The sequence below is a fragment of the Vipera ursinii genome (assembly GCF_947247035.1).
Source record: "Vipera ursinii genome assembly, chromosome: 1".
In the NCBI taxonomy this organism is placed as follows: domain Eukaryota; kingdom Metazoa; phylum Chordata; class Lepidosauria; order Squamata; family Viperidae; genus Vipera; species Vipera ursinii.
In genome coordinates this window covers 210,591,848-210,663,936 of record NC_139512.1, presented here as the reverse complement: position 1 = coordinate 210,663,936, position 72,089 = coordinate 210,591,848, and the positions used below count along the sequence as shown (strand labels likewise).

Sequence of the window (72,089 nt, the reverse complement as noted above, 5' to 3'; positions counted from 1 at the left end):
TTATATTACTATCTATTGTTTTAGCTCGGGCTCCTATTTAATTCTTTTTTAATTTTTGTACTCTGTATTTTTATATGTGCCCTGTTCACCGCCCTGAGTCGGTATACAAATATAATAATAAATAATAATAATAATAATAATAATAATAATAATAATAATAATAATAATAATAATAACAACAACAACAATAATAATAATAATAATAATAATAACAATAACAATAACAATAATATTTACTTTATATGTGCATTTTTTCATATTTTCATTAATCCCTTTGAGATGCTTCAGTGCAGTGGGCAGTATATAAATAAAAAACAGACTGTCTGATGAACAGGGATGCTCTTTACCAGCATGTATCTTCATTCATAAATATCAGAATCACAGAATAAGATGAAATGATGGCTAATAGTATTTAAGGTTATTAAAGGTTATTAAGGTTATTAGTATTTAAGGTTAGAGAACTCCTGAGGGATTACTAAGGTTGGGTCTGTTTGCTTCAAGATCCTGTTAAACTCCTCTTACTCTGTTTCTTAATTCAAATCTATCTCCCAGTAATTTGACACTCTTAAATTTGGTTCCACCCCACCCTTGAAGAAAATATTTTTCTTCCTGTGACAACTCTGTTAGTTTTTGAAGATGTAAACATATATTATACCCTGCAAAAATGTGTTCTAATACAATATATCCTTCTTCACTATGATAAGTTCAGATGTGAACATTTGTTATCCAAGTGGCATTGATGCCGACTGGCTGGTTGAGGTCCCATAGGACCTTCACACTACCTCTGCTAGGCCTCTGCCTTTAAAACCCTGCTTTGTGAAGCTTCCCAGAGTTGGCATGTATTTTGTTGTGGAGTCATGCAGAACAGTACTGGGTAGCCTTTCAAACATTACTGAACAAGCCAGCATTACAAAAAATGAAGGATGCAAGCACTTGTAATACACTACATTAGAAAGGCTTCTGGTTTGCCATCTCTGATATTCCATGGTAAAAAAAAAAGTTGGGGAAACAAAAAGTATTTATCCTGGGAAAGATAATTGCATCTCAACTTCAGACATGCCCTAGCTCTATTTTGTACTAAGTTTGTGGCAAGAAGGTACTTGTTCCCCTGTACCTCCTAGAATGGAATGGGACAACTCGCTGGAGCCAACTCACCACGGCCATCTTGCCATGGGACAACTCATTTTTTGGACAATTCAACAATTCAACTTAATTATTTAAAATATTTTTAAAAAATATTTTAATTTTTGTCATTCACATTTCATTTTGTCCCTCCTTTGGCATCTTTTCTTTAATGATTCTAGTCCACTATTTCTTCAATATTAGTCTTAACTCCTCTCTGATGGTGAATTGGTCATGGAAAGTTGGCCGTGGTGAGTTGTCACGTAGGCCGTAAGTGTGGATTATCAGAATAAAATACTGTCCATCTGCCTGTAAACCGCCCAGAGTCGCCTCACAGGAGAGATGGGCAGCGTAAACATTTAATAAATAAGGCATTCCTAGTTGAGGAAGAGAAGTTATTCACTTATTAAATGTTTACGCTGCCCACCTCGCCTATAAGGTGACTCTGGGTGGCTCACAGGCAGATGGACAGTATTTATTTCTTCTGATACGCCACATTTTACAGAAGAAAACAAAGACGCTTGCTTTCCTAGGACGCCAGGGCCCAGGTTTTATAACATTCAATCCTCGTCACTGCTGTAGATCAGCGGAAGTGGGCCTGAACCAAAAAAAAAAAAAAAAAAAAGGACGCTCACGGCCAGACGGCCCAGCGGTGGTTGAGCAGGCCGGGCTTCTCGCCTGTCCCCAGTGCAAGGTCGCCGTTTCTCCTCGCCGCCGACCCAGCCCTGCCTCCCGGTGGCGGATGGCCAGGCGGACAGGCCACCTCGAGGCCCTCAAGAAAAACCTCGCGGCCGAATTAATGAAGCCTGAGGAGAGGCAAGGAAGTTCGGGTGTCCCGGCCTACTTGGCGGGATTCGGAGAATGGCAGGTCTAAACCCGTCGGTTTTACAGTCAGCTTCCAAAATGGTTGGAAGCTGGCTGCAAAAACCGCGGCGGGCGGGCCCTCTTCCGGGATGCAGAGCACCCAAGGGCTGATAACCTCCGCGTGGTTCAGCTCTCTGCTAATTTGCCCAGACCCAGAGGGTGTAACTGACAGGCCATCTTAAAGCCTCCCTTCTTAAGCAAAGTGCGGGGCGTTCTCCCGCACTTCCGATTTTTATTGGTGCTCGGTGGACAGCCGCTTCTAACTATGCCGGAGACAAGAGACTGTTCCGTGCCTCGCGCTAAGCCGCGGTTGCTTCGTCGTGATGAATTGTCTGAACCGCAGCGCGATGTATTCACATAGCGTGCTTAGCATGAACCTGGTTTATGATCCACGGCGGGGTAGGTAGGACTGGATTGATGCAATACGCTTAAGGTATAACCTACGTACTCGGGCTACGTACTCGGACTTTTGTCTAATTTGAAGACTCGCCAAACTGGATATTGAATCTTGGACAGCTGAAATATCAAGGGTTGAATTTCTTCTCTCTCTGACTGTGAACTCACCTAGCTCAGTCATCTGTAAGGAGAGTATTTTTTCCCCCATCTGATAATTTGTATGAATCAGGCTATTATAGATAAATTATGGTTTCTGTTGATTTGTATGGCTGAAGTCCAATGCTGCACTTCTTTGAGGTGAATGGGAAATAATTCATTTAAACTCAGTGGGTTGTTTTTTTGTTGTTGTTGTTGTTGTTTGGAGTAGATCCACATAGAACTGCACTGCAAAGCTTTTGTTGTATCCTTCTTTGGAAGTCAACATAATTAATTTTGAATTCATTAGAATTCCACACCAGATTGGAGAAGGGAAGCAGGCAGACCAGCACTAGTCAAAATACTTTTGATGGAGAATGTGGAAGTTCACAGTTATCTCTGTGACCCTTTCTCCACTACTGATTTAAAGCACTATTCACCTGTTCTTCTCTTGGCCAAAACAATCCCACCATAACCTTGGCTAAAATAAAATTGTATCTCTTGCCCCTCTCTTGGTTCTCCATTGATGGATTTGATGGGATTCCCCATTGATAGAAATGGCACCACCCTTGATAGATTTACAGGTTTGCCACTCAATACAGAATAGCAGAGAGTTTATTTTTTTTCCTTTCCCTTTGCGTTTCTCAGCATATAAACAGCCACATGGAAAATATCCACCACAAGGGCACTTCAGCATGAATGAGTTGTACCTGCCATTATTGCCCATTTTGGTAATTTTGAGATGCACAATATGGCTTCCTTGAGGCTACTTTGTTGATCCATTCCCTATGCCTCATTTGGGCATTCCCCAAGATTAGTCTGAGAAAAAAGTGAAATGAAATGCAGAGGTGGGTATTCTTAAGCAATTCTGAAAGTTGGGAGGAGCATGAGAAGACACCAAAAAAGTGAGCACAGACCTCCAACTACAGAAAAATCCACCTTTACCATAAAATAAATGGTGAAAGACCAGAATGGTAGTCACTTCAAACACCCACCCCTTCGGTAACTTCTCTACTGGTCTTTGGTCTGGAATACACCCTATTAAAAGGCTTAACTGGGCCTCCAGCCAATAAATATTCGCCAATCTAGAATGCTTGCGAGTGATTCGATTATTTCTGGAGAAAAGACAGGTGTCCTACCCGGTATTGCAAGAACTTAATTAACTAGACTTGAAGTGGATTTGTGATATGAATCGGGCTCCAGAGAAATGTCTGAATTTTGACCAAGAAAGTCCTCAAGAAAAGGGAAAGGGTTAATAAAGTACTGGTAAATAGAAGCCTTAGGGAAGAATGGGACGGAAAAGAGGCTGGGTTTGTTTCCTATAGTGCTTTCGAGCAAGCCGTACATGTACCGGTTTTCCTTGTTAAAGTCGCCATATATTTCCTTTTTAAAATATCATCTTGTGAAGAGAGCCATAAATCTTACACTTTTTTTTACAAAATTACCATTTCCCAAGTTTTGGTTATCGTAGAGTAACCTGCCTCTGCTACAAAGATTCCCTGAGATTTCGCAAATTGCAGTTATCGTAAGCGGAGCAAGGATCAATGACCAACACTCAAACGGAGGTCATAAATTAGGAGTAAGGACCAATGAATTCAACGAGGCTTATTTCCAAATAAACTCGACTAAAACGTACTGGAAACGGGAAGCCAGATGTAATTTTTTTCTGAATAATCTCGGAAAAGCTAGTGTAATATGGGGGGGGGGGGGGGTGGGGGTGGGAGAGGCAGGGGTTTCTGGAGCTTGGAGACGTTTCCGTCGAATGGGACTTACTTTCCTGGGAAAGGCCGAAAGCAAAGACATTATTCAGCAAAGTCCATCAAAATTAATGGATTTTACAGTTCTTCCATTAACCTCCAGGCCGTCGAAGGCTGGATACCTGGTAGACTCCTAATTGCGTAGCATTTGGCAGCGCCTTAAAATGGGAAGCCTGTGGTCTCGACGTTAGAGACAACCTCTTAACTGAGCCCGCTGATTAGCTTGTCTGCTTAGGGATTTGTTGGGAATCAATATACAAGTATAATATACATTCGCATATATTATCATGTAGTACATGTACACCGTGTGTCTTATACGTATTTACTAATGTTAACTACTGTCTCGCTCCGTGTGGTCAAGTGACAACAGATCAAAAAGTTTGGCCATAACTTTTAACACCGCAAACGGCCCTATTTCCAGTAGTGGGAGTAACAAAGCTGCCATTTTGAAAACGAGTTTGGAATGGTAGCCCGGTTCTCAGCTTGGTCACTCAAAATGAAATTCCACTTCGTCGTTAAATGGAGCTCGCTGAACTACTACTAGGCTATGCGGCGAAAGCTCGTCGAAACAGCGTAGCAATATGTTAATTGCAGCCAGCTACTCTGGCTTCGATCATCGACATCGCCACTGCTCCATCTGTTGCTGGGACTACCGTAGAAGTATACGGAATCGTCCAGGTGTTGCTGTTGTTGTTGTTTTTTTTTTTCCTCCTCGCTTCTTGAACTCTCGTTTTTGTCGAGGGAGCGACAGGATTTAAAGACGCCGCCTATCGGAAAGCAGGAAAGTTGAAAATTGGACATCGAAGAAAGCGCAACTTCTGTCCTGCGTTTCGGAGAGGTTGATCAAACGAGTGCCACTTCCTGACGGATGAACCCCATTGCTCTTTCCCTCCCCCCCCGCACCCCGCAGGTCTGCTTTGCAGTTCGAGGTGAAAATCCACGCGGCCAGCCAGTCTTTTGCTTCCCCCCCCTCCCTCCCCCAAATCTCCATCCCAAGCGGCTTTGCTGCAGCGTCCAGCCGAAAGGCGACGGGGTGCTGGCATCCAGCTCTCTGCCCTCTTGGCAAAGCGTCGAGCTGCTGGGAGCCCCGTCCAGGTCTCTCTCCGGCTGGTGTTATTTCCGACGGATTTGGGTTCAAAGAAAAAAAGAAAGAAAGAAAGAAAACATCGGGAGGGGAAGAAACAGGAAAAGGGGAAGAGAGAGAGGGAGGGAGGGAAAGAAGAAGAGTTTGTAAAAACAAATATGTCACTCAGCGAGGCTGTTTGTATTGGGAGCTGTATTTCCCCCCCCCACACACACACACACACACTCCCTCCACCCGCTTCTTTTTTTTTAATTCTTTCAGGACTCCACTTCGCCCGCCTCCCGTTTCCCCGCCTTCGCGAACAGCGCCTTTGCCAAGCGGCGGCGGCGGCAACCGGCCGGCAGGGGGCGCTGCGAAGGTCCAGCCAGCCGCTGCCACCGCTGCAGTTGTCCTGGTTGGTTCGGCGTCGAGTTAACACAATGTTAAAAAGCGGCCGGGGAGTCCGAGGAGCCCTCAAAGCCCCTGCGCCTGCCGCCCGGAGCCCGCCGAGCCAGGGCTGTCGCGAGCCGGAGGAGGAGGAGGAGGAGGACGGCGGCGAGAGCATGGAGCTGAGGGCGGCCGCGGCGCTTTGCCTCTGCTACCTCTGGAGCGCCTGCCGCCTCCGCTACGGGCAGCTGGACGCCGCGGTTGTTCGGCCCCTGGCAGCGGCCAGTGACGCGGCGGCCGCCCCCGGCGTCTGGAAGCCAAACCCCGGCGAGCGACTGAACGGGGATGGCGGCGTGTTCGGTAACGGCACGGTGGTGCCGCACGACTACATGATGGCGCTTTACCGCCGCCTAGCCGGGGGTCAGGATCCCCCCCGGCCAAAGGGAGAGATCAGCGATGCCCCGGGCAGTCACCCCAACACCGTCACGGGCTTCGCAGACCAGGCGTGGGCACAGCCACGAGGTGAGCGAACCAACCGCCCGGAAAGCCCTCCGCGGGCGCCCCCCCCCAAAAAAAAAACGGAAAAAAAAAACGCTGCTGGCCGCGCTCTTGCCGAACAGGCCGGTTTGCGCACGGAGCTGACCCAGGAATGCGCTGCATCCCGGCGTGTTGCGCAGGAGTCTCTCCCCTTCTCCTCCTCCACGAGGCTCCGGGAGAGCGAGTTGGATTGGCTCGGTCGGAAGGATACCTTGATGGAGAAGAGATATAACGCCCCCCCCCCATATTTACAAGTGCTCTTTCTGCCTAACCTGGGTGATTTGATGTGTGGGGGTGGGGTGGGGTGGGGTGGGTCGATAGGCTTGCAAGCCGTTTTCGTTTAACTCTGCTTCAGTGTGGGATTTTTTTTTATCACATTTATATACCGCCCTTTCCCGAAGGACTCAGGGCGGTTTACAGGGTGATTAAAAAACAAGAGATACAAAAGTTAAAAACAGATTAACAACACATTTTGTTGTAAATGTGGGCGATGAATTTTGGGGAGTGGGGGGGGAAGGAAAGCCCCGCCGTCCTGTTGGATACTAATTAGCCTTGTCCATTCCCTTTCGGTGTTTTCTCCCCAATTCTTTGCGAGGGGTGGAAGTGTTTGGTTTTTGCCTTTTTTAAAAAAAAAATAATGTTCTAATGACGAAGGAATCGTCCAAACGAATCTAACTACAAGGAATCCACCCCGCGATACTAAAGCCCAGACAGAAGTTATCTGAAAACTGACCTTCCGTACAACTCAAATTACTCCCCAATTAATCGGGTCTAATACAGAAGATGATCGATAGGATCCTTTCGAATCTAACCTCAACTAACCGTGCCATCCCTTTAGAGTCTTAAGATCTAACGATTTGGCAGGATGACTATTTTTGTGATCTAGACTTTGCCACCGAAAATTGATTTCACGGCTTTCAGTTTTCATATCATGAAATGATCTTGAAGTAAAGTTCATTTAATCATTAATAACACAAGGAGAAAATTACTGGAGACAGACTGGGCCTGAGCCCAAATTGCTGCATTTGTTGTAACTCGAAAAACAGGGAATATGAAATGCGATGGGGCTCGCAGAGGATGAATAAACCAATAGCACTGATGTTGTTACCTAGTTTGGTAATGAAACGTCTGCAAGAAAAGTAAGCTCCCGGAGAGCTCCAAGGACTCCACCATTAATAGTACTTGTTCTCAGCTTCTAATCACCAAACAACTGAAGCAAAGGGACCCCCTACAAGGAGTTTCTGTCCGGGCCCAGAGTCGAATCAAGCCTGCAGATCCCTTTGGAAGAATCTGAGGGTGTGGCTATCTGCGAGGTGTTCCGAATGTGGTAATAGCATCACCTCAGAAGCAAAGGTGGGCTCAGGTGACCGAACTCCTGGTTTCACCAATGGGAAATGGTTTGCTCTTTAGGAAAATTGTCCGGAGCAAGTTAGGAAGACCTGGGGGAAAGGATAAGCAAAACTGAGGGGGGTTAAAAGGACATGGGGATTTAGTGATTCAGGGGAAAAATGAGGCTTTCACTGTAACCTTTTGGGGGAAGTAAGAGTGTTCTGATCAGATACAAAGTGGGGCAGGCGGGGGCGATTCCCAGCCTCCGTTCCCTTCTTGCCCGGTAGGCGGGCGGTCGGCTGCAACGAGGCCACCTGATTCCTCGAGTGGCTGAAGCGATGAATGGGGCACGCCCCGGGTGGAGTGGATCTCAACCGGTGGAAGGCCACGGCGGGTGGGGAGAAGCGAAGGCTGGAGCGGCCAGATTTAGGAAACGCCTTTCAAATCCTACGGCCGCCACGTCTGTGGCTTATTCGATCGCCGCCCGAGCAGGACTTCCGAGGCTGTCCTCCTCTAGGGTTCAGCACGCTTTTCCCCGGGGTAATCCCTAATGAGAAGGAAGGACTCACTGGAGAAGAGCCTAATGCTGGGAAAGATTGAGGGCAATAGAAGAAGGGGACGACAGAGAATGAGGTGGCTGGATGGAGTCATTGAAACAGTAGGCGTGAGCTTAGATGGACTCCAGAAGATGGTAGAGGACAGGAAGGCCTGGAGGAACGTTGTCCATAGGGTCGCGATGGGTCGGACACGACTTCGCAACTAACAACAACAACAACAACAACAATCCCAGACAGCTTCTGCGCGGCTTTTCTTTCTTCCCGGACTGGCTTGGCCTGCCTAGACGGCAAAGGGGACAACTCTACCCCCCCACCCCCGCCGCCGAGTCAAGGCAACAGAGTCCTTTCCCTTGCTCCCGAGGCTCTCCTGGGGTCCCTGTCGGGAGAGGGAGCGGAGGGGGCGGACTTTTGCGAGGTGTTTGCGATTGAGCTCCTTTGGATCGCTTAAACTCCGTCGGAGCCCTTCGTGGGAAAGAGGGAGGCGGGGAGGAATGGTTAAGAAAGGGCGGACGCGGCTCTCTCGCCGCTTGATCTTGCTCCGCCACCACCGCCGCCAACCGGGGGTTTGTCACCTTGACTCGAAACGGCGAACCAATAGCAAGTGTGTCTCGGAGCGCTGATCCGCGATTGGCTGGTCTCTATAATTAGCCGGAACTGCAATCCAACCGGAGAAGAGCGCTTTGAAACCCAAATGAAGGCAGTTCAGGAGGGTGGTGGTGGTGGTGGGGGGCAGTTAAGATTGCCCGCTCGGAATTTCCCCTCCTGAAGGGCTACGCACCTTCCCCCCCCCCTTTTTTTTTTGCGTTTTAATTCCGGCTGCCTTAAGGACTTTGGTGATTTATTGCTACGACTTTGTGGCGAGGTTTTCTTCCAGAGTTGGACGCTGCGGGTGACTGAAAATCACTACATACCAAAAGGCAAGAGAAGAAAGGGGGGGGGGTAGGGTGGAAGAAGAGAAAGAGAAAGAGAATGAGGGAGTGAGAGATTAAAACTGCAGGAGTAAAGAGAACTTTCCGACTAGTTTGAATATTTTCCCCTAGCTTTGTCTTTCTTTTCCTTGGCCTGCGTGGTTGTCCTGAAAAGATAGCCAGGCCGTAAAAATGTTTCACTCGCCTGAACAAACTACTCGTTCCATCCTCCTTTTTCTGACAAACGTTTCTTGTAGTTTCAGCGTTCGGCGGGGAATGGCCTTCCCAACTGATCTGTGTTGGATGAAACACCGCGTGAAAAGAATAGAAAAGGATAAGGAGGGAAGGAAGGAAGGAAGGAAGGGAGAGACGGCCAGCCCATCAACCCTACCGATGACACTTAGTCGCCCGTTATTCTAACTGAACCAAAATCATCGGAGTAACTTCCAGAGAGCGCACTGTCTTGTAAAGATGTACTGCTGGGAGGGAGAAATGCACTTTTAAACCTACAAGCGATCCAAAGACAGGTTTAGACTAGAGTGACTGTCTCCTAGATTTTTTTTGGTTTGTGTTAGGGGAACAAGGGTTAGAGACGACCTCAAGAAAGGAGAGCGAAGTTGTGAGATCTCCTTAAGGACGCGGAACACGATGCGTGCTTGAAATGTCAGCCTTCCACGATGCCATCTGAGGCACGCGAGATCTGCGCCCACAAACGTCCAAATATTGTTTTGCTTGCCTTCCATCATGTCCGATTCTCAAAAACTGCCTGGACAAGTCCTTGCAGTTTTCTTGGCTAGGTTTATCAGGCGTGGTTTGGCATTGCCTCCTTCCTAGGGCTGAGGGAGAGGGGTAGCCAAAGGTCACCCAGCTGGCTTCGTACCTAAGACGGGACTAGAACGCAACAATCTTCCGGTTCTAGCCCAATGCCTTTTTAACCGCTGGATCAAACAGGCTGTTTCCTAATAAATAGGGTTGGGAAAAGACTCCTCGTACCCGAACGCGGGGCTGCAGTGCCCCGCAATTGGAGCAAGTCAGGCAATCTCAATGTATACATGGCTGTACTTTGACAATAAAGGTTCATTCATTCATTCATTCATCTGCATCTTCCAAATGCGGCTCGATTAAGTGTATTGTAACCGGTCATCCTCAGAGAAATATATCGTGCGTACCCGTGGATTGGAATCTCTGCCAAAAGAATTTTCAGCTTTGTTTCTATTTGAATCTTAGGGTTAAGGCGCACAGATATCTACTGATAAAGTTCACGTGCCAGTATGTCGGCGAGGCAAGAACGCTAGACTATGACTCGGATGTGCGAAGCAGCAGCCGAGGATATATTTATGCGTTTAAGGAGGTCGCGTGACTAGAGAATCCATGATAGGGATGTTGTGGAGTTTGAGCAGGTTGAATTACTCTTTCGACCGGCGATGATCTTTTGCTGGTTTCTTTCTTGTTAATTGCACAGAATTGTTAAGGAGTTTAGTGATCTCAAAAAAATAAATACATAAAAAGAAAGGAGACAAATTTGATAACGTTAAGGTTGATTCAATCAGAGGAGGCTCCCTTAATCAACGAAATTACACTGAATTGCTCCATGCTTATAACAGAAACAGCAGCAGTGCGAGGGGTATTACTTATTTTATGCTTTGTCCTATTTTTTAAAAAAAATTCTAACCACGTGGAATTTTGTCTGTTCGCTGATTTCGGAAGAAGCCTCATTTAACTCAATGAGTCGGACATTCATCATTGCCCCTTCTTCTCGAAGAAAACAATAGAAAGGGGAGGGAATCGCGTTATGCTTAGAGTTCGCAGGCTGCGGACCGTAGCAGACCCCTTCTGAAGAAAAAAAAAACAATCCAGAAACAAAAAGCAACGCTTTCTAATATATGTATATGTATGTGTGTGTGTGTATATATTAAGTATTTGTCAAGGCTTTTCAATGCACCTTGCTAATTAACTCTTTCTTTCCTGCTTTGGCCTGACCCAAGGCTATCCACAGGATATAGTCAGCTCATTTTCTATATATATATATAGAATCTATATATATATATATATATATATATATAGAATATATATAGATTCTATATATATATATATATAGAATATATATATATATATATATATATACATATATATATATATATGTTTCAAATGTTAACTATTTATATATATATATATATATATATATATATATATATATATATATATATATATATATATATATATAGAGAGAGAGAGAGAGAGAGAGAGAGAGAGAGAGAGAGAGAGAGAGAGAGAGAGATATGAAGATGAAGCTTCTCCTGTTGTTAGTTGTCTGTTTCAATATTATTAGGGCGCAGGAGGAGGATTCCAACTCCCATTGAGCTCCACCAGGATGGGCAATGGGATTTGTGCCCCTGCAATACCTGGCCACAGGTGGCAGATCTGAGCGCTAAACTTTCCCACCTTAGGCAGCAATCAGCAATTTATTTTCCGCTCTCCGAGCATAAAGGGCCGCAGACGATTGTGAGTTTGGACGAACGGTGAGCAACTCTGAAAGCAAGCCGGGATGACTTAAGAGGCACACCGAAGGAAGCTTCGCGGCGGATCGAACTGCAGGGGAAGAATATCAGGGCAGGTTTGATTTGAGCTTTGGTCCCGATGCTGCAGAAGTAGGAGTCGAGGTTTCAGGAATTCCTGGAGGCTTTGAGACGCCGCCGAGGCTTCCTAAGGCCGTGGTTCCTGAAGCTACGATAGCTCCGCATCTGAACTGCCGCGTGATGCCGCTTGAACAGGAATGAGGCAGACTTTACACCGCCCCAAGGGCGGCTGGGCGGTGATAGAGATCGCAAATGTGGCCGGCAGAAGTTACGATAGCCGTCTGCTGGCTTCTCCGGACCGCGCGCCTAGCTTGGCCCAGGTGCAGAGAAGGCAGGAGACGCTCTACTGGGAGCGCTGGGCGAGCGGAATAATGGTCTGTAATGACCTGAAGAGCACCGGTTCGTTCTTTGCTGCCCCTGCCTTCCCCCTTTTCTCCCCCCCCCAATGCTGCGGGGACACCAGGCTTCCGAAGAGCCAAGGAGGAAAGCTTTCTTTTCGCAATTTTTCGCGAAGCATCGAGTTCAATGGAGGATGAGAGGACCAGACACAGGACACACCGTTTCAAATCGGTTCAGAGCCGCTATCCCAAGTTGGCTGCTCCCTGAAGTATGGGGAGCACCGTTCCCAGAATTCCCATCCAGCAGGCCCACATCACCCATTCCCCAATGCACCGCTAGACCCATGGATTGGGGAAGGGGAAAAAAAAAATCAAGATTCTGATCCGCAGTCAGACATTCAAGGCTTTCTATGGTTCTAGGCTGGCTTTCCTGTTCCAGGTGGCATAAATTGATTTGATTGTACTTGTTGAGAAGAAAGAAAAAGAAACGATGAGGGACTTCCCAGAAGCACCCGTTGGCCACTGCAATTGGCTGGCATGGCCATCTTTTAATCAATTCTTTAACAAGTGCCACAATTAATGGGTGCTGCGGGGGCCCATCCTCCAGCTATGAAAGATCCAGTCTCTGAAATCTAGTGGCTTCATGGGCCTATGTAACTATGGCTATGTTACCTCCTCCCAGAATCCACCCCCACTCATTTCCTGATGGTCTCTCCTACAAATACTAACCAAATCTGACCCTACTTAGCTTTAGAGGTAAAGGTAAAGGTTCCCCCCCCCCCGCACATGCGTGCTAGTTGTTTCCGACTCTAGGGGCCGGTGCTCATCTTCGTTTCAAAGCCAAAGAGCCAGCGCTTGTCCGAGGACGTCTCCATGGTCATGTGGCCGGCATGACTAGACACCCAAGGCTCACAGAATGCTGTTACCTTCCCACCATAGTGGACCCTATTTTTCTACTTGCATTTTTATGTGCTTTCGAACTGCTAGGTTGGCAGAAGCTGGGACGAGTAACAGGCACTCACTCTGTTATGCGGCACTCGGGATTCGACTAACCCACTGAGCCACCGCGCCCCTTCCTTAGAGGTAAACTAAGGTCAAATAATACCTCCAGGTACTGCTGAACTACAATTCCCAACAGTTCTAATTAGGATATTTCAAGTGAGCCCTCTGAGAACTGTAGCTCAGCAACATTTGGAAGACCAGAAAGCCCCTTGCTTCACCTTACTTGGCCAGGGGTGATTCATTTTATCCAGCATTCGGGGAGGTGGCGAGGGAACCACTTCACTACAGTACTGCTGAGAAAGCCCATGAGAGAATCTTTTATTCATCCTTTTGTTTATTTTGCCTCTTCCTTCCCTTTATTTATTTTAATGTTATGGTGTATATTTATTGTCACATCTGGTTACTTTAATTCATCCCAGGAAAAGTTCATGTCTGGTTCCTAACATAAAACGAGCGGAGATGGGAAGGGGATTCAGATGGGTCACCCCCATAAGGGTTTAATTCACTCAACACTATTCTATTCCTCCACCTTCTTTCCTGGCGCATTTAAATGAAGAAAATGTGCAAGTAGGCACACATGTGAACAAATAAAATGATCCTTGTCAGACTGGGGAAATGTTTAACTTGGCTCATAGCAAGGAAGAGGGTGGGTAGTGTGGGAAGAAAAACATGGGCCCATTTCACTCCCCCCCCCCCCCAAGAGCCCATTCCCCTGCTTGGCCTGGGAAACAAATGCAGAGGCTTGTTGTAAAGTTCCTTCAGTGTCTCTTGACCTCTCATGGGTGGAAAGTTTTAGGTGGGTCATTTTTATGGACAGATCCTCTCCCACTGAACTTTTGAAAATTAGATAAGATTTCAACCCCCAAATTATCCTCCTCCCTGTACATATTTTTCAAAGCCATTTTTGAACTCCTTTCCCCATGTTGCTAGTTGAGACATTCTGCACACGCCGAAAAGCACAACTTCAATGCAGTGTCGGCAAGGCTTTTGGGGGAGAACAGTGGATTCAACTTATTTTACAACAGGCACTGAGTGCGTGGTCTCGAGTACCTTTGTAGATAAGCAACAAGTTCAACTTCTGGGGGCGAAGAGGGTCCTTATGGGGAAAACCCAGAATCTGAGGCCCTGAAAGCTTGTCCAAACAGCAACTGTGTCCAATCGGTCAGAACAAACTGGTGGGGGATAAAAGCAGGGAGCGTGAAAACGGATTCCCCAGCTGGCACTTAAAGCCTTGGTAGACAGGGCAGGCAGGAAGGGAATCCCTTCTGGTACAGAGCCAGAGGGGGGGAGGGAGCCGCCCTGCTCTTAGGGCACAACACCCATCCACTTCTCTTCTCTTCCAGACGACTCTTCTTGGGAGGCCGGGCAGCTATACCTCTTCGACATCTCTACCTTGGCGGAGGCGGACGAAATCGTAGGGGCTGAACTGAGGATCCTGCGGAAAGCCGCCGAAAACAGGAGCTTGGCTTCCTCCCAAGAAGGGACGCTCCATCGCCTGCTGGTCTCCGCTTGCCCCGACCAAGCAGGAAGCCGGGAGCCGGACCTTTTGGACTCCAGAGCGGGAGATCTGCTGGGCTCCGGCGACGCCGCCGCTACGCCCCAATGGGAAGTCTTCGACGTCTGGGCAGCCTTGAGGGCCTGGGCAGAAGAACCAGGCGGCCGTCCCCAACGCCCGCCCGTGCTCTGCTTTTGGCTAAGGGTCGTCTCGGCCCAGACCGGGAAGCTCCTGTCCCCGCGGCAGCTGGGCTTCGGCCGGGAGCACCCCTCGCAGCCCGACGAGAGGGCCCTGCTGGTGGTGTTTTCTCGCACCAAGCGGAAAGACAACCTGTTCAAGGAGATCCGCGAGAAGATCCGGACTCTGAGCGGCGGGGCCGAGTTCCCGCCGGGGTCCCACGAGTTAAAGCCAGGCGCTCTGGCTCAACAGAAACGGCGGAGGCGGCGGACGGCGCTGGCCGGCCGGGCGGCGGCGGCGGCGGCGGCCGGGCGAAGCCCGAGCAAAAAAACGCGGAGCCGCTGCAGCCGCAAAGCGCTGCACGTCAACTTCAAGGAGCTGGGCTGGGATGACTGGATCATCGCGCCCTTGGATTACGAGGCCTATCACTGCGACGGCGTCTGCGACTTCCCGCTGCGCTCCCACTTGGAGCCGACCAACCACGCCATCATTCAGACGCTCATGAACTCCATGGCCCCCGACGCCACCCCGCCCAGCTGCTGCGTGCCTGCCAAACTCAGCCCCATCAGCATCCTGTACATCGACGCCGGCAACAACGTGGTTTACAAACAGTACGAGGACATGGTGGTGGAGAGTTGCGGTTGCAGGTAACGGCGGCGGCGGCGGCGGCGGCGGCCACGTGGGAGCCTCGTCTTCTCTCTCGGCTCCGGCCTCGGCCCTTGCGGGGCGCGGTGCCCGCGGAGCAGGCGCGCCACGCCCTCGCGGCCTTGGGGAAAAAAAAAACACCCAGCAGCCTTCGCGGGCTAGGCTGGCTGGCAAGGCCCCGCGCCTTCCCCGCAGATTTCCTGCTGGGAGAGGCGGCCGACTGGGTTGCCTCAGTTCTGGCTGGAGGCGCTACTAACTACCTCCAGAGCTGAGGGACCGGGGCTTTGCTGCCTCTCGCACTCCCGACGGCTTTTCCGAGGTTTGGGTAAAAAAAAACGCCACACCGATCCGGCACTTTAAAGCAACGAGAGAATAAGAAAGGGGGAACGTTCTCTTGGACTCTCTTCTCCAGCCGCTTCTCCCCGGTAGGCTGGTCTTTTCGCCTGCCTGGAGCTTAGCTGAGGCGAGGCAGGTGACTTGCGGAAGGCGTCTTTTCTAGTCGTTTTCCCCGCTGCTGAGCTTTGGCGAAGCAGCAGCAGCCGCAACTGTTGTGATGCAGGCCCACAAACACGCGTTTCCACACGTACACGTGCACGCGCGTCCTACACTGTGCTTTTGAAGCGTATTCCGAAGGCTCCCCGTTCACAAAGAGGGCAGGCCGTTGAGATTTGGGTTCTCTGCGGACGTTGTCAGCTACTGGGGAGGCGCTCCAAAATTCACAAGCAGCTGCTTTTGGAATGGATGACTGGGAATTCTGGACCAGCTGGGATCCCACCAGGAATACAGTTTTGCAAATCACTTTCTGACCCTTTCATTTCCCGACATTTCCACTGTTCCCTTCTTTCCCCTTAATATTGACCTCTTTCTTTTAGATTAGATAGCTTTTTAGAACCCACACAGAGATGTCCTTTCCAAGAAGCTGCTCCAGAAGCATGAAAGGACAACCTACTTGCAACTCTTGAAAGCACTTCTGTCTTTTTCTGGAATGGAGTGTCTCCCAGTGTACTTGCAAAGCACCTTTTAGGAACTGAGCCAGAATTGCTCACATCCCTATAGTCTTCCTTTACTGCATGGGTCTCCAAATTCGGCAATTTTTTAGACGTGTGGACTTGTAATTCCCAGAATTCCCCAGCCAGCATTCTTTCATGACATGGCTGGCTGGGGAATTCTGGGAGTTGAAGTCTTAAAAGTTGCCAACTTTGGAGAGCCCTGCTTTAGTGTCGTGTTAAACAATACACTTCAATTACCGCACAGCAAATCCTCATCCATTTTTTTTGAATTAAGGAAAAGAAACTGGCCCTATTCTTATCATTCTCTGAAGTAGGTTGGAGTGAGAGTTTTTGTGGAAACCCACACAATGTGTTAATTAACTTAGTGAATACCTTCCCCTTTGCCAGGAATTAATGTTTATTTAAAGTTTTAAACTCTATGGATAGTAACCTATTTCAAATTGGAATTCATTTTTCCTGTTCAGATTAATTGGGGTGTGATATGTGTGTATACAAGCACACACATGTGCATACCACAACTTGATAAAAATGGTGAAGGATCCACAAGCTGCCATTCCTGCTTTTAATCTTGGCACACATGTCCATTTCCCCTGCAGATGAATAATGAATAAACATTGGCCAGGTGTTTAATAATAATCATTACCACTGTCGATTGAGGGTTAAAGGACATTTTTCCTACCCCTGCAAAATTTTGCTGACAAAATGATGTTGTGACTGATGAAATATTATACAGAAATGGGGGAAAAAAATTCCTTGTTGCGAAAACAACTTAGTGAGGTGTGGATTAAGGAACAGTGAAGGCGTCTGATGTTCTTCAGATATATTGAATATTTACTCCCATCAGTTCCAGACAACATGTCCAATGGCAAGGATTGTTGAAGCTTCAATCCAAAACTTCTGGAGCACATCAAATTGTCCCAATGTTCTGCCTGCAATTTTCCCTTTTTGCCCATGGTGTCCTTTCATTGTTGTTTTTATCTTCACAGGGTGTCTCCAGGGGTAGGGAGTAAATAGGTCACCATGAATTCATTTCAGAAAAAGTTAGTGAATGCATTCAGGGAAATATTGTGTTGAGTTGATTCTCAAAAGTCTGCTAGAAATCTCAAGTATTAATACAAGCTTGTCCTTACTTTGCCCAGCTTAAATCTAGTGCTTTGTTTCTTGGCTATGGAGGATGCAATGGAACGTGTTAGCCAATGGCTTTGAACTACAGATTTATTCAGAAATCCACAGTGCCGAAATGGCTAAAAGCAACATGAGATGGTGGCAAAACAGCATAGCTATAATATCGTACCCATGATTGATTATGGATTGTAAGTGCTGCTGAGTCAATCACCTATTCTGTACAAAGAGCTGAGGGGAGATGACCTTTGTGTTGGGGTGGTACAGACGGATCACCCGTGTGATCTAAAAGCCCAAGTGAGATGAACAAAGTAAAAAGAGTCAGGCCCCAGTTTGCAATAAGCATTTTCCTAATTCCTAACTGGGGCTCCTTTGTGCTATAGCCATAATGGAAAGTTTTTCAATAAAGGAATGCTTCAGATTGGAGTGAACAGATTTCAAGCTTGCATGGCTTACTATTTTAAATAGAACTCTGAAGACCCAGGTAGAAAAAGCAGCTCCATATATAAATAAGAAGAATTAGGAATTGAGAGAATGCCCTAAATTCAGTCTAAAAATTCAAGATATTAGATCTTGTTTAGGGGAAGGAGAAATTTTAATCATTGTAATTATTACTGGAAGTGAAAAAAACCCCTCTACACCGCAAATCATGAGCTACCAGTAAATGTATATATATTCCATTTTAATGGCAGAAACCTCAGTTGAAGAGCCTAAGTATAATTATGGGATGGCATTGGAATGGAGTTTCTTGTTTTTGGGGAGTATATGCTTGTACTGAGGTGGATTTTAGTCTGCTTTTTGCCATATTGGCAGAAGTTTGTGGGAGCTGACTTTATGAGGTTTAAATTGGAAAATATTGCTATATCTGTAGCAACTTTTTAAAAAGCTTTTTTTAAGTGAACAATAGGAGAACTCTTGCCTAAATATCTTATGGGAGCAAAACAAACAAATAAAGCAATTTGCTGATAGAAATTTGAAGAAAAGACAGAAAGTTGTCTTAGAGCTATGGCTTTTGATTCATTTAGCTGAATGTTTTCAAACTTGGCAACTTTAAAATATGTGGACTTCAGTTCCCAGAATTCCCCAGCCACCATACTACTTACATCTTAAAGCTGCCAAGTTTGAAAAAACATTGATTTAGTTATTTTTCATGAATTGCTGGGACTCTCCTAAGGATTTCCCCCAGCTCTTCCTCCTACCCATTTGCTTCATTGATGGATGAGTCTTGCTGGCTCAGATATTGGAAATGATCTATAGCTATCATGATGGCTACTGCTGGCTGAATTGTCCAGGAACCTGACCACTTTCCAAATTAGTGGCCATCATTAATCTTGTGCTAGCAACAGACTGTACAGTTTAAAAATGCAAGGTCTGAGGAAGTATGTAATTACAGTCCTGAATCACTCATTCTTCAGTTAGGACTACCAGTTATAACACTCCAAGAGATGGACATATCTACTTTTCCCACAGCATAGATAATTGTAGATATCTTTATGATATTCTCCTTATTGGATTTTAGTCAAACTAAGCATCCCTAAATGTAGATTTCCCTCTATAAACTAGATGTTCCAACTCCTTGATAGATTGGTTTAATTATTTTTTTAAAGTTACCGTATCTTTTGATGAAGTGGCTGTTGATATTTCGGGGTTCTAAGAATTCAGTACACTGCCACAACTTTTTTCCCCCCCAAAATCAAAATATGCTATAGCTCACTTGCAAAATACACTTCCAATGAATATAGAATATCCTCGATTCAATCCTTGGAATTTCCAGTAATCTAAGACACTATCTAAAATATTTAAAAAATAAATAAATCCCACTAGTCAATGTTGAACTAGGAGAGGGAGTGGAGCTTGCTTTACCTGGATTGTTGTGAATTACTACTTCCAGCATGTTTCAGCATTGGCCAGGGGCTATTGGGAGCTATAAATGCATCTGTTCCCCATTGCTGGCATAGGTAAAACTGAATTAGAAAGCTATGTGCCATATTGTATAGCTGTCATGCGCTTTCCCATCGCCGTTACTGGTTAACAAGCATCGCCTATAGCACAAAAAGTCACGGCATTGTTTTTTCTTTCACAATGCAGCATGATTGGTACGCTCAGCCACCAATCTTAAGTAAAACAGCTGTTATTATTCACCATTTATTAGAGGCAGAAAACAGTGAACTTGTCAGATGCCGCTTGTGTGCTGGGCATTTGCAGGCTTTCAGGGGGAATATACACTCAGACTGAAGAGGCCTAGAGGTGCCATCTCAATTGTAGCCTCTCTTTCCATTGGCAGGAGTCTTCTGAAGCACAGAGGGAGGTCAAACTGTTTGTTTGCTCAACTTCTGCTTCCGATTATGATCTTTTCCTGCCAATTCCCCGTCTTGATGATTGAAGGCTTGTTAATAACACTCCCAGGGAAGGTTACAAGAGGAGACAAATGTGTTGCAAGTCCTTCAGCTGGATGGTTAGTTTCTTTGGGGTTTCGGAGTGAGGCAGAGAAAAAAAATATTACAGAATGCCCATGTCCAAATTATATGTGAAGAACATAGTATTCCATAGATTCAGCGCGAACTTGAAATGTCTGTGCATCTTTTATACTTGTATTTAACTGTTCCTTTTCACTTTCTCTCTTTTGTTTAAAGAGATCACCTGAAACCACAGCTGGATCCCCTCTTGCTTCATATTTTTGGTAGAAAGTTAAGTGGTTTATCATGTTTGCGCTACAGCTGCATTAGCAGAGCATTGAAAAGACTCTTTTCTAGCTGGGGAGAATTTAATGTGGATTAAGTTGGCTTTCAACATGGAGGCGTTAAAATTCAACAGATGATACTTTCTCCATCTTTGCATCTCTCTTTTATCTGGAAAGTAATATCCCCTTATGCAGTGCTTTTTTTGTAAAATAAAAAGGTGCCAGAACTCACACATGTCATACAACCCACCTTACCTATCCTACAAGGTTCCATCCAAAAAAGGTGCCGGAACTCCGTTCTGAGCGTTCTATGAGAAAAAAAGCCCTGCCCTTATGGCTCAGATGCATTTTAGAGACATCGGACAGCACCTTCAAACTTACCTGGTCAGGACTAAACTGAGATGCAGATTAAAATGAAATTAGAGAGAAAGTATTAAACTAGATCTTGGCAGGTCCAGGTGATGCTTGCAGTTAGACATACTACAGTCCTTGGAGCTGCCTGCACGAACAGTTGGAGCTGGCTGGTGATGTGCTCTGTCTGAATTATAGCCAAGTAAAACTGAATCTGAACTGATATGTAGATATTCGTACACTTGTCTCATTCCAGTTCTGCATATCAGGATTGTGTTCTCTCTAAAAACTTTATGGTTAAAAATATTGCACCAAGCTTAATGCTGCTCATACGTTGCTTTTTAAAGGGTTTTAAATTCCTATTATTGATAGGAATGTATTAAGTGAGAAACCTAAAAAGAGAATGACTGGATGGTCTTTGGCCTTTTAACAGTGTTGTGTTAGTTTTTTTCATTAGATTTTAGAGTAAAATACAGAATACTCCTCTTTTACTTTCTGTTAAATTCTTTGGTCTGATTTAATCTTTCTCAGCCTCTAACTGAACTATAATTAGGGACACATTTCATTAATAAGTACACTTTCAGTTTGCACATGCTAGGAATTTGAGGTTGGACGCTGTATATAATTACTTTTCATCTCTCTCCATTGTTTACCACCATCTCTGCGTGACAGCATATAAAATGCATCAGTATTAAGCTCCTATTGTAGTAAAACAGGATATTATAAATTATATAAAATGATAAAATCATATAAATATATATGATACCAATCTGAAAATCAATCTCATCAGTCTTTATGGTTCAGTGTCTTTATGCTTGTGTGAAATAATTTTGATTAGATAGTGTGTTCTTTTTCAAAAAAGGTGCATTGTACCCCATCCCCACCTTTAAAACTTTTTATTTTCTAACTATAAATGGAGCCCTTAATTGGCACACTTATCAAATGAATACCATTGAAACAAATCTCCTCTTAGATATAAAGCTAGTTGTAGTGTACATACTGTATAAAAACACGGCAGCAGAGGCTCTGGAATCAATATTTAATTAGTGAGATGGTACAGGGGAGAATAAGGTATATTTAGATGAGATAAAATGTTTCATCAAGATCAGTTTGGAGAAGATGCAGTTTTGTTTTGTTTTTTAAATCATAATACAAAAACAAAACCTCTAGCATGATTTTCTGCTTTTGGAGAACCGCAGTGGAACAGCAACAATTCTGATCTTGCCATAAACAATAAAGCTTTTGCAGGTTGATTTTGATGAGTGGTGGAATCTTGCAATGACCTCTAAAAAAACAAAGAATTCGTTGAATTTGTATCAGTATACTTCATCCACAAAACTTTACTCCCTCTTCAGAAATTGTTTACACAAAGATGCTTGATACATGCATGTATAATATACTTGCATATTTATTATTTACCTTCACTTATGGAAAGCAAGATAAGTATTTTATGCTACAGTCTTTATGTGGTTTGTGTTTGAAAGCAAGCCCAACTATGCCTAACTTTTGCAAACTGCAAAAAGTTACATGCAGGAGACTGAAAGAGACAGTGCTTTGGGCTTCCTAAATGGTATCTGCAAGAACCCAAAAAGTGACAGGAATGTAGCCTGCCTCTGACATAATTTTGGCTCTGCTCTGTTAAATGCAACCACTTTAATGGCAGATTTTTTTAAAAAAAATTCTGCAGTAGAAACTCATGGATGCAAAAAGACAGATATTTGCACCTTCCCCCTCTCTCCTCTCTCCCAACATCTACATTGGTTGGAATCCATCATAATTTTATTGACCTTGGTGGAGATACGCCTGATTTACTGTGGGTTTGGACTCAGGTCCCATGAATGTAACTTATCTCAAAATATGGCCAGAGGGAAGAGAGTGAAAATGTCTAAATAAAAAAAATAGTGTTGCACATTTTGACATTTTTTACATTGTTGGGTTGCAAATAGTTGAATAAACTTTGGCCAGACCTCAAGAATGCCCCCACAGTTCATGGTTTTTGCTTGCTTTTCTCATCAATATTTTCTCTCATATCAGCTTAGATGTTGACGATTCCTTTCTGTAATTTGTGCAGCTTCACTTTCCTTGAATAACTTCAGAAAGAGCTAAATATACGTGGAAATGAAGCCATTGGTAATTAGTCTTTAAAAGACAATGTTAAGAAGGCCCAAGCTGTTAACAATCCAGATCCAAAAACTGTGGAGGCATTTAAGATGTTTATGTATTTCCTTTCTTCACTAAGAACCTAGATTTTTTTAATTATTATTTTTCTCCAGGAAACTAGCTGTATCTTCTTTATTCTATATTTTGAACGATTCAGAGAAAAATGTTGTTGGAGTATATTTAATTTCTCTGGCTAAGTAAATGCAATTGCTTTCTCTGTATACTAAAAAAAAAAATTGCAGTCTCACCCCAAAACCAAGGCAGCATGCCTCCGATTCTTCATCCTAAATTATACCTTTAGTTCTCTTGTGTCAAAAACTCCAGATCATTTTCTTTTTCTTGGTCTTTCTTATTTTTTCAACTTTGTAGAACTTTTATTTACAGTGTTCCATATATCAGTGTATATAAAAATAGATGCCTATTTTTGGGGTTGGGGTTAAAACGTTATGTGGGTCTGAATGTGTGAAATGTTCTATGGAAGATAGCTCTGTAAGCAAGGGTGTAAATGCACTGTACGTATTCTAAAATTTAAAGAGATTGTACATAATGGATTGTAAATCAGTTGTAAACAAGCAACATATATTTTCTTGAATATATTATATAGTGGTTTATATTTGTTAAATAAGCAATTATGTATACTCTTAACTAACCATTTAATATTTTGTACAGATAAGTTTATTAAATATTTTATTGATATGTGCTTCTCTGCATTTTTCTTTAGAATTTTTTTTCAGTATTGCAAGTTGGGATTTTCAACCAGAAATATTTCTATTGCTAGTTGGGGTGTTTGCAAAAAAAAAATTCCAGCTTTAAGCTATATCCATTTATTTGGTGCTTTTACCTACAAGTGCTTTATCGTCTTCACTGGATTTTTAATTCCTCCAAACCTTGTGCAGGATACTGCTTTTCTCACTTGGCATCTAGAGACAGGGAAAGTGTCACCCAGCTGAAATAGTGAAAAAGATGTTTTGTTTCACTCTTCCAGGATTGAAAGGCCAGGAGTTCAACCTCTAAATTGGCTAGTTATACAGGAAAGATAGATGTACAGTGGTTGTCAGGAAATGTATACATTCCACACATCCTTCTGCATACCTCTGGATTGAGCAGCTGAGGGGAACCGCCTTTCTGCCTGCACCACTGAGTAGGGCAGTGGTTTTCAACCTGGGGTCTGTGGACCTCTGGGGGCCCCTGATGTCATAAGGGGTCCACGAAGTCTTGGAAGAAATGTTATGATCTAAATCTTGACTTAAGTCCTGGGGAGTCCATGACCATGATCCAGGGCCACAAAAAGGTATTTAAAGAGGGTCCATGGTGAAGAAAAGGTTGAGAATCTTTTGTATGGTTTTTCTATCCTGGTTTTTCTATCTGTGTCAGAGTGAGCCAGTGCTTGAATAAACCATTTCTTAAGATGATGTCCATCCAATAAGTGGTATGTCAGCTCTGGGGCCCTCTGGTTAAATTGGATCCTGGCTTTCTGCCTCCAGGTTCTGCCTAGCTTCCAACATATAATCATCACCAGGTGGATGCCTGGGAAAGGGCGGCCACTGAGGCACTCAACTGTGTTGTACCCTTGCGACCTCTGACCCGGCGCAGATCCCGTTGGGCTCCATGGTTTTCTGTGGAGCTCTGGGAGATGAAACGTCGGAGACGGGGTCTAGAGAGTGGTTGGAGGTCCAGCCGTTCCGAATCTGACCGATTGCAGTTAAGAACCTTTATAAGGTCTTATCTTGCTGCGATGAGGACGGCGAGGGCTAATTACTTCGCCGCCCTCATCGCGTCCGCAGATAATCGCCCGGCCGCCCTGTTTATGGTGACTCGCTCCCTTAACCAGGAGGTGAGGGAGGATCCCTTGCAGGGACGGGCTGAGGAGTTTAGTCATGATCTGACGGACAAAATCGCTCAGATCCGGGCCGGTTTGGACTCTGACTGGGCGGAGTCTGACGTGGAGGAATCGGACGGTCTTGAGCATGTTATCTGGACTGAGTTCAATCCTGTTTCCCCTGATGATGTGGACAGGATCATGGGGAGCCTGAGCTCCACCACTTGTTTGTTGGATCCGTGCCCCTCCTGGCTGGTTTATGCGGCTCGGGAGGGGACATGAGGCTGGTTCCAGGCAGTAATAACTGCTTCTTTGAAGGAGGGTGTCTTCCCCGCCGCCTTGAAGGAGGCGGTGGTGAGACCCCTCCTTAAGAAGCCTGCCCTGGACCCGGCTGTTTTAAATAACTATCGTCCAGTCTCCAACCTTCGCTTTCTGGCGAAGGTTGTTGAGAGCATGGTGGCGCATCAGCTTCCTCTGTTCCTGGAGGAAACTGATTATCTGGACCCATACCAATCAGGTTTCAGGCCCGGGCACAGCATGGAGACCGCATTGGTCGCACTGGTGAACGATCTCTGGCGGGCTCGGGACAGGGGTTGCTCCTCTGTCCTAGTCCTATTAGATCTCTCAGCGGCTTTTGATACCATTGACCATGGTATCCTACTGCGGCGTCTCAGGGGGCTGGGAGTGGGAGGCACCGTTTTACGGTGGTTCTCCTATCTCCTGGGCCGCTCGCAGTCGGTGTTGACGGGAGGGCAGAGATCCACCCCGAGGCCTCTCGTTTGTGGAGTTCCTCAGGGGTCGGTTCTCTCGCCCCTCCTGTTCAACATCTATATGAAGCTGCTGGGCGAGGTCATTCGTAGTTTCGGGGTGGGGTATCATCAGTACGCTGATGATACCCAACTTTTTTTCTCCACCCCGAACCAACCCAGCGATGCCCTCACTGTGATGTCCCATTGCCTGGAGGCGGTCCAGGTCTGGATCGGGAGAAACAGGCTTCGTCTCAATCCTGCCAAGACTGAGTGGCTGTGCATCTCGGCATCTCGGGCTAACCAAACTATTCCACCTTTAACGATTGGAAGTGAGGTGTTACCCCCCATTGATAGGGCTCGCAACTTGGGCGTCCTCCTGGACTCATGGCTCAATTTTGAAGATCATATAGGAGCCGTGACCAGAGGGGCTTTTGCCCAGGTTCGCCTGGTGCGCCAGTTGCGACCCTACCTGGACCAAGATGCCCTACGCACAGTCACTCATGCACTCGTGACCTCCCATTTAGACTACTGCAACGCTCTCTACATGGGGCTGCCCTTGAGGACCACTCGGAGGCTTCAACTGGTGCAGAATGCGGCTGCGCGAGTTGTGATGGGGGTTTCCTGATACTCCCATGTAACACCTCTACTCCGCGAGCTGCATTGGCTTGCGGTTGCCCTCCGGGTGAGATTCAAGGTGCTGGTGATGACCTATAAAGCCCTGAATGGCTTGGGTCCGGGATATTTGAGGGAACACCTGCTGCCAGCATCAAGTTCCCTTTGTCCAGTGCGCTCACACAGGGAGGGTATTCTCAGGGTGCCGCCGGTAAAAGATTGCCGGCGGATAACACCCAGGGGGAGGGCCTTCTCTGTGGGTGCGCCTGCCCTCTGGAACCAGCTGACCGTGGAGCTCAGGACTGCCCCTGACCTGCGTTCATTCCACCAGGACCTGAAGACTTGGCTGTTTGAGCTCTCCGGCCCAGGCTGAGAATTTTTAACTGGGGTTTTTATTTTTAGGGATAATTTAATCTTTTTAATTGTCTTTTAACTTTTGTATTTGTATTGGTGTGATTTTAAAATGCCCTGTAAACCGCCCTGAGTCCTTTGGGAAAGGGCGGTATATAAATCTAATAAAATTAAAAATTAAAATCTCTCACCACAGCACCTGTATGCCAAGGGAAGATATCATCTGAGGTGAGGTGAGGTGTATGCTAAGGGAAGATACCATCTGAGAAGTAGAAAGTAAGGGAGATGTCCTTGATGGAGATGTACAAACACCCTGTGATAAGGACCAGGGTAAAATATTTTAAGGCCATAAAAGAGGGATAACATTTGAAAGAGATACATATAAGGGTCACTCTAATTCACTTAAGTATAAAAAGGGGGAGGATGGACAGCACAATCAGACTTGCAAGATTCTATTATAATAGCCAATCTCAATAACAGTTTTTAGCCTTCCTGTGGAGTTCATTTCTTGGCCTGGTCTAGTTAGTGGGGCTGATGTAACCCATCTAGAGGCCACTGCTTTTACACCAGACAAATTAAGCCAAGCTGTGTTCCACCATTCTTTCAAACTGCCTATGTTCCACATCAGATTTCCATTTCAAACTTCTATAGGGACATTCCTGTTATGGCAGGTCCCCCCCCCCACCCCAGGAAATAGTCTTGTTTGAAACCAGTCTCCTGGTTCATTCATTAAAATGAAATCAAGGAAGAAGGTAACTAAATGAAAAGAGGAGAATCCCACCACAGATCTCCTCCTACCAGTATGTGGGTGGCATTTTAATATACGCTGAGCTTGTTGATCAGAAGGTCAGCAGTTTGGCGGGTTGAATCCCGAGTGCTGTGTAACAGAGTGAGCGCCTGTTACTGTCCCAGCTTCTGCCAACCTAGCAGTTCGAAAGCACATAAAAATGCAAGTAGAAAAATAGGGACCACTACGATGGGAAGGTAACAGTGCTCCATGCGCCTTTGGCGTCTAGTCATGCCGGCCACATGACCACGGAGACGTCCTCGGACAAGCGCTGGCTCTTCGGCTTTGAAACGGAGATGAGCACCGGCCCCTAGAGTTGGAAACGACTAGCATGCATGTGCGGGGGAACCTTTACCTTTACCTTTAAGCTTCAGTGGGCTATGAATTAATATCTCCAGAATCCTACCAGTGGTCTTTATAACATGCAAAATGGGAAACCCTCCTTCTCTGTCCCCATCATGGACAGAATAAAATATGGTGTTCTCCCTCCATGGTTTCATTTTATACACAAGTTGCTCCATAAATTCTGCATCAACATTGCTTAAAGCAACAGCGACTTTTGGCAGTCACTCTATATTCCCACTCTATAGCTTTCTCTTTCAGTGTTATGTACTGCTTTAATTACTCTTGGTCACTAGGAGACTCTCAGTGGGTTCTTACATTGCCTAAATTTCAATAAAGAGGCTTTGGGGCACACAATAATCTCAAGTCTTAACTTGACCCCGTGACCCTGAAAATAAAATGACAGCCTCCAGGGTACTAGTGGGTTTTTATCATTCCACACAAAGTGTTAAGTAGCTTTACTAACAGCCACATTCTTCTCTGTTATTCAAACAAAGTATTAGAATAAGGAGAAGATCAGAATGGATTAGTGGAAATAGTATGCTAAATTATCTATTGGTCATAATTTTTATGATGAATATGTTTGTGTAGATAGATATAACATTTAGAAATCTTATAAGCTACTCTGGATATAGACCGTCTGGTTCTTCTTGTGCAGAATGTTCGGCCTTTCTACAATATAGCCTTTCTGCAAATTCAACAATTGTATTTAATTTTTAAAAGCAGTTCCTCACCAGGTTATTATAATGAGAAATTGTGTAAAGGAAAGTTTTATTTATTCATTGATTTACATCTTGCCTTTTCTTCAGACGCTCAAGGCAGAATATTCAACATTTCCTTTTATTTTCCCTCACATCAACAGCAATCCTGTCAGGTGGAATGGGCTGAGAGAGAATAATTGGTCTTGATGATGGACTTGAACCTATGTCTCATTGTCCTTACACTAGTTTTATCTGAAAAGTGAGGGTGAAGGTTTGTTCTCTGAGCTTGTTGATTGGTTTCCGAATGATTCGTTACCAGGCTAGGTTACATCTTCAGTGGCAAACCTCTGATAACTCACACCTAACCCATCACAAGACCCTCATTTGACACACCCACACCTGGAGCCCTTATAAACAGATGAGCACTGACACAAGACTTCCCCTAAATGCCACTGAATATGTTATCTAACCTGGTAACGAAATAACCTTGAGTTATTTGTTAAAATAATGAGGGATACAAACAAACCAACCAAAATCTTTTGCTGGGCACTCCCAATGCAAATCCCTTTTATTTTCTGCAAAGCGAATCCTTTCCTCCATACAAACATATTTTGAAACTTGCAAAGCGATGAATAGCAATTTACAGTGTTGTGGTTGTTTGTTCTGAAACGACTGTAAAACTGCACTCCTAGTACTCGCTCTTGCTCAGTTTATTCCATTTAATTCAAAATTAAAATGAGAAAGGAACATTTATTCATTACTTATCAATTTCAGTTTTCTGCCATTGGGAGAACAGCATTTTGAAGCAAAGATCAAAGGATTTTTTCAAATGCAGAAAGCAAGAAGAAGGTAACGGTATTATTAATGAAGAACAATTCTTAAAACTAAATTAGTATTTTTGCATTAAGCAATTATAGTTTACAAAATTGGTTTAAATTATAACAATCATATATGCCCATGTGTAAACAACTAATGAGCACAAACATTTTAAGCTTCAAGTGAAAGCAGGCAACGAATCCCTATGATTAAAATTGTGTTAGGAAATACTGCAATAGTTCCAAGATAGGCTTATTGAGACGAGCAGATAATGAAAAGAGTAGCAAAACTAATAAGCCTCATATTCTGAAAATAGGCTGTCACTGTTACAGATGGATCAAACTTCACTGCATGAAAGTCTCCTGTGGTCAATGCTGGGTGTTTTCAATTAAATAATGAATGCTTAAAGAGTTTGAAATGTTTCCTTTTGGCAGGCAAGACTGTTACTACCAGATTATAAATGTTCCTCTGCCTAATGACATCTTACATGCAAAAATATTGTAGGGATATGTTTTTCTTTAGATCTAAAAAAACACTAGGAATAAATGAGACCAAGGAATAGAACAGTGTACAAACAACCGAGTTATGTAAATGCAATACCCAAACAGAATAGTTTTTTATACTCCAAAACCCCTCCTGAAATGTTAGATACAATGCTAGTCATGCTTATGCCACCTGGATTCCCATTAATATTAGTACCTGCTCAAGCAATATATATGCATACATAGATCAGAACATTTAATACACCTATTGAAGTATTATAATAGTTCAACAGGATATCTTGTCGAAGTCCTGGGGCAAATATCTTGTGGCTCTGTTTATATACACATACAACTGGGGGGCAGGGCGAGAGGGAGATTTATGTTGATATGCTAACCCCAGGCAATAGAGGTGCTAGATAAGGTTAGTTGTCCTATGAAATGGCATGAGGGTTGGTTTGGATTAAACTAACTTCCACCCTTAGAAGAACCCACAAGGAATAATTGCAAAACTCTCCCTTTCTTTCTTCTGCTGGTCCTGAGGCTAAATTAAGATGAATGTTTTAGATAGGCCAGTCCTCCAAAAATCCCTTTTTTTAAAAAAAAATATCCCTGCAGCAACAAAGAGTAGAGATGAAGCAGGCCGAGAAGGGGATGGAGCTGGTTAAACCTTGTACCCATCCTGCCTGCAATGGCTTCAATCAACAGACGAATCCTTTCCTGCATGATTAAAACAACCACCACTATCACACAGCAGACGGGGAGAGCCTTCCAGGCACCTTCGCAATGCCTGGGCTTCCTGCCAAGATGGCCGCTCTCTGTGTTGTCTGCTACCAGCTCGGAGTTTTCCTGGAGGTGGGGTGTGTGTGTGTGGGGGGGGGAGAGAATCACATAGCACAGAACCAGCCAACCCAATCATCCAAACACAACTCCTAAGTTTGCAAAAATGTGAACCAAGTGGCAAACAGTTTCTTCTTTTTTTGTCTTTCCCATCCTGGTCAGCAGCAGATAGCAGTGCTGTTGGGAATGAAGCTTCTTCCAGTTGTGTCCTGTGTGTGGGCCGGAAGCAAAAAAGAAGTCAAATGCACGGCATGTCTTAGGTGCACAATTTTCCATTAGTCTCCCCTCACAATCACAGGGCTATCCTAGTTTAGGTAATGGTCAAGGTTAGGGAGATAATGACAAGTATACAACAAGGCATTTAACACAGGATGCTGCGCAAAATAATTGGGTAGAAAAGAAGAAGTGTGTTTCGGGATCAGCTTACGGTGCACAGGTAATCCCAAGCCTCTTTTCCTCCCAAATTCCCAAAGTATGAGCAACATAAGGCTTAATAAACTTGCTTTTGTTTTTTGTGATTTGTTAAAAATCACGAAAAAATGAAAAAAGGAGGTAGGTGGGGAAATATTCCATACCCAAGCAGTGACTATTTCTTGACAAACAAATTAATAAAAGTTCAGTATGTCATCCAAGTTCTGTCCATTCTAAAATAACATATGCAGTTAGTCCTTGACATATGGCTGTAATGGAGCCTGCCCAACACTGCTTTATGGCTTTTTTGTGGCAGTTTTTAATCAAATATGGTAGTTACTAAGTAAATGTGATTGTTAAGCAAAGCCATTGTTTTCTATGGCGAAAAACACAGACTTCTGTAACTTCCTGTTTTGGTAAAACAGTCATAACACCTGGTCACATGACATAAATGTTGCAAGCGCCTGAAATGTGGACACATGCCCACAAAACGCACAACCATTGGAACCCCAGAAGTAGGTTGCAATTTTTTGTTTTTAGGCAGGTCATAAATTTGAATGGTAGATAAGCACTAAGCAGCCAGTCATAAGTCAAGGAATATCTGTAACTCAGCAATTATTCTGTCTGAGGCAAAAGGTTGTTCCTATAGAAAAAAACAGACAATGCAACAGGCTGGGTATTGAGGTATCAAGGGCCTTGAATGAAGTGGAGCAGACAAAATGCTACTCTACTTTTAACATTTGCAGACCTGTAACCAACATACTTACATCTTTCTCAATACAGATAGTTCTTGACTTAACAACCTTTCATTTAACAATAGTTACGACAGCCTTGGAAAAAGTGATTTGTGACCTGCCCTCACACTACCATCATACCACCTTCATATCACATGATTGCAGTTTGGGAGCCTTGGTAACTTGCTCATGTTTAATACTAGTGCAGTGTCCGCCAGTCAACATGATCCCGATTTGTGAAGCTGAATTTGCTTAACACCTGTGTGATTCACTTAACAACCATGTTAAATGGCCATGTTGCAAGCACCTGAAATTGCTTAACAACTGTGGTAAAACTGGTCATAAAATCCGGTCTAATCATGTGATGACTTACATAACAACCACACTGCTTAGCGACTGAAATTCCAGTCTCTGTTGTGGTCATAGGTCAAGAATTACTTGTAAGAAGTACCATACTTTACTAATTCATTATTGGTTCTGCTTGTGAGCAACATAGTTCTTTTTCTGCACACCAAATCTCTTCCATCACAAAGTTGAAATTAATTTAAGCAATAACAACAATTTTGTAGTGATCTGCTATTCTAACATCATAACCATAAATTAGATGCTATTTTCCCCTAATGGTGAATGACAGTCAATTCTAACACTAACCACCTCAACAACAGTATGGGACACAGTTATGGATGCAATACTACTACAGTGTTGCGACAGAATGAATGGTGTCGATGAACAGACTGGGGCTTATATGTCAGAAGATCTAAACACCTGTTGTAATAATTCATATAATCCTGCTAGAGACACTATGCTAGCTAGACACAGAATTAATGGCTGATTAAATCATACATTTGGAAAATCAAGATGGCACATGGATTGTTATAACAATCCTGTGAGTTACCTGAACAGGTAGTCACTGTTTGTAGAGGGAGGCTGACACTGGCCTAAAGGAATCCAGGGCTCTGGTTTGATACAGTCAGCCCCTTGTGTTTACAACCTTACCTTGGGTATTTGTTAGAAACCTGTCAAGAGGAATGTAATATGAGCCATCAGGTTAACACCATAGCTTCCAGAAAAAAGCAAATCCTAATGTACAGACAAAGAAAGGCAAATCCATCAAAGATGATTACATGACCACAATACAATGAATTCCTCCTGTTATTTACTTTGTCTCCATCATAGATTGGCAAGATCATCCTGTATCCAGCCTGTAATCATTTCAGCCATTTCTTTGCTGGAATTCAGGACAAAAGAATGGCGGATTCCTTTCTCACAGATTCGAATATCTCCGTCGGGAAACTCCATCTTCATCTGTTCGCAGTACTGCAGAGGACACCATGCATCAGTTGTTCCATAGTAAAAAATCAACTAAAATCAAAATAGAGAAGTGTCTTGAATTAAAGATTGATGGGGGAGGGGGAGGGGGAGGGAAGAGACCAGAGCTAAATCCAATTACTAGACAAAAAACTAAGACATGAATAATATCCGTGCTCCAAGGAGAAGTTCATGAGCCATGGTATACTGTGGTAGATTATAAAACATTGTACACATTTCTTAGAAATACCTAGGTAATAAATGTCAGAGTTTCTTCAGTGGAGATTACTTTTTGTAAGACACTTTTCAACAAACAGACTCCAATCAAGAGAGACCTATTGAGAATTATTGCATTGCCTAGTAACCCAGTGTAATGCTAAGGATAGCCCTTGATTGGGAGGATATTTATCCAGAACCAACACAACAGGTGGAGTGTGCAGTGGATTTTTTTTTTTCATCTGCTTCTACAGGCAGAAACGTTTCTTCTGCCAGGAAAATTGGTGGAGCAGTGGGCTAATGCCTCTTTAAGTAACACCAGCTGCCTGCAATTAGTGCAGGTTCGAGTCCCACCAGGCTCAAGGTTGACTCAGCCTTCCACCCTTCCGAGGTAGGTAAAATGAGGACCCAGATTGTTGGGGGCAATTAAGCTGACTTTGTAATAATGCCGCTGGGGTGTGTGTGAAAGACCTAATAAGCAGGCATATACATAGAATGAAGGCTACTGCTAAGCTTGTAAGCCGCCTTGAGTCTTCGTAGAAGGGCGGGATATAAATAGAATTAAAATAAATAAATAAAATAAATAAAATCCAGGAAGATTAGTCCCCCCGCTTCTTCAAGCTGGATGCAAAGCAAAAGTCTTAGATGTAAAAATTGGAACCCGAGGATCAATAGGATTTGTTTCCAAGCAGGCAACTTAGTATGGGCTGTTTATTTATTTACTTATTCAATTTGTATAGCCACCTATCTCAAATCACTAACTCTGGGTGGCGAACAATCATCAAAACAAACAAACTTAGTATGTGGACTGTTGCGCTTTCCAGTTGCTTTTGTTTTTTTACTTTTTGGGCCAAATCAGACATCATACTAAATGCGTCACTTTGTCACTTTGTCATTTTTTTTTAAAAAAAACCCTTTTAAATAAATAGCAGCTGCAGATAGGGAAGGAGTTTTCACTGGGATCTCAGCGTGCAGGGAAGGAAGGTGAACCCTTTCCTCCAAAACATGAACTGGGTGTCACAGCCCAGAAGAAAAGTGAACAAAGAAAATAGAGCAGATCCAGACTGCCCAAGGAAAACATCCTGACATCTTGTGCTTTGCTTGCAGCTTATCTCTGTGTAATTAAAAACTTGTGGTTTCTATGACCTTGAAAACATTTCATCGCCAACGGGAGCCATCTATATATCCCCGAAAAAAGCAAGTCTTTTTTTTTCTTTCTGGACTGCAGAGGTGCTGCACAACAGAGTCTCTGCATTTTTCCTTGCTTAGGCTTCAGTTCTTCCCAACCCATCATAACCCGAGCCCATGACGTAGAGTTATACACTTCTGGGACAAATTTTGGGGGTGATCAGCTTTTACTTCATGTTGTTGGCTCTCCTGTGCTGAGATACCAAATTCATGCTTTATATTTAGATGAGTGCTTCATTTTGCACTACTGACCCCTTTCTCTCCCCCCCCCACCCCGATAGTTCTATCAAAATCTGCCTTCTTATTTCATTGATATACTGGATGGAAACTGATCAAAGAGAGAAGCAACCTAGAACTAAGGAGAAATTTCCTGACAGAACAATTAATCAGTGGAACAACCTGCCTCCAGAAGTTGTGGGTGCTCCAACACTGGAAATTTTTAAGAAAAGACTGGACAGCCATTTGTCTGAAATGGTATAGGGTTTCCTGCCTGAGTAGTGGGTTGGACTCCAAGGTCCCTTCCAACTCTATTATTATTGCTATTATTGCTATTGTTTCTTCTTCTTCTTCTTCTTCTTCTTCTTCTTCTTCTTCTTCTTCTTCTTCTTCTTCTTCTTCTTCTTCTTCTTCTTCTTCTTCTTCTTCTTCTTCTTCTTCTTCTTCTTCTTCTTCTTCTTCTTCTTCTCCAACTCTATTATTATTGCTATTATTGCTATTGTTTCTTCTTCTTCTTCTTCTTCTTCTTCTTCTTCTTCTTCTTCTTCTTCTTCTTCTTCTTCTTCTTCTTCTTCTTCTTCTTCTTCTTCTTCTTCTTCCTCCTCCTCCTCCTCCTCCCCCATTGTACAGGATGACACACAATGAGTCCATCCTCTTATTCTTCCCCACAATGCCACCTGTCAGGAGGTGGGGGGGGCTGAGGATGATTTGAGCCAGAGTCATCTACTGAACTTCCAAAGGTGAAAAATGATTAGAATTAAGCTTCTAGTTGATCACTTGGATCACCATCCCACACTGACTATCTGGCTCAGATTTGGACCAAAAAAGATTTCCAACATAATTAAAACAGCTTCAGTTAATGCTCATTTTCTCCAAGCACCAAGTATTCAAAACAAAATGAAACACCCTATATTTTCCACACTTCTGCTTCCTCCTCTTCCAACAAGACTTGTTCGGTAATTAGAGTTACAGGTAGCCCTCGACTTACAACCATTCATTTAGTGACCATTCCAAGTTACAAAGGCATTGGAAAAAGTGACTTAGGATGACTATTTCTCACACTTACAACTGTTGCAACATCCCCGTGGTCACGTGATCAAAATTTAGACGCTTGGTGACTGACATTTATTTACGATGGCTGCAATGTCCCTGTGTCATGTGATCACCTTTTATGGCCTTCTGACAAGCAAAGTCAATGGGGAAGCTTGATTCTGTACTGCATGCACCTTTAATTGAGTACAGGTTGATCTACAGAAACCTTCCCTAACCCGGTGGCCTACAAATATCCTCAACTTTCCAGTCACTCTGGCCAAAATGCTATGAATTATGGAAACTGAAGTCCAACACCTCTGGAGGCCACTGGCATAGGGAAGGCTGATGTACAGGACTTTGCAAATTTGGATTATGAATGGGAACCGTCTTGTGCGACCTTCCGCGGAAGTGAGCTATTAAAAGATGTCTGAGTGGTGAAATGTAGCCCAAGGAATCATACTTATTCTAACTCTATTTGCTTTACTTTCTGCTCTCCCAAGTGCTCAGTGTCGCCTTACCCCTCAATTCTATTATTGGGCTTTGGTCACAAAAGGACCAAATTGGCATGCAATGTGGGCTAAAACATGGCTAAAGTGTTACATGTAGCAAAATCCTCCTGGGTTGGACTTTGGACCTCAGCAGTACAGCCTCCAAAAAACATCTGAGCCCTGCCCAAATGAAAGGTGTTCCTGGATGCAGAGGATGTTTTAGACTTAACAGTATTCATGCAGCGCATTTGAAGGATTTTCCAAACTGGAGGGAAATAAATGATTTACTCTGGCTGGGGGAAGAAAGTCTGCTCTTGTAGCGTCTTCCATACTGCTGCTTTCCAGATTATGAATCTTTCAAGGGCAATAACTATTAGACTGCTATGGGTAGCTTTGGACATTGGATTAAAAAACAAAACAAAACCCTGGGCAATATTAGACAAGCTGTTTCAATAAAACTGACTCAAAATTGGTTTTGGCTGCTTCACTGGGCACTTTTTCTCTAAGTTCATATAATGAAATAAGCCTGTGATGGTGGGGAAAAAAAAAGAACAAGGTTAAGTTAGAAGGAAGAGGAGGAGGAGGAGGAGGAGGGGTTTCTTCCAAAGGCATTTTGACTTAAAATGTTGCATAGCAAAACACTTCATCCTTATGAATGACCTTGGAGCAAGGCACAATAAATTTCCTCCCACTCGGTTTGTTTGTTTGTTTGTTTGTTTGTTTGTTTGTTTGTTTATTTATTTATTTATTTATTTATTTATTTATACAAACCGCCCTATTCCCGAAGGACTCAGGGCGGTTTACAAGGCAAAGTTAAAAGACAAAATAAGAGTTAAAATAGAATTAAAATAAGATTAAGTAACAATTAGTAGCCCAAAGTTTAAAAAATTAAAAGTTTAAAAATTAAAACCCCTCAGTCCAGGCCAGATAAATCAAATAACCAAGTCTTTACGTCCCGGCGAAACGAAAGAAGTTCGGGGGCGGTCCGGAGTTCCACAGGCAGATCGTTCCACAGGGCAGGCGCGCCCACAGAGTCCTTGCACATGCAGGATTCTGGCACTTGTAGATGGCCTCAACCTTTTCTTTCATTGGCTGCTTATTATGGGAACATAGGAAGTTACAGGGACGCAGTGGCTCAGTGGGTTAGGACGCTGAGCTTGTCGATCAGAAGGTCAGCAGTTTGGCGGGTCGAATCCAGAGTGCCGCGTAGCAGAGTGAGCGCCTGTTACTCGTCCCAGCTTCTGCCAACCTAGCAGTTCGAAAGCATGTGAAAATGCAAGTAGAAAAATAGGGACCACTCCGGTGGGAAGGTAACAGCGTTCCGTGCGCCTTTGGCGTCTAGTCATTCCGGCCACATGACCACGGAGACATCCTCGGACAAGCGCTGGCTCTTCGGCTTCGAAACGGAGATGAGCACCGGCCCCTAGAGTCGGAAACGACTAGCACGCATGTTCGGGGGAACCTTTACCTTTACCTTTACCTTAGGAAGTTACATCACTCCGAGTCAAACCATTCATTCATGTAGCTCAGCACAGGGGTCAACAGCACGGCATAGGGGCCGGTGATGTGAGGGGCTGCCTTTCTCCTGTGGTGTCCGGCTGGCCAATTTGAGCTGATAAGGCCGGGATGCTCTGGCTTCTTTGGATTAAATGTCATCTGCCAGTATTTAGGGAATGCACCTTCTCTGTTGCAGCACCTGCCATCAAGAATGAAGTTCCCTGAGATCTGTATGGCTCCCAAGCAGAAGAACCAGAAAAGCTGTTCTCCTTGTTGTTCTCCCAGACCTTGGGCTAGGGTAGTTAGTGGTGCACCATTTGCTGGGATGTATGGGAGTCTGCTGAGTTTAACAGTTTTTTTTCTTTTTCTTTCGTTCCAGTTGATATTGTCATTTCTTGTTTCCATTATATTGTATTTAGAGTCAGGCTGCATCAAACTGAATAAACAAAAGGTTTTCAGGTGCCGACTTTCATTTTGAGATTTTGTAGAAAAAGGTAGCCTACGCACTAAGTAGTCAATTATACACATGCCAATGTTTCATGAGATGTTTGTATTTACGCCTAAGATGGAAATGCAGCATTTCACAAAATTTGTCACTCATGTGACATTTGTTTTTTTTAAAGTAATTGTGAGACTAACAAAGAATTCTGCCTTGTTTTCCCTTCTAGCCCAAGTGACTAGAAGAACTGTTGTCTTCCTTCCTCCAATCCTCAGAAGACATGCCCACAGAAGGAAAAGCCACTGGTGCTTCCTCTCCTCGCTTAGCTGCGGGTAGTAGAGAAGAAGTGATGGAATCCACTAATTGGGGCCATGATAACTGTGATTTAGGAGAACATCTGAGCATCACTATGGCCAGAATGAAAGAAAGCCATTCTTAAGCTGGCTTCCCTTCCATTTGATTGACTCATGGAAGATAAGGAGCTGAAAACTGCAGTGCAAAAAAGTCTCCAGAACATCATTAATTTACTAAAGGGTTCCTTTAAAAAAAACTATATCCAACTTGTTTTGCAGCTTCTAGGTCCAATTCAAAGTGCTGGCATGAATTAAATATTTCTTCTTGGCTTTACAAATCTTTTTCAACTTGATGGATGGCGAGCGTGTAGCCATACAGAAGTTCTTGAACAAGAACGATCAGATTGGCTGAGACTACAGGGAGATATATATTTAGCAACATATATCCTTTGTTCCTGATGTATGGACACTTCTTTACGATTCCTGGAAAAGTAATACCAACCCTCCCTTTTTTGAGAGAGTGGGAATAGGTACTGAAGTAGCCTAAAATCTTTGGCTCCCTGTTAATATCCATTAAAGTTTATCCCTTGTTGACACTTGGAAGATTGGTATAAATACAAATTGAATAAATAAATACAATATAATTATACTGAATGAATGAAGCCTTCTGGAGCAAGCTGGATCATCTTTCTTCTAATATTTCTTCTAATTATCTTATTAATGGATAATATAGTATAGCAGCTGATACTTCTGGGCTAGGCATGGAGTAAACAAACTGTTAGCAACTCGGGACTGCAGAGCCCAATAATTCACAGGCAGCAGAAAAACAGAGTCAATGCCATACGAGGGTCCATACAAAGAGGTCAAATAAAGTTGAGGCATCAAGCAGAGTCTATTATCCAAAAGAAAAGAACCAAAGTCAGGGTGGAGGTCAACTGTCAGGGCTTGAATGAATTAAATAAGTCAGAAACAAACATTATTTCCAGCCTTGTCTTAACAAACTAAAAGCTTGTAAAGCCAGAACTCATAAAACTCCATCCAGACTCCCATTATTAGCCATTAGGCTATTCAAAAGGAATAAGTTAAATTCTACAACTGAGGAAGCTTCATTGACGAGTAGAGCAATTCATTAGTCACAACTGCATCCCTGAGTTTGAATTCTCAATATCGTTTGTTCCCTAGAATCTGGTCTTTTCTGCCAATTGAGGTGAGGACTTTTGGTTGCGGTCACTATGACATGATATATGCCATGGTACCTTCACATAAATGATATGAATTACATAATTGGCATCAACTGCACTATGACATGAGTGACATCCACTCTGGCACAGTGGTTTGTCAGATGTCTGCAACAAAAGGTCCTCTATCTTATGAGATTCTAAGCTGGGACTCATGCCTCCCTTGCTTTGGTTCAGAGAATAAACATGGCATAGCTAGAAGTGCAAATTCACCTTCAGGGGAGGACTTATCCTGAGAAGAGATGCCTTCAAATAAAATATAGAATTTCCTTTCTTGTTTGTTTTGATTTGATCCTTGAACTAATTTGGATTGTTTCAGGTATGTGATTTATGTTTTATATGTTTGACTGTAGAGAACCCACGGGACTTTTTAACATTAATAAACAGTATACAAGTAATACAAATTTATTACTAAATAAAATAAATTAATAAAATGCAATGACTTAATATCTAGTTTCCCTCTTGATGCTGTCAAATTGGAATGTTTTTATTCTAAAATATTCTTGTAATAGCTCACCTCAAACTATTACAAGATGAGATGAGGTACACAGAATCTTGCAAATAGACTCAAAAGTTACTGAAACCTGGAATTAGAGCTGAGTGAAATGGAGTGGATTTGAAAACATATAAACAATAAGGGTGGAAATAATTTGTAAAAATGGTTTTAGAGCCTGTGGGAACCCAAATGGAACACTTCTTTGCAATTCTTTAAAGCTGCTGTATCTTTTACATAATCACTAAGTTGTCCTCTGCACCCATCACATAGCCCCAGGAAAAGATATGGATGGCTTAAAAACTGGCAAGTAGATGCTATCTTTGCAACCCCATTTTGGAGTGGAATCTGAAGTATTGAACAGTCATAGCATCCAATGAAAACAGAATAAAAGTCTACCTTATTTAACTTCTGCTTTATTGTAGAATTGTCTCTCTCTACAATACTTCTCATTTCTTGGCTTCCCAGGTACATGATGTTTGCTGCAGAAATAAGACGCACAGGCATGCACATCAGAAAACAAATACAGGAAGTTATGTTTGGCTACAGCCTTCAAATTTTGACAACTTTAAGGATTATTCTCCTTGTTTCACAAAAATGTCTCCCAGTTGTTAGTTAATCCATTGCTTGTTGTCTGTCTGTCTGTCTATCTATCTCTATCTAGTTTTGCAGTCTATTTCTGCCAACTGCCAGGAGTTCAACTCTGACCGACTCAAGGTTGACTCAACCTTCCATCCTTCCAAGGGCAGTAAAATGGGGACCTAGATTGTTGGGGACAATATGCTGACTCTGTAAATTGTTTAGAGACGGCTGTAAATCACTGTGAAGTGGTATATATCTAAGTCTGTCTGTCTGTCTGTCAGTCTATCTATCATCTATCTATCTATCTATCTATCTATCTATCTATCTATCTATCTATCTATCTATCATCTATCTATCTATCTATCTATCTATCTATCTATCTATCTATCTATCTATCTATCTATCTATCTAATCTTCCAACCTTTATAGATATCCACCTATCAGAAGAAACTTTGGGTGATAAACAAAATAAGAACACAGTACAGTAAAATTTAAAACTATGAACAGAAGGTGTGAGACATAAAATGACCCAATAATTAAGCATAGGCTGACTAGTTTCTACTTTACTATTAAGTTTGTCTTTAAAACATTTTAATGTTTTAAAGATTTTAATACTGTCTTTTTTAAAAAAAATGAACTCTTTTGATAGACAATACACATGTAATTCTTAATTAAAACATTTATGAAAAGAGTTAATTATACAAAATTACATGACTTGAGCATTTTTCATGATTGGTTTCCATGAAAATTAGCAAGGACCAACTTGAAGAGTTCTAATGGACATTTTCCCTGAACAGCCTTTTCCTTAAAAGAAATGAGTGGAAGATTGTACAGCAGAGGCATGGATTTTTTTCTCAGGAGGCAAAGAAAAAGGAAATAACAATTGGACTGCTCCTTACCAGTGACCTCAAAACATTAAATGGGGCAAATTCCTATAGCAGTTTAAGGAAGTGGAAGCAAATGACATTGAGGTAGAAGAGAGGGCAGAGTTGAATTGCAAAATACTTAATAACTGTCCATATGATTTGACATCAATGTACTTGTCAGCTCAATTTAAAATTCTAGATTCAAGGTTTAAAGCCAAATTATTTGATATTTCACCATACAACCAAGTATTTGGAATCTTCCAATCCATCCCTATCATCTGGCTTGCACAGATTAGATTCCAATGGCTCTTGCTCCATAGTAAATTTGTATGGGATTAGTACATATATAGTGAACAGGAATGTTCAGGAGTGAGACACAATTGTCTAGAGTTATTGATTCTTCCCAGAGCTGTGAGAGTTCAAAAAATTCAGAGTGCAAAGTTGATGCTTTTGTGCACTGTACTTCTTTTATTTTAGAATAGACATGTTAAACACAAGGCCCGGGGGCCGGATCCGGCCCGTGAAGTGGTTTCATGTGGCCCACGAAGCCATCCTGGAAACAGTGAGGGAACGGCCCCCACTGCCTTGGCCCTGAGACCCTCCTTCTGCCAGAGACCCTCAGATCTGTCCCACTCCTGCCCAGGCGCCCATAGGCACCCTTGATGCGAACGATGTAGAGCTGGCCACGCCCACCCAGTAGGCCATATGCACTCCAGCCACGCCAACCCAGTAGGCCACGCCCACCCTGGCCATACCCACCCGGTCCCTTGAGGGCAACCACAATGCTGATGCGGCCCTCAATGAAATTGAGTTTGACACACCTGTTTTAGAAGGTTGGTAGAAATGCAAAGACGTTTTGGATCCAGGGGCCTAATGTTAATGGAATGTTTCTAGCCCTCAAACTTTCTACCAAAGGAATCAGGCCTCCATAGTGATTGTGTTATGCCATCAGCACACCTCCTCATCGATGGAGCAGTTCTTCCATTCTATTTATGTATGTATCATATTCTGTATTTATTTATGTATGTCATATTTATGTAGTGTATATTGGAGGTGGTGACCCTTTAATGCTGTATGCAACAAAATTTCATTTTAATGTATGCCGATTAGTGTACATTCAAAGTGACAATAAAGTTATTATTCTATTCTATTCTATTCTATTCTATTCTATTCTATTCTATTCTATTCTATTCTATTCTATTCTATTCTATTCTATTCTATTCTATTCTATTCTTAACCTGATTTCTATTAATAAATCCAGCCTCTGACAGGTAGCTAACAATACAAAATAAAAGATTCTCTTAAAACTACAAAGCACAGTATAAAACCTGTAATTGTGGACAATATTAAAATTAAAGCAAAAGAAGTTTTAAAAGCTAAAAAACTGTACATTAAAAGCTAAAAACTGTATATAAAAACAAAGGACCCCAAAGAATAAAGGCAGAAGTCCCACAGTTTAAGACTATTTCCTTAGTGTAATAAAGCATACTAGTTCACTCTAAATCTGAAAACTGGACAACTTTAAAGTTATAGCCTGCACTGTTTTACCCCAAAGAATTCAAAGCAACCTAGAACACAAATCTTTCACTTAGAGCAGTTTCTCAATCTTGGCAACTTTTAAGATGCGTAGTCCAGCTGGGGAATTCTGGGAGTTGAGGTCCACACCTCTTAAAGCTGTAAGGTTGAGAACACTGCTTTACAGGAATAACCAAAATCCCTCCAGTGCCAGCAACGCTAGCAGCTCCAACCGACCCAGATAACACCAACCACAAACTTAGAAAATGGAGGAGAAAATCCCAAGACCATCTTCCATACAGTTATAGCTATCTGAAAAACATAATGACAGTTATTAACCAGGCATAAAAAAAGAACAATGAACCAGACAACGTATCCTGCCATTTTAAAAGGAGATTGCTTATGAAGATGTTATTGTTTCGGACAGTAAAGGAGACAAGAGAGAAAGACTGAAAATCAGAAGGCAATTCTTTATTCTTAAGTCAGCTCTAATGCACTTAGGTATAGAGAAAATTGCACTCTATAATCCTACGAATGACCCCCTCTTTCTGATGTGGAGGGTGAGATGGTACCTCCCTTCCCTTTCTCCTTTTCCTCCACCAGGGATGATTAAGCATTGGTGTCCTTTTAGTCATGTCTCTTTGCTAAACAGAGACTGCTAACTGTGCCCAAAACACACTTGATTTATTTATGATGGTGCAACCCCGAAGGAACTCAGAATCAAGGACCAAGAAAAGAAAAGAGGGCTTTATATCACTGGTAGCTCTTTAACCTAACATGTCACAACCAGTGCTTAATATTTTCACCAGCTAAATTAATAGCACCCCCTTTACAGAGCTTAATGATCAAAATCAATCAAGTTTCTTCCAGTCTTTAGAACTATTTGACATTGATTCAATCAACCACCAATTGCCAGACAGAAATACCTGCGCATTCGGCACTGAAGTTCAAAACCATTGTTATAGTCATATTATGGTGAGGAAACAAAACAATGCAGGACTAAACAAAAGATGAATTGGGCTTTAGAACAATAATCTGCAACAGTCTTAGTGCCACTGGGTTTTGCTTAATTAACTCCCTCCATCTCAAGCAACATTTGGAGAATATCAAATAGCAGTAAAATGCTTAGCATTTTGTTTTCTTTAATGTGCCTCTACAAGAAGGGTATGGAACCTCTGACTATTAAGATGTCACTAAAGTACAGATCACTCCATTCCTCACTGTTGGAAATCCTGGTGGGAGTTGTAGTTTAACAAGATATGGCGGACATATGTTCCCCAGCCCTGCTTGGAAGCAAATGCTTTAATGGAATGGTTTTTTCTGTCTTTCTTCAACTCACATTATTGTTCAAAAGGCAAACAAGGCATCTATAATATGTCAATTCATTTCCTCAAGGATTGCAACCTACGAAAGAAAAGCTAAAGTTTGCCAACAGATATTTTTCTGTATGCATACATTGGTGCAAACATTTCCTTTCCTCTGGGAAAATGGTAAACCTCATTCCATCTGCAGCAAGATTCATCCATCAGTTTAACCTATAATCTGAACCAGCTTGCACAGCCCACTGTTATCTTGGATACAGTGAGTGCAAGTTATCCCTGGAAGCTCTTAAGCTTTTGTTTTATTACTGCAAACTCCAAATGCCAACCGGTTGATGGTTTGGAGTAAAAAAAAATTGTGTTAGTATATAAATTTCACTAAAAACTTGCATTAGAAGTCAGACGGTCATAATCTGCTTGCGGCCATGTACCCTGAGTTAACTAAAAACAAATAAACAAATGTTGTCAAACTAATTTAGGAATATAGGCATATAAACGTAACAGCCTTAACCAGTTTAATATAAAGACGGATATAAACTCTGAATTAGGGAATTAAAAATAAAGCATGTTTAATACCACTTTCTGTATTAACTTTTGCTCCACACAAAGCACCACAATGTTGAAGGCAGAACTGTAAATGAAGAAAAAAAAAACCCAAGCCATAACCAGTTGTTAAATAAACAATTGGAACCTCTGTGACAAAAAAAGTTACATATTTATTTAGCTAATTTAATCACATGGCAATGTGAAGAACGTAAATGATTAAAAACCAAACAATAATAGAAAAATCAGATAACAATAATCCACACAACCAGGATCAAGAAAAACATCCCAATTTGCCGAAGCTCCAACAAAAAAGGAGATATCATAACACAGACACAATCTGAGGCCACAGGAACAGAATAATCAGTAATCTGAAGTATGGATGTATATGTCTGTGTGTGCATGCGTATGGCTTTGTGTGTTAATTCTGTAAAAAATATAATAATAAACTAAGCCTCTTTTCCAGCTAAGTGGATTACAAAGATAGCACCGTTTAGCTTCTTTTCTATTTCAACTCAGAGACATGCACTTTGTATCTTAACTATCAAAGTGTTCTGAGAAACCCTGGGATACTACAAGAACTTGCTGAAAGACTATGGCTAATCTATGAGGCCAAAGCAGATGAACTAGGAAAATATATTTGGGAAACAGCCTTTTGTATCGTTGTTTTGTCCAGATGATTTTTGTTAAGTTATTGTAAACCACTTGTTATGATGATGTGGAGGAACAGAGAAAAGTGGTGGATTCAATAAAAGCAAATTAAATTATGGTAGGAATATAAGTGAGTTTCCCAGGAGAAAAATCTCCCAGCTACCCTGAGGAAAGTATTGTGTATACTGCAACAACAACAAAAAAGACTTCTCAAAACTGAAGGCAAAAGGAAAAAAAAATGCTCTTCTTCTCTCTTTCCTGCTTTAGTCGAAGATATAAAAGCTAGAAGCAAGAAGAAGGTAGATTCATTTGGATACCATTTAAAAAATGTTCAACTGAATTAGACTAAAGATAAATTAACCCAAGGAAGAGCTGAGATGTAGCTCACCTCACCAGGAACTGGAACAGCTGGTAGCTTCAATAAGGATGCATAATATGGCTAGTAATGGCATAAACAGAAGTTGGTTGGTCATAACTACCTCATGGCACAAATACACTTTCAATGTATGGCTTGGCTGAATTTGAACCAACTGGATTATTTGCTTTCCAGGCAACTTCCTTTTCCTTGTGGCAAACTGTTGCTGAATGGTATCATTGGGTCTCTATAAGGTAGTAAACAAACAGCTCTCTCTGCCTTTAAAGCTACAGGTGGAAGAAACTGCATGTTGAAACACTTTATAACACTGAAGAGAAGGGAAAACTGTATGTGCTTAAATCTTTCTGCGTTCAGAAAACTAGCATGCAGCAAGGCTAGAATCCTTTCTGTCAAGCTTGTTTTCCCCAAACAGGGCCTATCTACCTTTCAAAGATGCCATGGGAAATTATGAATATTTGTTGATATTACCTTACCAGCCAGGTTGCTTGCTTTTCACAGCCGTAACAATGCCACAGTCTGAACGGATAGGTCAGATTATGTAAATGGTCTGTGGGAATGACCTTGGGAGAGAGGAGGAAGAGTCTAGACAACCATCACACAAAGGTATCTCAGTCCACAGGGTTGTGAGAAGCATCTCAGAAGGCCCTTTGGCCTTTTAAGAGTTTATTGCTTACTAAAGAGGCAGTGCCTTATTGTACCTTGATAACTGGAGACAAGATGGGGATTCCTTTTTGCCATTGATTTCCTACTAAAGAGCAGGAACTTTTAACCTACTTTTGTTACAGCAAAGACAGCAATGATGGTAAATTGGGTCTTATTGAAACAGCAACAAAGATGATTAGGGGACGGGAAGCTAAAACATATAAGGAACGGCTGCTGGAATTGGGTATGTCTAGTTTAATGAAGAGATGGACTAGGGGGGACACGATAACAGTGTTCCAATATCTCAGGGGCTGCCACAAAGAAGAGGGCGTCAAGCTATTCTCCAAAGCACCTGAAGGCAGGACAAGAAGCAACGGATGGAAACTAATCAAGGAGAGAAGCAACCTAGAACTAAGGAGAAACTTCCTGACAATTAGAACAATTAACCAGTGGAACAACCTGCTTCCAGAAGCTGTAAATGCTCCAACACTGGAGGTTTTTAAGAAGAGACTGGACAGCCATTTGTCTGAAATGGTATAGGGTTTCCTGCCTGAGCAGGGGGTTGGACTAGATGACCTCCAAGGTTCCTTCCAACTTTATTATTATGATTATGATGCTTCAGCATTCTAGATAAACTGCTTATTCTACTTTGGCATGTAGGGCGACTCTTAAAGCTAATTTGTGTGAATACATTTGAACGTCCTCCCTGAATTGGCCATTAGGAGGAGAGATCACTCTTCGGAGTGACTGATCTAAGGTATGGGTCAGTCCATACAGGTAGGTATCCAGTAGGTCTTTAAAATGCAGAAAAGGACAAATTAATGCATGCTTCTTTCAGGATTAACATTATGTTGGTGAATCATTCCTTAGATTTACTACTGAGGAGCTTTGGAGCCGAACTTTGAGAACAGAAGCCTATTAATTCAGGCTTAATTGGTTGATTACAGATGTGTTAAAACTATCAGAAGGATCACTTTTATAATGTTACAGTCATTGTGGCAAAGAAATGATCTGACCACACCTCAGCGGTCCAATGCTCTTAATACTAAGTCTCCCCCGATCAACAGCTTCAATGCTAGATGTGGTCAGGTTAATCCTACCTACTGCAAACTTGTTTGGCAGCATGTTTTTTTTTAATGTCAATTTATTTTCAGTATCTTCTTCTCACCTCTCTTTCCTTTCCATCTCTTAATGGTACACTGGGTAGTGAGTCACTCCAAGTGAGCGCTCCTTCAAATGACCACCTCAGGAAGGATGTTAGAAACTCCCAAACTATGCTTCGTGTTTCTTGGAAGTTATGAGTGGTTTCACTATCAAAGCATTCAGGTTTCATGAGTAATATTTATGATGGAAATAAAACTGACAGCTTTTAATTTGTTTTTTTGTTTTTTTTTAAGGAAACACATAATTATGGAAGCCAAACTGAAACAAGAACAGCTTTCCTTTTCTCACTGGGAGCATCTGTGGAGAAATTAAAGTCCTTATGAGCTATAAAGCAACTTGTTAAATTCCTACCTACCCACCTTTTCTCTCCTTCATTTGGAAAGAAGATAAGTTATAAATGAGGCTCACTCTGACAAATGACTAGGTCTGTCAACATAATAAATCCTTTAAAAGCCATTTGTTTCTTTTCACCAAATTAGCATGAGCATCCCACCCTTAAATAGGGGAAATGTCAGCTCATTTTCAAAGAGGAACAAAGCAGATACAGAGTACAAACCACAATTAAGGACTGTCTTAGGAAGGTAAGTCTTCAGACAACATTAAGCAAACATTTTAGTCAGGCATCACACAGGAAAACAAACAGTAGAAGAGGAAATGTGAAAGTCATTATTCCTTGGTTTACCTTCCTGGAAGGCAGGTGATAAAATATGTTTCCAGGGCTAAGGAAACGTTCTTTGAAAATATGTATTATGGGATACAATTTCTTACCTCAATTACAAATGGGCACTTAACAACTTTGCATGGGCCCAACCACAGGGTCTCTGCCAAGAGCGGGTAAATTTGTTTTCATTTAGGCAATCTAATGTATAGACCCAGTATACATACCTTGGAGAAGTTGACTATATATGCTTACATACAATATTTTCTCTTTAAGTTTAGGTGTGGCTTGGAGAACAGATAAATAGACTGCACTGCAGTAGTTTAAAACTGCACACATTTAAAACTGCACACATTAACAACAGGCTATTTACATGGAAAACATACAGTATGACAAAATAACATAGACACTTCTGTACTTGCTTCTACTGTGGTGAAGGTGAAATGATTATGATGAAGAGGAAGAGGGAAAAATAGGCACCTCCTTGGTGTATTTTTCTTTCCAGTACAAATACATACTTGTGCAACTAGTTGCATGCCCCATGTTTAGAAAAAAAGAATTACATTTTTGTGTAGGATTAGTTGTCATGGCATCACGAGAGATGCCAGAGTTAACTACAGGAAATTCTTGCTTAACAATCCTAATATTGAGATTTTTTTTAATTTTAATTCCATTTATATCCCGCCCTTCTCCGAAGACTCAGGGCGGCTTACAAGCTTAGCAGTAGCCTTCATTCTATGTATATGCCTGCTTATTAGGGCTTTCACACCCCCTCAAGCGGCATTATTACAAAGTCAGCTTATTGCCCCCAACAATCTGGGTCCTCATTTTACCTACCTCGGAAGGATGGAAGGCTGAGTCAACCTTGAGCCTGGTGGGATGCAAACCTGCACTAATTGCAGGCAGCTGGTGTTACTTAAGGAGGCATTAGCCCACTGCTCCACCAAGGCAGATAGGGGCAACAGAAGTGAACACACTATGGCTATAAATGTGGGAAGTCACAATTTTGATCATATAACTGTGGGTGCATTGCAATGACTCTAACTTCATGGATCAGTTGTAACTTGCATTTGTTCGGTGCCACTGTAACTTGGAATGGTCACTGAAAGAGGAACTACTGGTAATCCACTGTATTACTTTGCTTGTAGTGAGCTGCAGACTGTAACTGAATTTAATATCATGAACCTGGAATGAATCTTATAAAGCACTTGTAATTCAGAAAGAGATAAGGAAATGAAAACATCACTAAACTGTGATTCTTAGTACAGAATCATCAGAGTTGGTTTGATAGAAATCAGCAGAATGTATTTCAAATTTAAAAAATTGAGTTAAGGATCAGGTTAATTGCATTTTATAAAATGGAATGTTTAATTGACTATGACTTTATAATCCAGTTTCTCTTGGTGATGTTCTAATGCAGGGATCCCCAAGCCCTGGTCCGTGGAAAAACCTTTGTCCACAGAACTGGTCCTTGGTGGCCAAAAGATTGGGGTCCTTTGTTCTAATGTATCCAAAATTATTTATCAACATTTTCATAAAAATAAGCTTCTGGATATGCAGAAAGTTAGAAGAAAGTTAAGATGATGCATGACAGATTCGTACATAAATCCCATAGAGGAATATATTGGATTATGACTAATGCTGACAGAAAAATCACTGGATAATTTTGTAAGCAGAATTAATATGTGTATGAAAGATTTCAAATTGTGATTTTTTAAAAAACCACTTTTATTGTCAATTTAACTAATCAATAATGGTAGCAATAATAATACCATTGTAGGATTATGCAGAAATACTTAACATGTCAATTTAAAAATAGTAAGTTGGGTGCTGACTGAAGAAAACTAGAACTAGGCATGATACATTTTACACCCAGGATTGTTTCATTCTAGCCAATGTTACAGGCATCTGAAATAAAATAGTTCCAATTCATACCATTCAAACAGCATATAAATGTGGGCTTGTGTATCTACGTAATATTGATGCTGCTAGGCTTGTAAATGTGAGAACTGGTGGTAAAGTTACTTTCTCAATGCTGTCATAACTTTGAATGGTTGTTAAACAGGGCAGTTGTTAAAAGCGGCCTACCTGTAATTTGCACTGTTGTATAATTCAATGCAGTTATTGTATCTCCTTCAATTTGTCTAATATTAAGTGTAATTTAGCTCAAAGCTATGCAACTACATCATGTAGAAAATTTATCCAGGTGGTCACCAAGAATCAACCATGACATGATGGCACATTATCAATCCAAAAATATAATTACCAGTCCTGTCTCCTGCCTAAATACAGGACATCCATCCATCCATCCATCCATCCATCCATCCATCCATCCATCCATCCATCCATCCATCTATCTATCTATCTATCTATCTATCTATCTATCTATCTATCTATCTATCTATCTCTATTCATCCATCCACCCACCCACCCACCCACCCATCCATGATAGGCATCCATCTGAAGTGATTCAGGGAGGCTAGCAACCGTAAAATTAATTAAAAACAATTACAATATAGTACAAAAATAAAACATATAGGGCAGCTGAGAAAAACTCACCATAGATGTCAATATAGGCAGGAAATGGGACTCTTCACACACTTGGTCCCCGAGCCCAGGCACAAAGCTTACCCTAGTGCCAGGTACAACTTTCTATGTGCAATTTACCTGCTCCATCCACACATTCCATATAATGAATCAAAGGAATTTATCAACTTTTGCATAGCTCCTTTAAAGCATGACAAAACATGTTGGTTGCATTCAAGCTTTCTAATTTCTTTAGTTCACGGATACAGTGATTCTCAGGCTCTCTCATGAAAGTGAAAAGGGCAAGGGGAGAGGAGAGGAGAGAGAAAAGAAAAATATAAAGGCCTTAGTTTCTCCTTCCTGTTCATTAGCCACTCTTCTGCCATCTGATTGCCAACTATTAAATGTGGTTTGTATCCAGCTCGTTTTGATATGAAATGGGAAGAAAATAGTTTCCCACTTCATTTTTAATAACAATTTCAAGTGCTGTTTTCCCAAGATAAGCACTCCCCCCCATCTCTTCCACCACTGCCAAGTATTGTAAAATAAACCATGTTCACTACTCTTCTGGTCAGTAAACAGATAAAAAAAACAACCAAGGAAATTCCTCCAGAGAAGCCACAGATTTAAGATTGCAAGGAAGGACTGCATGTAAGGAGGGGGCTTGGGGGCTTACTGTGCTTATCTGTATCTTTGCTGTCATCCAGATGTTAACCTTTGACCCAGAAGCCTGCCTCTCTCAAAAAGGCTTGCAGTGTTTGCCCATTATGTAATGTCTGTACTTTTGTGGAAATTTTACAGAAACAAACGGAGGAAGTTTGCCAGTCAAGCTAGTGGATAATAAATCCTGTGCGCTATAGATACAGACCCGTCTGCCCTCACCTTAAATCAGCTACTTACATGCTCAATGGAAAATACTTTTCAGGCAGTAAGTTTTTAAAAGTCAGAAAAACAAAGCCCCCCCCCCGCAAACACATTGCATTCATAATAAAAGGTGCAAAAAAGTGTATTTCACTCCCCTTTTCTTTTTTGGTGCCCCTTCCTTTGCTAGAAGTTTAATATGCTTAATATGTGGAGGAAGACGATTTCTATTTGGAAGGTGGTTGAGTATTTTTCAAAAAGGGAAACCTTTGAGGATTAATAAAATGTAAGAAAGCGGACGAAAGTGTAAAACTATTCTGAGGTAGCCGCCTATTTCATCTTCTTGTGTTTCTTTTTCACCTGTCTAACTACCACCCTTGTGAGGACATGAAGGATTACGCTGTTATCGCTAAGAACAGCATATGTCATTGTAAGATCCTGATAACTACTAAGATAATTTTCCCTTTCAATTGGGTAGATTTGGGGCAATTTCTTAGCAATAGGGGAATTGTATCCCTGAGAAGGGGAGTCATACTAACCAGTTTAGTCTATTGGTTAAGCCACCAGCCTAGAAGTCAGGAGACTGAGAGTTCTAGTCCCATCTTACGACATGAAAGTAGCCCGGTGACTTTGGCTCAGTCACTCTATGTCTCTCTCAGCCCTACCTCGCAGGGTTGTTGTGGGGAAAATAGAAGGAAGAAGGGGGATAAGGTAAATCCAAATAAATAAATATTTGCCACCTTGAATTATTTCTAAAAATAATAAAGGTGGGATAAAAATCAAATCAAATAAAAATAAATGAGTTAGGACTGTAACAGGCCCATGGTATTTTCCATTTTTATCCTGGGACAGAGGGGTAATTCAAAGAAGTTTTTCTTCTGCCTGTACCTGTATAAAGTCTATTTTAGAATGATGCTTTTTTTTAATGGTTCTGTGCTTCCAAATAGTGGGAAGGTGCATTTTCCCCCCAGCAATTACGGTTGGAGGAAAGCTGGTTATCTATCTCAGAACTTAACTCAATATGTTCCAGGAAGCATATCAGGAAGGACCTGAGTTTGCAAACCTTTATGCATAAGAGGCATCACGGAAAAAAAATGTGGTATTTGAAAATGAGAATTTGAACTACAGTTAGCAATATAAGAGTATTTGATAGGATATTACTTTCAAGGAAAATGATTTCCCCCCCCCCCTTTGTTTATACATTAAAATACTGGTCTTTGAAGAGTGGTAAAAGTATTATTATTATTATTAGTGAAGTTCTTAGGAGGCAAAAACCAGAACCAAGACTAAGTCAGGTGTTTAAGAACTAGTTTTTGTAAAGATGTTTTATCCCTCTTTTCTATGTCTAAGAAGCTGTGGTGGTACAGTGGTTAGAATGCAATATTGCAGGCTAACTCTGCCCACTGCCAGGAGGTTGACTCAGCCTTCCATCCTTCCGAGGTCGGTAAAATGAGGACCCAGATTGTTAGGGGCAATATGCTTAGAGAGGGTTGTAAAGCACTAGGAAGTGGTATATAAGCCTAAGTGCTATTACTATTGCTGGATATCTCTAACATTCTCATGTCTTGTTATGTCATATCTGGCATGAAATATCCACAGTGAAATCAATCAACTAAACAATTAATGTACCGATTAAGTGGCACTCTGCTGCTCTTTAGGGGCCGCCCGGTTTATTGCCCAAACTATTATAAAGCCTCTACTGTACTCCCTAATGCAGGTGCTATCATCATTAGAATCAATATAAATGATAATATATGAGAGTTATATTAACCATAAGATATATATCCACTTTCAACAGATGCACACACATACACATATACACACACAACACACATATATAATTTCTTATTTCTTATTTCAATATGTACCTATTTTTATACCCATAAGGCTCTCAAAATAGTTAAAAATATAAAACTAAAAGAAAAAGGGTTAAAATACTTAACTTATTTTCTGAAAGCAAAGAGGCAGCTAAATGTGATTTCTGAGGGGGTATACCCAATTATATGAGAGCAAAGTAGTGGAATCCCTATTTTAATATCCAGAATCTATTTTAATATCAGTGCTGATTTCTAAGTATTGCACATGGGGTAACATTAGAGAACAGTATCTGCCCAATAAGTTTTGAAAATGTAATATTTGAATACAGAAATTGACTAGGCAAAAAATTAAATCCTATGAAAATTCTAATAAGCTATGTTGTTATTGTGACAGCTTACTTATTTAGTATTTAGCTGATTTATTTATTAATATTTAATCCTCTGTTTATAAGTCCACACAAGACCATTTTAAGGTCTTTTAAGCTAAATACTGAATGGTTTGTTATTGACCACCATGCTTTCTTTTCTGGTTACTGAAACTTCCTATGTACTTTGAAGCTTATGTTTTATTCTGCTAAAATTCTCCCATTAACAACAACATAACCAAGACTTTGCTTGAGGCCACACTCCTTCTAAATGGTGTTTTACTTTCTGAGTTTGATGGAAGGCGGGCTGGGCACTTAGTCTTGTTATAATTAGGTTTTCTAAATCTCATTTCCTTTTTAGAGGAGAGAAAACATATTGTTGTGAGTAAGGTCCGGACGTGGTAACGAGTCCCTGGCAGGTTAGTTTGTGCTAGGAAACACATCATTTTAAAGGAAACGTTTACCTTCTCTTCTGATCGTGGATTTTATTGCAATTACAGCAATGAGACAGAAACTAATGCCAAAGGCAACACATACACACTCTCACACACATACACTTTTAATGAGTTAGTTAACACAAAACTCCTGGGGATGAGGAATAAATTCATTTGCTGAACATTTCTGAAGCATACCTACTGGGTTATTGAAGGGCAAATGGATATAATGTTTGTTCCAATTTTTTTCCACTGCACAGATTGGTAAAGCCAAGTTAAAATAGCCAAGATTGCTGATCAAGATATTGTCAGTTACTGCTAATCTAAAGCAGATGGTACAGGACATGCCACTTGCTAAATTACTTACCTATACAGGAAGCCTGGGAGTTTGTTACTATATAAAACCCCTTTACTCTCACAGTCTTAATGTTTGTGGGCATTTCCTTTCAATTCAGCCAACCACAATGATTCATTTCTAAGGAAGGCGACTCATTGAAATCAACGAATACTTAATTTTATTTAAAGACTGCTAGTAAAGTCCAGCCAAATAAAACCAGTCATTCCCAATAGGGTTTAATTACATTTAAAAGAAATGGGAAGTTGCAAATCCCCAAGAGCTCATTCTCTGCTCATTGCATGATCAATGTTTTCTGTGCTCCCCTCCAGAGAGGAGTCTGATGATGGCTCATTGAGTTATGAAAGAACAAACATGACAGTCCCATCATGCTAAGTTTCAAAATTGTAATCCTTACAAAAATGATACCATATTGTCCAAAGGAATGATGTATGGTATGTAAGATGGAACACCTCCCACTCTTTCACCTATAACAGGGGTAGGCAACCTCGGCTCTTTTATGACTCATGGACTTCAACTCCCAGAATTCCTGAGTCAGCATAGCATAGCTGACTCAGGAATTCTGGGAGTTGAAGTCCATGAGTCATAAAAGAGCCGAGGTTGCCTACCCCTGACCTATAAAGATGACATTCAGTTCCCAATATTTCTCATCCATCACAGCTTTTATTCTGCAGCTGAGTAAACTGATACATGCAATTATATATATCGTTCACTAAAACTTTGAGGATTTCTATCTGGCTAAAGAATCTATTGGTAACGGGCTTCCGGTGGCGGCGCGGCGCCGATGACAGCCTCCCCTGGCTGCCCGCGGCTCAGCTGTTTGTTTTTTCGCCCGAAACAGCGCCGATCAGCTGTTCGGGCGAAATTGAAGCCCCCTCCTCGGGAGAAGAGGAGGGGGTGAGGCCCCAGGTAGGGGTAGAGTTCTCCGAGGCCGCCTGAGCTTGGAGCTTGGGCGGCTGAAGGATCGAACTCCCCCGAAGCCTGGGTTGCTCCCAGCTGGCCGTCGTCTCTGCTCCGAACTTCCTGGAGCAGAGCCAGGCGTCTGCGAACCATCCCTGCCTGAAGAAAGGACTATGATTTAAAGGAGCAGGCAGAGCGGTACAAGAGGAAAAGGTGAAGAGGACTATTTTACTGTACTCTCGAACTTGTTGGACTTTTTAAACTTTAATTGAAAGTGCGTCATAATTGAGGATTAAAAGATGGCGGCTAAACCTCCCTCTAAAACTCTTCGGAGTGGAGGATCCTCGCCGGTGCAACAATCATCACTACAGGCATTGCACCCTCCTGAAGTGCTGACATCGAAGGATTTGCGAGATGCCTTGGATAAACATGCCCAGGTACTTTTGGAATCAATTAATCAATCAATTGCTGATAAATTTGCACAGATGGAGGAGAAATTTGAGAAATTTGAGGAAAGAATGGAAGAGAGGATGGAACAGAAGTACAGCGTGATGAAGGTAGACATCTTGACTTCAGTGCATAAAGTGGCGGAATGTGTGGAAGATTTAGATGAAAAAGTGGATGATTTGGCTCAAAGGAATGCTATACTAGAAGTAAAAGCGCGGGAGAATGAAATTGAAAGAGGCAAGTTGGAAAGGGAGTTAAGCCATGCCCAATATTACCAGATGCAGTTTGCTGTCAGAATTAGAGGCTTAAAAGAGAATGTTAAAGAAGATTTAAAGCAGCTGATCTCTGAGGCTCTCGAAGGGGTATTGAACCAGCCAGCATCTGAAATAAGAGCAGCTATGGATAAAGTGTTTCGGGTGAATTCATGGATTGCCAGACAGAGAAAGTTGCCTAGAGATGTGGTGGTTTATTTTGCAAAAAGAGAAATTGGAGATCAAGTTATACAAGCTGCCTATGATGCTAAAGTTGTGATTGCTGAACAAGAAGTCTTGGTTTTAAAAGAAATTCCTCCAAGGATTTTAAGGGGAAGAAAGGACTACACATTTCTTGTGCAAGAGCTCAAGCAAAGAGATATAAGGTTCAGATGGGAGATTCCAGATGGGCTGATGGTGATGTATGAAGATAAAAGGTATAGGCTGATTACTGTGAAACAAGCACGTGATTTCTACAATAATGTCTTAAAAGCAACCCCATTAACGCTCCTGGAAGCTGGAAAGGGATCTGGAGAAGAAGAACAACAAGAGGAGGAAACAGAGGAAAATGGTGCTGGAGGAGATCAAGCTACAATTTCTTTGGATGATCCTAGAGAGCAAAGAGTGACGCGTGCTGCTTTAAAACGAGCAAAGAAAATAAAAGAACAAGATCAGCAAAAGTCTTCAGATTCGTCACAACGCATTTATAGCCAAGCTGTGGGAGGAGCACGGCCTAAAGTAACCAGTCCTATCAAAGCTGTGGTCCAAGAGCTTTTCGGGGATATACATGGCAAGTAAATTTTTAACCTGGAATGTTAATGGACTAAACTCACCGCAGAAGAGGAAGAAAGTTTTTCAATATTTAAAACAATTTAAGATAGATGTTATATGCCTGCAAGAAACGCATATTAGAGTTTTGGATCAAAAGTATTTATTGAACTCGAGGCTGGGTACGCAATTTGTTGCTTCTGCAGAGAATAAGAAAAATGGAGTGGTTGTTTATGTTAAAAGTGCCTTAACAGCGGACCTAATTGAAGCAGATAAGCATGGAAGATATGTTATGATCGAGCTGTTGTTTGAAGGTAAAAAGACGCTTTTAGTTGGATTATATGCACCAAATCAACAACAAGCTGACTTTTTTAGTTTACTTCATACAAAGCTTACCCAGTTGGATTATAAATCTTTTATTTTTATGGGGGACTGGAATGGAGTTATGGATGTACAGTTGGATAAGGCTGGAGCCTTTAAGCGCATTCCAAGTCACGCTAGACTGCCTAAATCTTTTTTTGAAATGAAGGATGACCTGGAATTGCGAGATATTTGGCGTGAGAGACATTTGCAGGAGAAGGATTATACATTTTATTCTGATAGACACCAATCTTTTTCGAGGATTGATTTTATTTTGTTGACTAATGATTTTCTTTTGAGAACTAAAAAGGTGAAAATCTGCGCAAGAGTTATCTCTGATCACAGTCCAGTGTGGTTGGAGATTGATAAGGAAAGAGGAGATAGACGCTCATGGCGCGTAAATGAGAATTTGTTTAGAAATCAGAGAAATGTGGAAGAATGCAAACAGCGGATGAAGGATTTTTTTGAGATGAATATGAATAAGGGTACCTCTATGGATATGGTTTGGGATGCTAGCAAGGCCTATATGAGAGGGGTGTTGATATATATGAATAATAGACATAGACGTGCAGTGGAAACTAGAAGGAAAGAACTGGAGAATGAAATAAAGGAAAAAGAAAAGGCTTTGATTTTGAACCCAGAGGAGGTGAAGATCAAGGAGGCTATTAGACTGTTAAGAGGACAATTTGATAAATTAATGGCTGATCAAGTGGCGACCAATCTGCGGTTTGCTAGGCATAATACTTTTTGCAATGCTAATAAACCAGGCAGATGGTTAGCTTATAGACTGAGGAAAAAACAAAGGGCATCTAATATAGATAAGATTGAGTATAAAGGAAGGGTTGTGTATCAACAGAAGCTTATTAAGGATGCCTTTGTGGATTTTTATTCGAAATTATATACTAAAGAGGACATTAATGCAAAAGATATTGATACGTATTTGGAGAAGGCTAGCATCCCGGTTCTTACGCAAGTACAAAAAGAGGGGATTAACCAACTGATTACAGAAGAAGAAATTTTTACAGCTATTAAGGAACTGAAGGTGGATAAAGCACCAGGCACTGATGGCTTGACTGCGGCCTATTATAAAAACTTGCAATTAGAGATGATAAAACCGTTAAAGGAACTGTTCCAGACAATCCAGAGGGGGGGAAAGGTGCCCCCGTCTTGGAGAACTGCTTTTATCTCTTTGATTCCGAAGGAAGACCAGGATGCTATTTTAGTTAAAAATTACAGACCGATATCGCTTTTAAATACAGATTATAAGATATTTGCTAAGGTTTTGGCTAATAGACTGATGAGGGTTCTGCAACAGGTGATTCATGGGGACCAAACGGGGTTTATTAGTGGAAGACAAATGAAAACTAATGTGAGACATATAGTTGATGTGTTAGAGTTTTTGGAAAGGCACAACCAGATCTCTGCTGCGCTAATCTTTTTAGATGCTGAAAAGGCTTTTGATCAATTGAACTGGCAATTTTTGTTGAAAGTTTTAGACAAAATGGATTTTGGGGAAAATTTTTTACAACCGATTAGGGCATTATACCAAAAACAAACTGCCCGAATTATAGTTAACAATAGTTTGACAACAGTATGTAATATTGAGAAGGGCACAAGGCAAGGGTGTCCGCTATCGCCCTTGTTATTTGTGTTAACATTAGAGATATTATTGGTTAAGATTCGGAATTCGGAAAAAATTAAGGGGATACAAGTTGGAGATCAGGATTACAGATTGAGAGCATTTGCAGATGATCTGGTTGTTACAGTGACCCAGCCAGAGAACTCTGTTGTGGACCTGATGGAGATAATAACACAATATGGGAAGGTTTCTGGATTTAAAGTAAATATACAGAAAACTAAAATTTTGGCTAGAAATATGACAGTTTCGCAGAAGGCTCTCCTAGAAGGATTAACTGGATTTGAGATTGTTAAAAGGGTTAAATATTTGGGGGTGATTTTGTCGCCCTCTAATACAAAGCTATATAAAGATAATTATGAAAAGTTATGGGGGAAAATTCAAAAAGAACTGGAGAGTTGGGAAAAATTGCAATTGTCTTTGTTGGGACGGATTGCAGCAGTGAAAATGAATGTCCTGCCCAAATTTTTATTCTTATTTCAAATGATACCGATTCTTAAGAAAGACTCTAACTTGGAGGAATGGCAGCGTGGTATCAATAAATTTGTGTGGGCAGGGAAAAAGCCACGAGTTAAACTTAAGATTATGCAGGATACTCGTGAGAGAGGTGGCCTTAAAATGCCTAATTTTAAATTATATTATGAAGCTGCTGCATTAGTAGGAATAAGTGATTGGATTAATTTGACACAACCGAGGTTATTAAATCTTGAGGGCCATGATTTGTTGTTTGGCTGGCATGCATATTTGTTTTATGATAAGAAGGTAGATACTGTGTTTAGGATGCATATTTTAAGACAGGCATTGCTGAGAGTTTGGAAGAAGTATAGACATAAGTTAAGCAGCAAGATACCATTGTGGGCAATCCCAAAACACGCAATAGAAAATATACATGCTGGTTTCAAACATGATGAGACTACTTACAAGGAAATTTTAAGTTTGGAAAGGAATATTTGGTGCTTGAAATCATATAGCTTCTTGCGAGAAGAGAAGGTTGTTCAGACTTGGTTTCAATATATTCAGTTACAGGCCAGGTGGAAAGAAGACCAAAAAAATGGATTTGCAACGACTGATGAAAATTTGATAAAGCAAATTAGAAATCAAGGACCAGCACATATTAAACGGATATATCTTGCATTGATAGAGATCGATTCAGAAACAGAGCTTGTTAAGGATTGTATGATAAAATGGGCCCAAAACATTCAGGAAGTTATTACAATGGACACGTGGGAAAAGATCTGGGTGAGGAATGTAAAATTCACTCAAGCTCAAAGTCTAAGAGAGAACTTTTACAAAATGTTTTATAGATGGCATCTAGATCCTAAAAAGCTTGCAAGTATGTATCCGAATTATCAGCCTAAATGTTGGAGGTGTGGTGATGAAGAGGCAACATATTTTCACATATGGTGGACATGTAAAAAGGTCAAGGCTTTCTGGATAAAAGTCTGGTGGAATATGCAGAAGATTTTTAAACGGAGGATAAAGTTTTGTCCGCAATTTTTTTTGTTGGGAATAATTGTTGACGCTACAGTTGTGGACTCTAAGTTGATGTTGAATTTAGTTACGGCAGCAAGACTTTTGATAGGTCAATATTGGAAGAAAGAGGAACTGCCGACTATACAAGAGTGGATTTTAAAGGTTTCCGACTTGGCAGAGATGGCGAAGATTTCGGCCTATTTGAAAGATTACTCGCAAGAACATTATATTATGGAATGGAGAAAATGGATTGAGTTTATCCAGAATAAGTATAGGGTTAAGAAGTTTTATCTAGCATTTGAATAAGTCTTCTTTCGTTTTCTTTTTTCTTTTTCTATTTTGTCTTCTATATATATTTAATAATGCTAAGTTTTGTTTGATCCTATATAAGTTAGAGAGTGATGGATTTTAGAATTTATAGTTGTTAGTATATGGTTGTTTATGATTGCTTTTTTTATATATATATACCTTGTATTTAGCTCTGGGAAGTCCGGGGGGGGGAGGGGGGTTGGGGGGAGGTGGGGGGGGAGGAGGGAGGGGGGGAAGGGGGGAGGTAGGGAGGGGAGGAGGGAGGGGGAAGGGGGTTTTTTAAAGGAAAACTGTTTTTTAAAACTTTTCAATAAGAATCTATTGGTAACAAATTCTTTGAAGAATTCTTCAGAAGCCGCTGAGATGAATAGCAGAATAACGGAGTTGGAAGTGACCTTGGAGGTCTTTTAGTCCAACTCGCTGCTCAAGCTGGAGACACTTTACCATTATGAACAAATGGCTGTCCAATCACTTTTGAAAAAACTCCAGTGATAGAGCACCCACAACTTTTGGCGGGAAACCGTTCTAGTAATTGTTTTCACTGACAGGAAATTTCTTCCTAGTTCTAGGTTGGATCTCTCCTCTTGATAAATTTCCACCTCTTATTTTTTTTGTCAAAGATGTAAAATAGTCGTAGTAGCATCATACAATGGGTGGGAATGGGATTTCCCTTTTTTTCTGGTTTTTTCTTTAGAAGGAGATGGTTACAGTTAAGCGTTATTTTAAGGCTTACCACTCAATTATCATATCTTTCCACTTCAAAATAGTGGGGAAAAAGCACCATAGATTTTCAGGAACCCCACCTCTGAAATATAGCAGTATGATGGAGGAAAGGCTCTAAAGTTATAATAAAAGGGGCAAAAAACAGAAAGGGACAAGAAGCACTATTAAGGAAACATAGAATCTTTCTAAAAAAAACAACCCTGTGTTTGGAGATGTTTGTTTGCTTTTGTGAATGTTCCGAGTTGCACTTCTGATTAATTTCCTGCCAATGATGGAAGGTTCTGATTCAGAAGACATTTTTGATTGGCAGAATTGAGAAAGAGATGCTTTTCAGCCATTCCTTTCTACTTTTTTCCAAACCTAGCCATTGGTCCCTCTTAAATTCTCCTAAAAGGACAGGGAGCCTTGGCACCAATAAGTAATAAGCACAGAGTATTGTTGGAGAATAACCATCCAATTTAGCCCACAGAAATATATATATATATATATATATATATATATATATATATATATATATATATATATATATATATATATATATATATATGAAGGGAGAGTAAATGTCAAGAAACATTTTACTTCAAAGGAAGCTACTATATGCATATCCCACTCCCCTTTTAAAAAAAATTGCATATCCCAGGCTTACAGGCAACAATGGTACAAGGTCCAAGCACTGCAGATCATTTCTTATATTATAAACAGCCAAGAGGCTTCAGTAATTAATGGTATAAACAAGTTGAATAAATAAATAAACAAACAACAACTTTTCCCCCCCACCTATCCATTTTTGTTGGGAGAAAAAGGCACTGTAACTTTGGCTTATGCCCATGTTGCTAGAAACCCAAGAGCCAAACGTACTGTTACCACTCAAACCTTTAAAAATATTTTCCCCAAATTATCATCGAATACATTTTTTTTAAACGATAGCTGCCTTTTGTGAGGACGGATCAATGAAAAAAAAAGCATGTTAGATGAGATAATTTAGAAGAAAGAACAAAACTCACCGATACAATCCATGTTATTAAGCATGTCTATCGATGTCGTTACTACAGTTTCATCACTCAATTTCTGCTGATTCAATGCAAAGTGCACGAAGAAGCTTTTGACTTTTTCTGGTAAAAGGGTGAACAAATATATAGGAATGTACAGAATGTAACGGAGCCAGCAGAGCAGGGGAGTCATGAGCTTGCCTTGTGGGGATTGTGCCATGCGTTCTATCGTAGGGAAGAGCAGGATGCTGCGGAGAATCTTAAAAAAACCCAGAAAAAGACTGAACAAGGAATGGGACAGAGACAAATTTACATGCAATACAATATGGACTATTGGAGCAATTCTCTCTTTTCCACACTGCATAGTTCCTCTAAAATAAGCTGATGTTCTATTATTATTATTATTATTATTATTATTATTATTATTATTTATTCAATTTCTATACCGCCCTTCTCCCGAAGGACTCAGGGCGGTTAACAGGGCATATATAAATAACAATACAAAAATTAAAAAGAAATTAAACAAATGCCCAATTAAAATACAATAACAATAAAAACAGTAAAAAACCCATTAAAAAAACCCTAATGTTCCCCATCAGGCCAGACCAGCTAGTTCAAATAAGTGGGTCTTCAGCCCGCGCTGGAAGAAGTGAAGGTCCGATGCTATCCGGAGCTCAACCGGCAGTTGGTTCCATAATGCCGGAGCGCCCACAGAGAAGGCCCTCCCCCTGGGGGCCACCAGTCGACATTCCCTGACCGGAGGCACCCTGAGGAGGCCCTCTCTGTGGGCATGCACAGGGCGGAGGGGAGTTGACGCCGGCAGCACGTGGTCCTCGAGGTATCCCGGACCCATGCTATGAATCTATGAACTCTATCCTTAGAACTTATTGTATCCTTAGGTAGGAGAACACACCACTGAATTCAGTAGGATTTTTATCTTCGTAGAAGGGAACAAAACTAATCAATCTCTGCCTCCTCACTGGCCAGTAACAAAGGATCTAATTTTGAGTATGCTCCACTCTTGAGGTTCAATAGATCACTGTAAAAATTTAGTTTTTCGGGTCAAACCATTCTTTTAAAAGGAACTTGCTATCCTATTCTTCAGAGAAAAACAAAACATATTTGTGTACAAATCATTTCTGTTCTCTTATTAAAATGGAGTGCAACCCTATATGTGCATACTCCAATGTAATGTCTAATATTTTTTTAAAAAAAAGCTTTACTGCAAAAGTCTGCTTATGCTATGCTTTCTTTTGCATCTGTAGAGATTCAGGTGCACCCATTCTGACATGCACAAATATACATATACAGTGGTGGGCAAAATTGTGGAAACCTTTTGGGAAAAGTGTACAGTAGAAATGCCACCTTTGGTTAAGTTTCCACCAATTTTTCTTCTAATTTCTTTATAACTGTAGCCTTGTTCACTTAATAATACTGTTTTACATCGCTTTCTGGACAACCAGCCAACTCTTTGCACCATTACTTTAATTTTATTACATTTTACAAGCTCACTAAATGAAAGAACACAAAAAACCCCAACCAAGTTGATAGTGATCACATAACACACTGACAAATGTCCTCCTCTCAGCTTCAATACATGACATCTATAACTGAATCCTACTGTGATCTGATTGGCTCATTGCCAAAACAAGATGACACCTGATTGGCTCTCTAAACACTCATGCTCATTGGCTAGAATCAGATGAAGGAAAGCTACCTGAAATCAACCTAAGCAAATTATGCTTCCTTTTTCTGGTTATTTGGCTATAACTTTTCATAGAATACAGTACAGATAATTGAACAAACTTTGTTGCATTACATCCTTGATTAAATTATCTTTCCATTGATATATATTTTTATGGTACTGCTCAAAAAAATGTGGTGTTATTAGTCATCAAATCTCAAAAATACACTTTTCCCAAAAGCTTTCCACAATTTTGGCCACTACTGTATATCTGCAAAAATATGGACATGTCTATTTTTTTTTATTGAAAAGTTTTAACATACATTTTAACTTTAACAGTCCCCCCTCCCCCTCCCCTCTCCCTCCCTCCCTACCCCTCTCCCCCTCCCCCCCCCCGACTTCCCAGAGCTAAGTACAAGGTATAAACACAAAAAAAAACAATCATAAACATCCATATGCTAACAACCATAAACTCTAAAATCTATCACTCTCTGGCTCATATAGGATAATACAAACTATTAATATTAAATATATATAGAAAAAACAAGGAAAAAAAGAAAAAGAAAAGGAAGACTTATTCAAATGCTACATGAAACTTTTTAGTCATTATTTGTTCTGGATATACTCAATCCATTTTCTCCATTCCATAATATAACGTTCTTGCGAGTGATCTTTCAAATAAGCCGAAATCTTTGCCATCTCTGCCAGGTCAGAAACCTTTAAAGTCCATTCTTCTATGGTCGGCAGTTCCTCTTTCTTCCAATACTGACCTATTAAGAGTCTTGCTGCCGTAATTAAATTCAACATCAACTTCGTGTCCACAACCGTAGCATCTGTAATTATTCCCAACAAAAAAAGTTGCGGACAAAACTTTATCCTTTGCTTGAAAATCTTCTGCATATTCCACCAAATTTTAATCCAGAAGGCCTTAACCTTTTTACAAGTCCACCATACGTGAAAATATGTTGCATCTTCATCACCACACCTCCAGCATTTTGGCTGATAATTCGGATACATACTTGCAAGCTTTTTAGGATCTAGATGCCATCTATAAAACATTTTATAAAAGTTCTCTCTTAAATTTTGAGCTTGTGTAAATTTTACGTTCCTCACCCAAATCTTTTCCCACGTATCCATTGTAATAACTTCTTGGATGTTTTGGGCCCATTTTATCATACAGTCCTTAACAAGTTCTGTTTCTGAGTCAATCTCTATCAATGCAAGATATATCCGTTTAATATGTGCTGGTCCCTGATTTCTAATTTGGTTTATCAGATTTTCATCAGTCATTGTAAAACCAATTTTCTGGTCTTCTTTCCACCTGGCCCGTAGCTGAATATATTGAAACCAAGTTTGAACAATCTCTTCATCTCGCAAGAGGCTATATGGTTTCAAACACCAGACATTTCTTTCCAAGCTTAAAATCTCTTTATACGTAGTCACATCATGTTTAAAACCAACATTTATATTTTCTATTGCGTGTTTTGGAATTGCCCACAATGGTATCTTACAGTCTAACTTATATCTATAGTTCTTCCAAACTCTCAGCAATGCCTGTCTTAAAATATGCACTCTAAACACATTATCTACCTTCTTATCATACAACAAATATGCATGCCAGCCAAACAGCAAATCATGGCCCTCAAGATTTAATAATCTCTCTTGTGTCAAATTAATCCAATCACTTATACCTGCTAACGCAGCAGCTTCATAATATAATTTAAGGTTAGGCATTTTAAGACCACCTCTTTCACGAGTATCCTGCATAATCTTAAGTTTAACTCGTGGCCTTTTCCCTGCCCAGACAAATTTATTGATACCTCTCTGCCATTCCTCCAAATTAGAATCTTTCTTAAGAACCGGTATCATTTGAAATAAAAATAAAAATTTAGGCAGGACATTCATTTTCACTGCTGCGATTCGCCCCAACAAAGACAATTGCAGTTTTTCCCAACTCTCCATTTCTTTTTGGATTTTTCCCCATAATTTTTCATAATTATTTTTATATAGTTTTGTATTAGAGGGCGACAAAAGCACCCCCAAATATTTGACCCTTTTAACAATCTCAAATCCAGTTAACCCTTCTAAAAGGGCCTTTTGCGATGCTGTCATATTTTTGGCCAGAATTTTAGTTTTTTGTACATTAACTTTAAATCCAGAAACCTTCCCATATTGCATTATTATCTCCATCAGGTCCACAACAGAGCTCTCCGGCTGGGTCACTGTAACAACCAGATCGTCTGCGAACGCTCTCAATCTATAATCCTGATCTCTTTCCGAATTCCGTATTTTTACCAGTAATATCTCCAATGTTAACACAAATAGCAAAGGCGATAACGGGCACCCTTGCCTTGTACCCTTCTCGATATTACATGCTTCTGACAAGCTATTATTAACTATTATTCGGGCTGTTTGTTTTTGATATAATGCCCTAATTGGTTGCAAAAATTTATCCCCAAAATTCATTTTATTTAAAACTTTCATCAAAAATTGCCAATTCAATTGATCAAAGGCTTTTTCAGCATCTAAAAAAATTAGCGCCGCAGGGATCTGGTTGTTCCTTTCCAAAAATTCCAACACATCAACTATATGCCTCACGTTATTTTTCATTTGCCTACCACTAATAAACCCAGTTTGATCCCCATGAATCACCTGTTACAGAACCCTCATCAATCTATTAGCCAACACCTTAGCAAATATCTTGTAATCTGTATTTAATAGTGATATCGGTCTGTAGTTTTTTACTTGAGTAACATCTTGGTCTTCCTTCGGAATCAAAGAGATAAAAGCAGTTCTCCAAGACGGAGGCACCTTTCCCCCTCTCTGGATTATCTGGAACAATTCCTTTAACGGTTTTATCATCTCTAATTGTAAATTTTTGTAGTAGGCCGCAGTCAGACCATCTGTACCTGGCGCTTTATCCACCTTCAACTCCTTAATTGCTGTAAGTATTTCTTCTTCTGTAATCAATTGATTAATCTCCTCTTTTTGTACTTGCGTAAGAACCGGAATGCTAGCATTCTCCAAATATACATCAATGTCTTTTTCGTTAATCTTCTCCTTAGCATATAATTTAGAATAAAAATCCACAAAGGCTGCCTTAATAAGATCCTGTTGAAACACTACCTTTCCCTTATATTCAATTTTGTCTATATTAGAAGCCCTTTGCTTTTTCCTTAGTCTATAAGCTAGCCATCTACCTGGCTTATTAGCATTGCAAAAAGTGTTATGCCTGGCAAACCGCAAATTGGTAGCCACCTGGTCAGCCATTAGTTTATCAAATTGTCCTCTTAATAGCTTAATAACCTCCTTAGTCTTCACATCCAATGGATTCAGAATCAAGGCATTCTCTTTTTCCTTAATTTCATTCTCCAGTTCTTTCCTTCTAGCTTCCAAAGTACGTCTGTGTTTATTATTCATATATATCAACACCCCTCTCATATAGGCCTTGCTAGCATCCCAAACCATGTCCATAGAAGTATCCTTATTCATATTAATTTCAAAAAAATCCTTCATTCGCTGTTTACACTCTTCCACATTTTTCTGATTTCTAAACAAGTTCTCATTTACGCGCCACGAGCGCCTATCTCTATTGTCCTTATTAATCTCTAACCATACTGGACTATGGTCAGAAATAGCTCTTGCACAAATCTTTACCTTCTTAATCCTAGAAAAAAAATCGTTAGTCAACAAAATGAAGTCAATCCTGGAAAAAGATTGATGTCTATCAGAAAAAAAAGTATAATCCTTTTCATGCGGGGGTGTGTCACGCCAAATGTCTCGCAATTCCAAATCATCCTTCATTTCAAAAAAAGATTTAGGCAATCTGGCATGACACGGAACACGCTTAAAAAAACCAGCCTTATACATCTGTACGTCCAAAACACCATTCCAGTCTCCCATAAAAATAAACGATTTGTAATCCAACTGAGTAAGCTTTGTATGAAGTAAGCTAAAAAAGTCAGCTTGTTGTTGTTGTTGATTAGGAGCATACAGTCCAACTAAAAGCGTTTTTTTGCCTTCTAACAACAGATCTATCATTACGTATCTTCCATGCTTATCTGCTTCAATTAAGTCCGCTGTTAAAGCACTTTTAACATAGACAACCACTCCGTTTTTCTTATTCATTGCAGAGGCGACAAATTGCATACCCAACCTTGAGTTCAATAAAAACTTTTGGTCCATAGCCCTAATATGCGTTTCTTGCAAGCATATAACATCAATCTTAAATTGTTTTAAATATTGAAAAACTTTCTTTCTCTTCTGAGGCGAGTTTAGTCCATTAACGTTCCAGGTTAGAAATTTAGTCGCCATGCTTGTCATCCCGAAGCTGTTGGAGCACATCTTTAATAGCCCCTCTGTCGCCTTTGGGCCGCGATCCTCCCACTGCCTCGCTGTAAGTACGCTTTGAAATTTCCATAAACTTCTGCTGGTCTTGTTCTTTTATTTGTTTTGCTCTTTTTAAAGCAGCACGCGTCACCCTCAGCTCTCCAACATCAGCCAACGAAGTTATAGTTTGACCCCCTCCAGCACCATTCTCCTCTGTCTGTCCATCTTCTTCTGCAGATCCCTTTGCCGCTTCCAGAAGTGATAGTGGGGTTGCTTTTAAAACATTATTGTAGAAATCACGCGCCTGTGTCACAGTAACCAGACGGTATCTTTTACCTTCATGCATCGCCACCAATCCAACTGGGATCTCCCATCTGAACCTTATATCACGTTGCTTAAGTTCCTGCACAAGAAATGCAAAGTCCTTTCTTCTCCTTAAAATCTTTGGAGGAATTTCTTTTAAAACCAAAACTTCTTGGTCAGCAACCACTACTTTAGTATCATAGGCGGCTTGAATAACTTCATCTCTAGTTTCTCTCTTTGCAAAATAAACCACCACATCTCTAGGTAGCTTTCTCTGTCTAGCAATCCATGAATTTACACGAAAAACTTTATCCATGCATCCCTTTATTTCAGATGCTGGCTGACCCAATACTGCTTCCAGAGCTTCAGAAATCAGCTGCTTTAAGTCTTCTTTAATATTTTCTTTTAAGCCTCTGATTCTAACAGCATACTGCATCTGATGAAATTGAACAAGACTCAATTCTCTGTCCATTTTATCTCTTAACTCTTCATTCTCCAATACCTTTACTTCTAATATAGCATTTTTTTGAGTCAAATCTTCCACTTTTTCTTCCAAACCTTGCACACATTCAGCCACACTTTCCACTGTAGACAAAATGTCTACCCTCATCGCACTGAATTTCTCTTCCATCCTCTCTTCTATCCTCTCCTCCATTTTCTCCAATTTCTCCTCCACCTTTGCCAATTTATCACCCAGTGTTTCTAAAATTACCTGGGCATGTTTTTCAAGAGCATCTTGTAAGTCCTTCGATGTCAATGCAGCAGGAGGAAGTAAGGCTTGCAACGATGTCTGTTGCACCGGGGAAGTTCCAGCACTCCAAAGAGTTTTTGAGGGAGGTTTAGCCGCCATCTTTTTACTTTTACTTGTTACGCACTTTCACTTTAAGTTTAAAAAGTCCATTAAGCAAGAGAGTAAAAATAAAAGTCCTCTTCACCTTTTCCTCCTGTACCGCTCTGCCTGCTCTTTTTATTCCAGGGTCTTTCCTTCTGGCAGGGGTGGTCGCAAACGCCTGGCTCTGCTCCAAGAATTCCGGAGCAGAGACGCTGAACAGCTGGGAGCAACCCAGGCTACGGGGGAGTTCAATCCTTCAGCCGCCCAAGCTTTAAGCTCAGGCGGCCCCGGAGAACTCAACCCCTACCTGGGGCCTCACCCCCTCTTCTCCCGGGGAGGGGGCTTCCAATTCACCCGAACAGCTGATCGGCGCTGTTTCGGGTGAAAACAACACAGCTGAGCCGCGGGCAGCCCGAAAAGGCTGTCTCCGGCGCCGCGCTGCCACCGGAAGTCCTGGACATGTCTATTTTATTGAACAATTTCTTTCCTGTCTCTGACCTAATAACTCAGATCTTAAATTCTGGTTCTTTAATTGCTCATTTATAGAGGAAGCCTGCAAAATGTTTTCTTCTTTTTAAGTAGTATTTTCAATATTTCATTAGTAAAGCCATAAAGTTTCCATTAAGGACATGTATCTGAAAATGGGAACGTTAGGAAAATTCCTTCTAAATCCCCTGGTAGACAAAAACTTCCAAATTACTAAGAAGGAAACCAAAAATAATACCACTGCAGTTATTGTTCTACCTTCTGAGAGGGGCAAGGCTGTGGGAGGATACTTCATCTGAGATAATTACTTAAGAGCCAAATTACACAGGTTTTTCTAAGAATGATTGTGAGCAGGATGCTCAACTGATAGCTTGGGTTAGATTTTATGTCTCATAGGTCCACACATTATTTCATAAAAATTAATTAGCTCTTTTTGTTATATATACACAATGTTCTAATTATAGACTAGCTTGCTCTACCTCTTATATATGCTTTCTCTTGGGATTAAGCCGAAAATCATGGCCGGTATCTAAGGACATGTACCTTTGTTCAAACTGTTGTGAAAAGGTAGAAATCAAACTAGGACTGTGGTCCCCAAACAGGTCTGCTAACATTGCGAATGGATGGGGTAGAACACAGCATTGTTGTTCAATAGGGAAATGATGCTCAAAATGTTGTTTTCACTTACAAAATCATGGACTTTATTACCCAGCCAATGGTTCCTTAGGAAAAATGTGATTTATGCCAGAGTTACCTACTACGATATAATCTAGTTTCCTTGCCCATTCTGCAAGGTGATTTTTCTCCTAGTGGATCAGCAATAGGAGACTTTAAATCAAAGTTTTAGTCAAATGTGAAGAAATCTACTCCACATTTTCTTGGCTTCAACGCTTACAATATTTTATGGTGTGTACATATTTTTCATCTCAAGAACTTTAAGGCATTTTATGGGACTGATTATGTAAGTTTTAAAAAAGAAGACCTTAAAAATAGAGGAATAAATGAAATATATTGGGAAAAGCTGGTAAATTTCATATGTACCTAAAGCTACATGAGATATTGTGGTAATAGTGTTTATATTCATATTCAAGACTTTTATCAGTGTGGAAATCCATGTCCCTTTGTGAACTAAACCTAATCTCAGGACATATTTTTTGAGGAATATTCATAATTTTAAGATATTGCACAGTAACTCATTCCTATCTTAATAATAATAATAATAATTTTATTTGTATACCGCCCTTCTCCTGAAGGACTCAGGGCGGTGAACAGGGCAATAAATACCAAAATACAAAGATAGAAAAGTTAAGAAAAGATTAAACAAAGTGCCCAATAACTTACAACAATAAGTTAAAATACGTTAAAACAATAATAAAACCCAAACCCATCAGGCCAGGCCGGCTTGTTCAAACAAGTAGGTCTTTAAATCCCGTCGGAAGGAGCGAAGGTCGGGCGCCATCCGGAGCTCAACCAGTAAACGGTTCCACAAATCCGGCGCACCCACAGAGAAGGACCTCCCCCTGGGGGCCACCAGACGACATTCTCTGACCAGTGGCACCCTGAGGAGGCCCTCCCTGTGGGAGCACACTGGGCGGAGGGAAGTTGTTGCCGGCAGCAGGTGCTCCCTAAGGTACTCCGGACCCATGCCATGTAGGGCTTTAAAGGTCATTACCAGCACCTTGAATCTTACCCGGAAGACAACTGGAAGCCAATGCAGCTCACGGAGCAAAGGTGTAACATGGGAGTATCGGGAGACTCCCAACACAACTCTCGCGGCTGCATTCTGCACCAGTTGGAGCCTCCGAGTGGTTCTCAAGGGCAGCCCCATGTAGAGAGCGTTGCAGTAGTCTAAACGAGAGGTCACGAGCGCATGAGTGACCGTATGCAAGGCATCCCGGTCTAGATAGGGCCGCAACTGGCGCACCAGGCGAACCTGGGCGAAGGCCTCCCTAGTCACAGTTACTATATGATCTTCTAAAGAAAGCTGTGAATCTAGGAGGACTCCCAAGTTGCGAGCCGTATCTACGGGGGGTAATAACTCACCCCCCATAGAAAGGGATGGAATATTCTGAATATCCCGAGATGCCGGTACGCACAGCCACTCAGTCTTCTCAGGGTTGAGTCGAAGCCTGTTCCTCCCCATCCAGACCCGAACTGCCTCCAGGCAACGGGACATCACGTCGAGGGCATCACTGGGGTGGTTTGGGGTCGAAATAAAAAGCTGGGTATCATCAGCATACTGATGATACCTAACTCCAAAACCAC

The 72,089-nt window shown here is 41.4% G+C and overlaps 2 protein-coding genes and 1 long non-coding RNA gene across 3 annotated transcripts; 1 reads left to right on the top strand and 2 right to left on the bottom strand.

Moving 5' to 3' along the window:
- Nucleotides 1-5,722: 5,722 nt before the first annotated feature.
- On the top strand, nt 5,723-15,294 carry GDF7 (growth differentiation factor 7; the record flags this gene model as incomplete). Its single annotated transcript, XM_083349829.1, has 2 exons — nt 5,723-6,459; nt 14,315-15,294. The coding sequence occupies exons 1-2, from the start codon at nt 5,778-5,780 to the stop codon at nt 15,292-15,294; spliced, it is 1,662 nt and encodes a 553-aa protein (XP_083205955.1). The 5' UTR covers nt 5,723-5,777.
- A 6,273-nt stretch (nt 15,295-21,567) lies between these two features.
- On the bottom strand, nt 21,568-27,338 carry LOC310633240. The gene is made up of 3 exons (XR_014491011.1): nt 27,291-27,338; nt 23,453-23,557; nt 21,568-21,736 (listed from the first exon to the last, which is right to left on the bottom strand). It is a non-coding gene; the product is annotated as an uncharacterized lncRNA (long non-coding RNA).
- A 2,677-nt stretch (nt 27,339-30,015) lies between these two features.
- Nucleotides 30,016-62,253, bottom strand: LOC310648704 (lipid droplet-associated hydrolase-like). The gene is made up of 4 exons (XM_083376712.1): nt 62,206-62,253; nt 40,060-40,142; nt 32,413-32,614; nt 30,016-30,316 (listed from the first exon to the last, which is right to left on the bottom strand). The coding sequence occupies exons 1-3, from the start codon at nt 62,228-62,230 to the stop codon at nt 32,423-32,425; spliced, it is 300 nt and encodes a 99-aa protein (XP_083232838.1). The 5' UTR covers nt 62,231-62,253; the 3' UTR covers nt 30,016-30,316; nt 32,413-32,422.
- Nucleotides 62,254-72,089: the final 9,836 nt, after the last annotated feature.

Bases quoted from the DNA above. Each gene is read 5' to 3' on its own strand.
- LOC310648704 (XM_083376712.1), bottom strand. From the start codon at position 62,230: ATGCTTAATAACATGGATTGTATCG. The intron at 40,143-62,205 runs GTGAGTTTTGTT...TTATTTCTGCAG, and splicing joins TAATAACATGGATTGTATCG to CAAACATCATGTACCTGGGA. The intron at 32,615-40,059 runs GTAGACTTTTAT...TTTTGATTTTAG, and splicing joins TAAAGCAGAAGTTAAATAAG to TTGATTTTTTACTATGGAAC.